General features: G+C 39.2%; 1 protein-coding gene across 1 annotated transcript; it reads left to right on the plus strand.

The window, feature by feature from the left end:
• The first annotated feature begins 2,701 nt into the window (after positions 1-2,701).
• HPS1 (Hermansky-Pudlak syndrome 1 protein) lies at positions 2,702-56,900 on the plus strand. The gene is made up of 10 exons (XM_067156093.2): positions 2,702-3,024; positions 3,110-3,250; positions 13,499-13,611; positions 27,832-28,077; positions 31,402-31,744; positions 43,261-43,724; positions 47,560-47,704; positions 49,923-50,036; positions 50,167-50,252; positions 56,472-56,900. Exons 1-10 carry the CDS (start codon positions 2,905-2,907, stop codon positions 56,647-56,649), a joined length of 1,950 nt encoding a protein of 649 aa, XP_067012194.1. The 5' UTR covers positions 2,702-2,904; the 3' UTR covers positions 56,650-56,900.
• Positions 56,901-72,089: the final 15,189 nt, after the last annotated feature.

The raw sequence follows: 72,089 nt of genomic DNA on the forward strand, positions 1-72,089 counted from the left end.
CAGTCGCATAGAATTCTGTATACAATGTAGAATTCCGTAGCGAAGCACGGGTACATCAGCTAGTATAATAATAAAGAGGAAAAGCGCACAATGTGCAGGAAAAAAAAAAAAAAAAAAAATATTAGGATAGTCACTGTCGCTCACTGCAAAGCATTTTCAATGAACACTTCCTTTCACTGCATATCATTGCGTGATATCGATCACAGCTTCTGTTGCACAAAGCACATTCATATATAAGAAATAAAAACTTTCAAGCTCTTCAGGCTTTTTCAATCTGATACAGCCTTAAAGAATTCGAAGGTTTCGAACGTTTCATTACTCACATTCGATATTAAATTATGAATTCGTTCTGGAAACTCAATTTTTTGTATATAATAATAGAGAGATGCGCACAATTTGTATATGCATACGAATAACTGATAACCACATGATAGTTAAAAATAATTTCCATTCGTATATGCAGTTCCTAGGAGCATATACGGAATTATTAATTAGAGAAATTCGCACAATGTGCATACATATACACAGAATGATTAAGATAGAGTACTTTTACGTACCGGCAGCTAAGTTTCCATTAAACAATCGGTTTAATCTGGAGAATATCATCCTATACGCTGAAGAAAACGACACAACGAAACTGGTTCACATCAAAGCAAGCATCAAAGCATCAAAGAGAATGTACTGGTACATACGGTATATACGTTTCGTTCATATATTGATCACAAAGAGAATAGAGGAATGGGAATAGATCAGTTCCACTTCCAGTGCATTAGTGGCGTGGCTAGTGACCATAGCCCCATAGCTATCCTCTTTGGACCAAAGAGAATATGCTAGTCAAGGATCATGTAAGAGACTAAATAGATCTCTTCCTGCACGCCTAGCTAGCCGACTATCAAGTTGGCAGTGGTAGAGTTCATGGTCATGTACAGTAGGGCCCACGAGAGTTGAAGTCTGACGTTTAGCGCCACCGGCGAGAAAAAATTGACTAACGCTGTTCGAAAATGGCCTGTTGCTATGGCAACGATAACAGAGTTGCAACATTTTAGGACGCTATCACCACGTGGGTTGGCTTGCTCTCAGTCGCTTTTGTGATAGTATTCCGAATGGTACTGTGTTAGCTGTGCTAGTCGTTGCTGCTTAATGTGAATGTTTTCAGAATATTATGTTAGGTGTTAGTTTATTTCTTTAAGTTTATCGGTGACTAGTTGTTCCTAGTTTTGTTCGTCTGTAGATGTTAGCGATCTTGTAGTGTGACTATAGTGTTAGTGTGAAGTACTCCATTATTCGTTAAGAATCCGTGTAGTTTTATTTGATCGGTTCTTTTTAGTGTTTAACAATGACTTCCAAGTCAAAAGAAACGCCAAAAAATACAACTGGCCGAGGTGTGACTGTTCGAAGCCAGGGAAGAGAAATGAATGTGTCAGTGACAGTGACAACGAGCAGGATAGTACAGGAGATGATATGGATGGGATAGAGCCCCTTCTAGATGACTGATTGCTGTCGGCAGAGCAGTGAGTACCTTTTATTATTTTACAAATATCTCGGTTCAGTGCTTTGTGTACCGGTGCATTGCATGTCTGTACATTTTATTGCTATTTTCTGAGCAATTACGGGGGAAAGTCCGAATGTCTCCTTAATTCCATCATTGTCATTCATATTCTGACTGATTTCTTTTCTCGATGAAGTGCCGTCTTCCTTTTGTGTTTATTATACCGTAGTTTATTCCCGAATTGTACAGGTACCGTTAACAATCGGCGTTAAATAATAAAAACTATCAATGTGGGTAGTGTTGTTCTATACTGTAATTAACATGTGCATTTGTTGAGGTTATTGTCAGAAACTGATGTTTTTGTTAGTGATTATGAAATCTCTTATATATATCGATAATGTCGTGTTCTGTCTTAAATGCTGGAATTATTAATACGAGCTTAGGAACCGGTCAAGGGTAAATGAATTGCATTAGGCCTAGGCCTACATGTTTTATTAAACACTCAGCCTGTCTGATATGTGGTAGACCGCGAATTGAGGTAACTATGACAACGCAGCGTACTTCGTAGTTACAGCTTTCGCCGCTCACCTGTCAGACTTCAACTCTCGTGGGCCCTACTATAAGGAAGGCAATAAACATGGTCAAATGCATGCAAAAATAGACTAAAATCAATAACTGAATATAGCAAGGAATAACTTGTGTACAAATGCTCACTTGAGTTCCCCCTTTCTAATTTATTATTATAAAAAACATGGTGAAGATCAGGCGGCAACGCGTCGGCCGGTCTCTCCATGTGAGATTTGCGCTGGACAAACGGAGGCGGGACTGGTTTTCCTCCGGTTACTCCAGTTTTTTCTGTCATCTTTCATTCCAGCAACACTCTCCATTATCATTTCATTATTAATACTTGCCACAGAGGAGTGCGCCAGGCCCCGGCAGCCGGCACAATTCCTATCCTCGCCGCAATATGGGGGCTTCATTCATCCATCCCTGACCCGGTCAATGACTGGAAAACAGGTTGTAGGTTTTCATTTTCACGGTGAAGATTAAGAAATTGACTGCAAAATTCCCTATAGATTCCGCGAAAGTATGGGTCGTTCATACGTTGGATGCACTGCTCGGAAATGAGAATAATTGAAAGCGTACCTCATTGACAAATGAAAAGTGGTTAAATTAATGATATTTGTGTGGGACAGGTGTGGGATGGGTAACTGAAAGGACTGAAAGTGGTGTTTAGCGACACTCTCGTACTCTGTGCTTTTCCTTGCTCTGTGCCTTTGTGCCACATACTAAAAAGAATGGTCCAAATTACTGATGTTTACAAGTTACAAGTTACTGAAGAGTTCCAGTGATTTTTCTTATTTTGTGATTTATTTGTCCAGACGTTGCAACACGACGAGCAAAACCGTTTCAAAATGAAATGCATAATAATATTTGATCAGCTAAATGATGTGTTGTATACAAAATATAATAGAAAATTTTCAAAGCATATTAAAAAGTTAGGTAGAGCTCAAGGGCTAATATCTGAAGATAAGGTCGGTGCAGTTGATGTATGTTTACCACCACGTTTCCATGTCTTGTACACGAATAAGGATCAGTAATATTTGTTTGTTATTTCAGGATGATGATGAAGTGAGCCCAAACGTCATTATTCAACTCTTCTCTCCTATTGTCACTTCACAGAGAATTATGGGCTGTCAGTTCGGTAATTCGTATACGTCGGTTCAGTGTGATGATGGGACCAATATGGTTTTTGATGAGGTAAATCAGTTTTGAAAGACCTGGTAGATTTTGCCCACTCTGCACCAGCTAACAACAAAATAATAAATCCTCCTTGCACCCTTATTTTACTTTACCCTTGTCATTTAAGAGGAATGGCTGAAATGCCAAACAGTAGGGAATAGGAAAGTTCAGTGGCATAAAGGATTTATATTTTGGTAGTTCCATTCAGGCTTAGTAAGGAGATCCTTTGATGGTATCTACTTTTACTCCTGAGGTGTCTATAATGAGATAACACCAATAATAACATATGGCATAGAACTAATATGGGAAAATCTAACATACAAGAACCTCGAGAGAATTTAAAAGGTGAAAGCAAGATTCATAAAGCACTGCCTGCGAATAGGGAAGTGTGCACCATCGAGACTTGCCTATGAATTAACCTGAATCCGCCCAGCGTGCCATATATGGCACGGCAAACTACACAGTCTTCTTGGACTCTTATTATTGTAACCGCGCGCACTGTATCCAACGCTAAACGTTACAATTTTATTCTCAAAAAATTCAATCTTGGGCGGATCCAGGTTAACAAGAGAGACCTTCTTCATAGAGGATATCAGGTATAAGCTCAGCCAGCCATCTATTGACGCTTGCCAGGCACTTCTAGTTGCTAGACAAAGGAAACGAATGGACATCGACTTGGAATTTTACAGTACCGGTGCTATGCAAGACAGATCATGGACAAACGCTAACGAAGAACAAAGACACACAATCACAAGACTAGCCATTCATGGCTACCACCACAAGTTATGTAGCAATAAGAAATTCCACCTACCAAACGGGAATTGCATATGTTCGCTCTGTGGAAAGTGCTGCAAAAAATACCATATTGTGTTATGTTCAAAAAGGACCAAAAGCATCACGCAAATTAGCAAAGAATAATTTCAAATTTGATGTAATCATATTGTATATGCCCTTTCGGGTGCTTTTCCTATTAATAATAATGAGATATTGATAAATATTATTAAATTATAGCCCGCTATGATGTCCTATCCTTGGCAATATGCCTGCTCGCTGGTTATCTAGAAAGTCCGATCACCTATGACAGCAGGTGTAGCAAAGAGATCAGAAGGAAATAGCGCTTGTCAAACAGGTGTTTAATAATAAAAGACATTTTTTGATTTGTGCAAATTTATATTTTGGAATTAGGAAGCAATTTGTGATGTCTTTTGTGTGGAGTGTACTATACATAGTATGGGTGTGAATCAGAGATCACGACTGCAACTGGAAGCGTTTGAGGTGTGAATCTGGAAATAAAAAGCTGTGGATAAATGAAATAAAAATGAAATGGCATATGGCGTTTAGTGTCGGGAGTGTCCGAGGACATATGCCGCTCGCCAGGTGCAGGTCTTTTGATTTGACTCCCGAAAGCGACCTGTGCGTCGTGATGAGGATGAAATGATGATGAAGACAACACATACACCCAGCCCCCGTGTCAGCGAAATTAACCAATGATGGTTAAAATTCCCGGCCCTGCTGGGAATTGAACATGGGACCCCTGTGATCAAAGGCCAGCATGCTAATATGGATAAAATAGATTGAACACAGAACAAACAAATGCATTCTGCAAGAAATTTGAGGGAAGAGATAGCTGATGCTTATGATACAGAGAAGAAGAGCTAAATTCACTGGCCACACCTTGTAACATAACACCTTTATAATCAAACAGCTGGAAGGGAAAATCATGGGGAAGAAAGGCCGAGGACGGCCAAGAAAATATTCCTTCAAGACTTGGCACATAATCTTCATTGTGGTTCGTACTGTGAAATGAAACAAGAAGCTGAGGACAGAGAACATTGTTTGCATAGACAATGCCTTTAGACGTTGATGATGAATGGTGTAATGTTACACTAACACATCAAAGGTTTCCAGCAGCGCAAGGATGGGAGAGAGCTAGGATTCGGAAAGTAATGGCTGTGGCCTTAATTAAAGTACAGCCCCAGCATTTGCCTGGTGTAAAAACCACATAAAACCATCTCCAGGGCTGTCGATGATAAGATTTGAACCCACCATCTCCCGCAAGCAAGCTCACAGCTACACGACTGTAACCGAATGGCCAACTTGCCGGTTGTTTATCTTTGCTCCATCTATCTACTGTGATTATGCTTCTCAGATATCTGTATTCCTTAACTTGCTGAAGGATTTTGTTGCCCAGTTCTGTTTCCATTTGTTTCCTGACATCTCTGCCATAGACTAATACCTTTGGTTTTTCCTTGTCGTAGTGCCAGGTGATTCAATCAATCAGTCACTACTGATCTGCATTTAGGGCAGTCGCCCAGGTGGCAGATTCTCTATATGTTGTTTTCCTAGACTTTTCTTAAACGATTTCAAAGAAATGAGAAATTTATTGAGCATCTCCCTTGGTAAGTTATTCCAGTCCCTAAATCCACTTCCTGTAAATGAATATTTCCCCAATTTGTTGTCTTGAATTTCAACTTTATCTTCATATTGTGATCTTTCCTACTTTTAAAGACACCATTCAAAGTTATTTGTCTACTAATGTCATTCCATGCCATCTCTCCACTGACAGCTCAGAACATACCACTTACTTATAAGATTATTAATTAAATATTTAAGCACCTATTCAATACATTTGGGTCTTATATAATTAGGATTTTATCCTTATTATATTATAAAAATATGAGGCATGGTTCGCCTTTCATAGAAGGCATCTTCAGTCGTATCACATCGAGATTAAATCAGGCGCCTGATTTAAAATTAAAATACAATGGTTAAGATTTATCATTTACACTTAAAAATAGGAGCAGTCAAAAAGAAAATTTGGATAACAATTTTGGTATTATCCGTACTGAGAAAATACAAGACTGTATTTGTTGCTTTTATAGACTTACAGAAGGATTTTGGCAATGTCCATTGGAACATTGGAGAGAGAGTATTGCTTCTCTTGTTCCTTTTCCCCTTCCTAAGCTAAACCGATCGCTGCTTAATACTAACTTGGTCTCCTTTTCAGTTTAGCAGCGCACTGTTGATGTTAGTGTTTCAGACAGATGAGAAATCAAACTTTCAGTTCAAAAGTCTGTACATTTGTTTGCGAGTGCTTTCTTTGGCATCCACCGAGTGAGCTGGCCGTGCGTTTAGGGTCGCACAGCTGTGAGCTTGCATTTTGAGAGATAGTGGGTTCGAATCCCACTATCGGCAGCCCTGAAGAGGGTTATCCGTGTTTTCTCATTTTCACACCAGGCAAATGCTGCGACTGTACTTCAATTAAGGCCATGGCTGCTTTCTTCCCATTCCTAGCCCTTTCCTTTCCTGTTGTTGCCATCAGACCAATCTATGTTGGTGCTACATAAAGCAAATAGCAAGAAAAATAAATAATAAACATCATTTACGAGTTACAGACTTTTCAACCTTTTATGGGAAGTATTGGTAATGGCCTTACCTGGCACATCCCATGTGGAGTAGCTGTCAGCATGTTGATGTACCAGCAGGGATACTATATTCTAATACAGGGCCTCTCAGGGTGCATACACCAGTGCATTGCGCGACGCAAGATGCAAAAAACGACTTTTCTAGGTTGTAAACTATATATAGGATATCTTTTGTTTATTTCCACCTATTCAATACATTACAAGAAGTTGGCATTTACTTTAAAACATTATTCAGATGAGACATGTTTCGCCTCTCACTGTGAGGCATCTTCAGTCATTATCAAAAACCTTATTATTTTACCAGGCATCTGGTTAAAGATATTCAAAAATGTGTTTGATGATTATAAGAGAGGTAAGATTTACGTTAGTTATAAACATGTTCATGAAGTAACTAAAAATCCAATATATTGATAAAAACATATGTAGTTCTTTGTTGAATAGGACTTGTTTGATTCTACTATAGTAAGAGAAGGTGGCTTGAAGCCGTAGTCGTTAATAGATGTCTAATACATAGTGGAAGGTATAAAATATCAGTTCTATGAGAATATACATTACATTCAAATGATACTAAAAACTAGTGGATTCAAAGGTAGTACATATAAAATGTTCAATGAAATAACTATAGATCTAATAAAATGATAAACACATATGTAGTTCTTTGTTAATTAGGACGTCGTAAGATTGTACGGCTTAAAGCCGTAGTCATTAATAGATGTCTAATACATAGTGGAAGGCATATGAAATCAGTTCAATGAGAATATATAATACAAACAATTGATACATAAAAACTGGTAGATTCATAAGAGGTACATTTAAAAATGAAGGCGTCATGTGACTATAAAAGACAGTTGATGGCTTAAAGCCATAGTCAAAGTTTGAAATGTAGGTCAAATAACTGCTAAATATATGGTAAAAAGATATAAGTCAAAATATACAGCTTAGTATAAAAAATATGAAGTAAAAACATTCCAAACCGGGCGAGTTGGCCGTGCGCGTAGAGGCGCGCGGCTGTGAGCTTGCATCCGGGAGATAGTAGGTTCGAATCCCACTATCGGCAGCCCTGAAGATGGTTTTCCGTGGTTTCCCATTTTCACACCAGGCAAATGCCGGGGCTATACCTTAATTAAGGCCACGGCCGCTTCCTTCCAACTCCTAGGCCTATCCTATCCCATCGTCGCCACAAGACCTATCTGTGTCGGTGCGACGTAAAAACCATAGCAAAAAAAAACAAAAAACATTCCAATTGCTTGACAAAAGTTACTTGACGTTGGCATGCGTATGTCCGTGATATTTATTGGTCAACATTTCGTAGGTTATTTTAGATTTATTCGGCAAGATAGTATAGTACAGGATAGTATCCTAATAGCGCCTCACACAGCTTGTTAAATGGGCCTACAACGCCATAGAACCATTCTATAACAACAATAATTCAACAGCTTCATCAAACTTCCATAATACTCTTCAATAGTATAAATTATTTACAATCAACGTTTTATAAAATATATTGTCATCGAAGAAGAACACAACAGCTCTCCAACCTTCACGTCAAAAAAACCATACCAACGTTGAGAATTTCCACCCATCATCATCTCTGCAACTTTCTTTTTACAAATTAGGCCAACTATAAACATCTGGTGAACTTCTTGTCAACGCAATCTTGCCGAATAAATCTAAAATAACCTACGAAATGTTCACCAATAAATATCACGGACATACGCATGCCAACGTCAAGTAACTTTTGTCAAGCAATTGGAATGTTTTTCCTTCATATTTTTTATACTAAGCTGTATATTTTGACATATCTTTTTACCATATATTTAGCAGTTATTTGACCTACATTTCAAACTTTGACTACGGCTTTAAGCCATCAACTGTCTTTTATAGTCACATGACGCCTTCATTTTTAAATGTACCTCTTATGAATCTACCAGTTTTTATGTATCAATTGTTTGTATTATATATTCTCATTGAACTGATTTCATATGCCTTCCACTATGTATTAGACATCTATTAATGACTACGGCTTTAAGCCGTACAATCTTACGACGTCCTAATTAACAAAGAACTACGTATGTGTTTATCATTTTATTAGATCTATAGTTATTTCATTGAACATTTTATATGTACTACCTTTGAATCCACTAGTTTTTAGTATCATTTGAATGTAATGTATATTCTCATAGAACTGATATTTTATACCTTCCACTATGTATTAGACATCTATTAATGACTACGGCTTCAAGCCACCTTCTCTTACTATAGTAGAATCAAACAAGTCCTATTCAACAAAGAACTACATATGTTTTTATCAATATATTGGATTTTTAGTTACTTCATGAACATGTTTATAACTAACGTAAATCTTACCTCTCTTATAATCATCAAACACATTTTTGAATATCTTTAACCAGATGCCTGGTAAAATAATAAGGTTTTTGATAATGACTGAAGATGCCTCACAGTGAGAGGCGAAACATGTCTCATCTGAATAATGTTTTAAAGTAAATGCCAACTTCTTGTAATGTATTGAATAGGTGGAAATAAACAAAAGATATTATCCTATATATAGTTTATGAAACTTTCAATACGGACGAAAAATGATTTTCATCACTTGTAATTTGCTAGGTTGACCGGAATGCAGATCCCCACTCCTGGATTTTAAGCAATAGCGCTGTCTCTCTCTTTCCCTATGCCTGTCTTCCTCTTTCTACTTGCTCTGCGGCGCTGCACCATCCGAACCAAGTCGAGTCGGACCGATGCACTGTGCACAGAACCTCTGCACCTCAGTTTGCACGCGTGAGTTTTTGGGCATTTGAGAGGCCCTGTTCTAATAAAAGAAGTCCTAAAAATGTCCACCATGTGTCTGAATGCATGCCCGAAGACATTGCCTCATTGATTGTTGGACACATTCAGACTCTCCAGGCATCGATAGCAACCTTGTTCCACATGCAAGATGCAAAGCAGCAACAAACGTCCCTCCAGGGTCACAGTAGAATCGGAGTCTAACATAGCAAGAAATTGAAACGAAGCTCCCTTCACAAATATTGATCAACAATCAGCTTCAAAGTTCCACATTAGACTCAATCCAAGGCACCATAAGCAAACTCATAATATATAGCAACTTACCTGGAAGGAACAGAAGATAAAACATTCAATAATTTGAACAGTGTTACAAAGTCAAACATTTTTTAAAACTTTTAACTGCAAACAGACATTTTAATGTAGCAGAATGAAATTTTTAACAACTATTCAAATGAATAGATGTGGTTTTTAAGCTGATCAACTATGTAATCATCCATTCTCATATCATTAACACATTAACCCCCACATTGTTTTTAATATCATTTAATTTAATTGGTATTTTTAGTAGTTTTTAAGTGAATGTACCTGCAAATTAACGTGTTTAAAATCTTAGCAATTCACCGAAGCTACAATAACAGCTGAGGATGTTCCTAAATAAGGAACGAAAGATGTACTGTTAACAAATAAAAAATTTTGCCAAAAGGCAAAAAAAGTATCAAAACGGTGGAAGAATTTTAAATATTGTAAAACTTAGTGATTAAATTTTGATACGGAAAATGAAGTTGATTGCTTGCAATGAGACACAATGTCGCAGGGAGTCCATTACTTGTTCTCAGATGGCAGGCGCAGATGTGAAGGGTTGTGATGTGCATGGTGCACAATACGGCCACTCTCCTTTGTGGTTGTCAGACGTGGTCGATCGGAACCTTGACGGCAAGTATGCCTGCCCTCACGTTCCTCTGCAGCCCAACATCGCGTCACTGTCACATCTGAATGCTCCACAAGTCTGGATATTGCACAATTTGACCAGCCGGCCAAATGGAGACCCACAATTAGGCCCCTTTAAACTGTCTCACACGAGTATCCCTCACAGTGATCACTCAACATCTGACGCTGTTCATGTTCCTTACATACCCTACCAGGTCTGGTAACAACACAAAACATGAACAACACTAATGCACTCTGGTCATAATTCTACCTGTCACAGAGAATTGCAACTTTAGTCATTTGCATACATGCCGATGGTGTTTACGTGTACGAAGTTACATAGACATCCGACCATTTCTTTTGGGTGCTTCAGTTTTATTGTCAGGCAGTACATATCATTTCATTAGTATACCGTGGTGTAGAGTAATATTAACACATTCACGCTCGTATCCGAGTTAGCCCAGATAAGTGCAACCTTGAATCATAGCCGTTTCTACGCAGCTGTGGTTTATTATTGTCACAATATGTGTGACAGAGATGAGGGTAATACCATTATATATGCTTCTACCTGCTTCTGCTCACCAGAAACTACATGGCCTTGAAGATTTTCCCTTCCAATGCATTTTTTAATTCCATTTCTGAACGAAGGCTAGTGCTGGCCAAGCTAGCTGCGTAGTTCGTTTGTGTTTGCAGAAGCACGTGTATAGTCATGTTCGAAGTGTAAATAAGGCACTAAGGTACAACGTAAGTGTTGATGAAATTGCTGACATCCTATTCAATGAAGACTCAGGTGATGAACTATTCCTGAACTAAGTGAAAGTGACAGTGATGAAGATTCTCCTGGACACGTGACAGAAAGTACAATGCCTGAAGGTGTGACATTAGCTCCACACCTTCCAGACATACTAGAAGACTTCTTTAAAGTATGAACAAAACTTTGTTTCCATATCTTATTGTGAAAATAATTTGTTGTTGTTTGCTGTGCCACTAACAGTTGGAATAGCTGGGTCAGCCATTTAAATAGCCCAGTCAGATGATGGGCGTGAATGTGTTAAAATGGCAAAAACAGGAAAACAGGAATGATGTTATTTACTGTATTGAAAAACTATACTCTACACCAGTTAATCAAAGTAGTTTTAAAATGAGGCATTAGCTCTGTTGTAGATACCGAACACTTGACATGAAAAACAGAATGTTGTGAAGTGTTACAATTCCCTGAAGCCCTGGACATTGAACAAAGCATCTAAGAGGAAGAAATGTTGATTTGCAGCTACTTAGAGAATATCATAGGTTGACCATGTGACTAACAAAAACATATTGAGTCGAACGAATAAAGAGAAAGAGCAACTCATTACCATCGAACAAAGGAACCTGGAGTACTTTGGACATAACACGAGGAATGAAGGAAAATACAGAATACTCCAGCTTGTCATGCAAGGGAAGATCTTTGGGAAGAGAGGCAGAGGACGCTGATGGATCTTCTGGTTAAGGAACATCGAGATTGTTACTAGATGTCTTCACCAGAACGATTCAGAAACGCTACAAACAAGATTGAAATCGTTATGATGATAGCCAACATACAGAACAGATAAAGCACTACAAGAATAAGTAGTAAAATGTAGTTTTCCATCTTTTATGTTTGAAGCGATTTTATCATACAGGGAATAATAACAAATATATTTGCAATTAATATATTTTTCACACAATTCCAAATATCTCTGCGTAAACCGAGTGAGTTGGCTATGCAGTTTGAGGTGTGTAGCTGTTAACATGCATTCAGGAGTTTGTGCATTCGAATAGTAACCCTCAAGATGTTTGTCCGTGGTTTCCTATTTTCACACCAGACGAATGCTCGGGCTGTACCTAAATTACGGCTGCGGTCGCTTCCTTCTGTAGCACTGTCCTATCCCATCATCATCATAAGACCTCTCTGAGTCGGTGTAAAATAAAAATTCAAAAAAAAAAAAATATGTGAGTGAAGAAGGGAGCCTCTGTGGCTCAGGCGGCAGCATGCCGGCCTCTCACCGCTGGGTTCCATGGTTCAAATCATCCTGGTCACTCCATGTGAGATTTGTGCTGGACAAAGCGGAGGTGGGACAAGTTTTTCTCCAGGTACTCCGGATTTCCCTGTCATCTTTCATTCCAGCAACACACTCCAATATCATTTCATTTCATCTAATCATCATCCTTATTTTCGTATTTCCAGCTGGCACCGGGTGGGAGCAAATATGATACCTCTCCACTTTGTTCTGTCGTTCCACCCTCCTCCTTCATTAATCATTGCGCCAGAGGAGTGCGACAGGCTTCGACAACTGGCACAGTTTCCACCCTCGCTGCTAGATTAATTTAATTCCTGACCTGGTCGAATGACTGGAAACAGGCTATGAATTTTCATTTTCTGAGTCATAACGAAATGATTATGTGGAGGAGTTATAAGGTCACAACTTACAGATCATTTGTGTTTTTTCCCAGTATTTCTACTCAGGTACAATTAAAAGTTGAATTACTGAGCTCGATAACTGCAGTCGCTTAAGTGCGGCCAGTATCCATTATTCAGGATATAGTGGGTTGAAACCCCACTGTCGGCAGCCCTGAAAATGGTTTTCCGTGGTTTCCCATTTTCACACCAGGCAAATGCTGGGACTGTACCTTATTTAAGGCTATGGCCGCTCCCTTCCCACTCCGAGCTCTTTCCTGTCCCATCGTCGCCATAAGCCCTATCTGTGTCTGTGCGACGTAAAGCAACTTGTAAAAAAAAAAAAGTTGAATAGCTAGACATATCTAGCAAGAGATTACATTATTAGTAAAGGTGAATGATTTTTTATTTCAGTGTGTGGGAGGGCATACTCCCAAGGTACTTGCAGGATCAGATGTTTTTATTATGATTTGTAGAAAGCAGTGTAAATTGTGGAATAAGTTGAAGTACTGTAGTTTCAGATTCATATTCATAAGAAAGGAATAGCTACCCAATAAGACGAGCTCTTAAAACGAAGGATCATCTTATACATTTGCAGTACTTTATCTAGTCTTATTCCAGTCCCATTCCACCTAATTAAATATAGGTTTTTCTCTTGTTTTTAAATATTATACATTTTTTTTTTTTTTTTTACAGTTCATGGGCTATTTATTTGTGCACATTGGAATGAAGGATGTGGAAAGCCTCAAACGGTTGCTTGGAATCTGTATTACAATAGTGAAACACCTTTGCGGACCTGATGTTTCCATGTAAGTAATGGTAGCTTTTCATCTTCAAATACAAATAGAGCTAGTAATGTTCCTCTTATTATGAGAATTTTAACCTGCAACTTGAGAATGAACTGTACTAGAAATCAGTACAGGGTTGCTTGCCAAGATTTTTTTTTTCCTGAGGAGAAAGACACAGGTATACATCAAAGGAGGCAAATGCACAGGTTAATATTTTAAATGGATGACTGCTATGAACATATTACCATGTTATAATTTGAAAAGGGAGGGAAGAAGTACACGCAAATAACCAGATGACTCAGCATCACGGTTTTGGTCACATGACTGGGTTCAAATCCCTCTGTTGGCAGTCCGGAAGATGGTTTTCCCCGTTTTCCCATTTTCACACCTGGAAAATGCTGGAGCTGTGCCGTAAGTCTACGATCACTTCCTTCCCAGTCCTACATCCATCCCATCTCATCACCACCACATAAGACTTCTGTGAGTTGTCCGTCTCCTTAATGTAATGGTTAGCACTGTTGGCTGCTGTCCTCAGGGCCCAGGTTCAATTCCCGGTATTGCCAGAAATTTAAGAATGGTATGTGGTTCAATAGTTACATGCAGCTCATCTCCATTGGGGGTGTGCCTGGAAAGAACTGCAACACCTCGGGATGAGGACATAAATTTACATCTGTGAGTCGGTGCAACGTGAAACAAATAGCAAAAAATAGTGCTTCTGATTAGTTATTAACATGGATGAATGAGAGCTTGTTTCGCCCTCTAAAACAACAATCAGTCGAATCCTTAGTTCTGCTACTTTCGGAATTTTAATGGATCTTGAATTGTAACTGTTACCATGTTTTTGTGGATCACAAAGGTAAAGGAAGGTGCGGGCATGAATGGGTCGATATAAGACAGTCAAAAGATTAATGTAAAACTTTAAAATTACAACTATATTTCCTTCTCTGCTATCTTTTTGGTTTCTTTTCAAAATCTCAACTTATTAAGTAATTAACAATTATTTACAGAACCTTAGATCATAAGCTTGAAAAACATTTTTAGAGAATTCAAGAATAATCAGATAACAAATGTATAAGTTCACAATTATAATTTACACCTGAACATTGTTGCTCCTGTAAAACATTGGTCAAAGAGACTGACTTCCCAATTACCTTTACACCACAACGAGACAGAGTATTCAAAATATACAATCTTCCATGAGCACCTTTTGCTCCACAAAATTATGTAGGAGTCTAGTCTCCAAACATTATACCATACCAGCCTTCCAAAGGGACTGTTCAACCTTTACATTAATTGGAGGAGCGTCTTTGCTCTATCAGTTTACAATTAGGAATCTATTTCCAGAAATTTCCAGGCCTATCAAAGGCACAACCTACATTTTACAAATTCAAGCAATATCCTCAACAGTCCGACATCTTTACATAAAAGGAATGAAATAGAATTTCGCCGGGGTATCGAATACCCACTCTACCGGGCCTTTGTGGAAAACAACAGGTTTGAGTTGTTGTTGTTTGAGTCATCAGTCCATAGACTGGTTTGATGCAGCTTCCATGCCACCCTATCCTGTGCTAACCTTTTCATTTCTACGTAACTATTGCATCCTACATCTGCTCTAATCTGTTTGTCATATTCATACCTTGGTCTACCCCTACCGTTCTTGCCACCTACACTTCCTTCAAAAACCAACTGAACAAGTCCTGGGTGTCTTAAGATGTGTCCTATCATTCTACCTCTTCTTCTCGTCAAATTTAGCCAAATCGATCTCCTCTCACCAATTCGATTCAGTATCTCTTCATTCGTGATTCGATCTATCCATCTCACCTTCAGCATTCTTCTATAACACCACATTTCAAAAGCTTCTATTCTCTTTCTTTCTGAGCTAGTTATCGTCCATGTTTCACTTCCATACAATGCCACGCTCCACACAAAAGTCTTCAAAAACATCTTTCTAATTCCGATATCAATGTTTGAAGTGAGCAAATTTCTTTTCTTAAGAAAGCTCTTCCTTGCTTGTGCTAGTCTGCATTTTATGTCCTCCTTACTTCTGCCATCGTTGGTTATTTTACTACCCAAGTAACAATATTCATCTACTTCCTTTAAGACTTCGTTTCCTAATCTAATATTTCCTATATCACCTGCCTTCGTTCGACTGCACTCCATTACTTTTGTTTTGGACTTATTTATTTTCATCTTGTACTCCTTACCTAAGACTTCATCCATACCATTCAGCAACTTCTCGAGATCTTCTGCAGTCTCAGATAAAATAACAATATCATCGGCAAATCTCAAGGTTTTGATTTCCTCTCCTTGGACTGTGATTCCCTTTCCAAATTTCTCTTTGATTTCCTTTACTGCCTGTTCTATGTAAACATTGAAAAGGAGAGGGGACAAACTGCAGCCTTGCCTCACTCCTTTCTGGATTGCTTCTTCTTTTTCAAAGCCCTCGATTCTTATCACTGCAGACTGATTTGTATACAGGTTGTAGATAATTCTTCGTTCTCGGTATCTGATCCCTATCATCTTCAGAATCATAAATAGCCTGGTCCAATCAACATTATCGAATGCTTTTCTAGATCTACGAATGCCACGTACGTGGGCTTGTCCTTCTTGATTCGATCCTCTAAGATCAGACGTAAAGTCAGGATTGCTTCACGTGTTCCTACATTTCTTCTGAAGCCAAATTGATCTTCCCCCAACTCAGCTTCAACTTGTTTTTCCATTCTTCTGTAAATAATACGTGTTAAAATTTTGCAGGCATGAGATACTAAACTAATAGTGCGGTAGTTTTCACACCTGTCAGCACCGGCTTTCTTGGGAATAGGTATAACAACATTCTGCCGAAAATCGGATGGGACTTCTCCTGTCTCATACATCTTGCACACTAAATGAAATAACCTTACCATGCTGGTTTCTCCTAAGGCAGTCAGTAATTCAGAGGGAATATCATCAATTCCAGGTGCCTTGTTCCTATTTAGGTCACTCACAGCTCTGTCAAACTCTGACCTCAAAATTGGGTCTCCCATTTCATCAGCATCAACAGCCTCTTCATGTTCCAGAACAAAATTATCTACATCGTTACCTTGATACAACTGTTGGATATGCTCCTGCCATCTTTCTGCTTTGTCTTCTTTCCCTAGAAGTGGCTTTCCATCTGAGCTCTTAATATTCATACACCTAGATTTCCTTTCTCCAAAGGTTTCCTTGATTTTCCTGTATGCAGCATCTACCTTTCCCAGGACCATACAGCCTTCGACATCCTTGCACTTCTCCTTCAGCCATTCTTCCTTAGCTACCTTGCACTTTCTATCCACTTGATTCTTTAATCGCCTGTATTCTTTTCTGCACTCTTCATTTCTAGCATTCTTGTATTTTCGTCGTTCATCAATCAGGTCTAGTATCTCCTGAGTTATCCACTGATTCTTAGTTGATCTTTTCTTCCTTCCTAACATTTCTTCAGCAGCCCTACTGACTTCATTTTTCATGACTCTCCACTCTTCCTCTACTGTGTTTCTTTCGGCCTTTTCATTTAGTCCTTGTGCAACATGTTCCTTGAAACGATCCATCACACTCTTTTCTTTCAACTTGTCTAGATCCCATCTTTTTGCATTCTTTCCTTTCTTCAATTTCTTCAACTTCAGATGGCATTTCATGACCAACAAGTTGTGGTCAGAGTCCACGTCTGCTCCTGGGAAAGTTTTGCAATCCAACACCTGGTTTCTGAATCTCTGCCTAATCATAATGAAGTCTATTTGATACCTTCCAGTGTCTCCAGGTCTCGTCCACGTATACAGCCGTCGTTTGTGGTGTTTGAACCAAGTATTGGCGAGGACTAAATTATGGTCAGTGCAGAATTCAACCAGCCGACCTCCTCTTTCGTTTCTTTGTCCCAATCCAAATTCTCCTACTGTGCTACCTTCTCTTCCTTGGCCTACCACTGCGTTCCAGTCTCCCATCACAATTAGATTCTCGTCACCTTTGACATATTGTATTAAATCTTCTATCTCCTCATATATTCTTTCAATTTCTTCATCATCCGCTGAACTAGTAGGCATATAGACCTGCACTATTGTGGTGGGCATTGGTTTGGTGTCTATCTTGACGACAATAATTCTTTCACTATGCTGGTCGTAGTAGCTTATCCGCTGCCCTATTTTCTTATTCATTATTAAACCAACTCCTGCATTACCCCTGTTTGATTTCGTGTTGATAATTCGGTAGTCGCCTGACCAAAAATCCTGTTCTTCCTGCCAACGTACTTCACTTATACCAACTACATCTAACTTTAGCCTATCCATCTCCCTTTTCAGATTCTCTAACCTACCACAACGATTCAAACTCCTAACATTCCACGCTCCGACTCGCAGAATGTCAGTATCCATCTTCCTGATGATCGCCCCCTCTCGTGTAGTCCCCACCCGGAGATCCGAATGGGGGACTAGTTTACCTCCGGAATATTTTACCCGGGAGGAAGCCATCATCAGTACATCTTTCATACAGAGAGAGCTGCATGTCCTCGGGAGGTGGTTACGGCTGTAGTTTCCCGTTGCTTTCAGCCGTGTAGCAGTATCAACACAGCTAAGCCATGTTGAGTATTATTACAAGGCCGTATCAGTCAATCATCTAGACTGCCGCCCTTGCAACAACCGAAAGGCTGCTACCCCCCTTTCGATGAACCATTCGTTAGTCTGGTCTCTCAACAGATACCCATCCGATATGGTTGCACCTGCGGCTCGGCTATCTGCATCATTGGGACACGCAAGCCTCCCCACCGCGGCAAGGTCACATGGTTCGCAGAGGAGGAGGTTTGAGTTACTGGCCCAAAAATCAAAATGGTGAGGAGGCAGATACTTGCGCTCCTTGAAAATTGAAATGAAAAATATAAAACCCTATTTGGGCTTATAGTTCGAAGTTACAGAGGCTAAGCCTAAACTACTGAGGTGACTAGATGGAGAAAATATTTAAGTTACAAGGATTACAAACTGAAAAAGGTTACAAGATCATAGTCACCTCAAAATTAAGTTGATAGGGAACATGAGAGGGTCCCTCACTGTGTATTCCCTGATTACGGTTAAGTTCCTTTGGCTTGTTTGAGATTTACATTAGAAGTTTAAAATTTACATTTTAGAAAAGTAAAGTTACATTATTAAAGATTGGAAACCTTCCCCTCAATCTAGCTTTCAAACATTATCACTTAGTTAAACCAGGACTGCCATTACCTTAAGCTAATGGACTTCTCGCCTCCCTTCACAAACACACGCACTAGACTGGAGCGATGAATAAGACTACCTGGTTGAAAATGTGCCAGCTTTTATACCCGAGGGGAGAGTTGCAGAAAACTCTGGGCTAAGGTGCGACACACATACAATTGTATGAATTGAGATAAGACACAAAGCTTTGTTCGAGCGGAAGACTTGGCTCCAGCATGGCAGCTTTGCGTGTATTCAAGGTCAGCTTTGTGTTAGCATTACAGAGAAGCAGAGAACCTGACCAAACATAATAATTGCTTGCTATTTATTTATTTATTCGTGTCAGAGGTACCAATATATAAGAAATCAATTCAAATACAATTCAGAAAAATTAAATAATAAAAATATGAAGTATGTTAATTACACAAAATGAAAGACATATGAACAAATTAATTGTAAAAAAATAAAAAAAAAGCAGAAAGGAAGTATTACATGAAAATATCTACACTATATATACATTATTTACACAAGTTGTGACCAGTATTTGGCTACATTGATGGCATTGTTTCCGGCCAGTGCCAATTCCAACCCTGTACATGAATCTGGGCATAGACGACAGTGCAAGAGGTGCGTAGAAGTCTGTTCCTCTCCACATTCGCATAATGAGTCCCCACCATGCACGATGCCCCATTTCACAAGATTGTCCTTAGATCTTGCAACGCCGGTCTGCAGTCTGTTTAATGACTTCCATATACACCATCCCTCTTCGTGACCAGGTGGCAGCTTCTCTTCAATTTCAACACGTTCCAGATGATCTGGGTACCTTTGTTTCCATAGCTTAACCCTGGCCTTTTTTGGGTCAGAAGTACCAAGATCAATTTCAATTGCTTGCTGACATATATAGATTGTTTGTCAGCATATCAACCGACTGCGTGGGTAGATATCATACAATAGTTTTTAATTTCTGTTAGTTTGTAACTATCTGCTTTGCACAACTGGATTGGACTGGCTGTGCTGTAATTTACTATGGCATATTATCTGCAGTTGTGTATTGAGGAGGATCTTGGGAAGTAGGTGTACTCGAGACATAATAATACCTATCTTTGGTTTGTCGAGCACAGTGTTGAAGAGTTGAAGTCATATCATTCTCTCAAGTTTGTCAACCAGGAAATTATTCTTCTACAATCTAGTTTCCCTTTTATCATGACTTGTCATCATCACGGAACCCCTCCAGCGTGCCAGGTAGGGTGGTGTTGAACGAATTTTTGCCATATTTTCTGTCCAGAAATGCGTTCTCTCTCACCACTGACTCCCAATTCCCTTTTCTGTCTACGTCCTCTCTCAGCTGGTGTAGCCATCTCTTCATAGGTCTTACCACTGACCTTCTGTCCTATGCTGCAAATGTGTGGCAGATGGCACTTCACTCAAGCTATCCTTGAAAACCGTTGGCTTTATGCTGCTTATCCTCGAGCAATGCGGCTGGATGGAATATGCTTGGATAACAGTCACATATTGTTTGATGTACCTTCGGTTCCCTGTCTTGTCAGGCAACCAAGTGGGGTACTTCCGTGGGTAATACGATGACCTGAAATAATCCTGGATCTGCACACTGGCCCGAAATAAAACACGGACCCCTCAATTTATTGGAGGTTCTTCCTCTCCATTGTTGGCTGGTATCCATACGTGGTCGCCTTATACACGGTTGGTTCGAGGACAGAAATGAAGGTGGGCTGTGCGTTTGTTGTCATCAATGATAGGTTTCTTTTTGCTCTCCCGGAAACCTGTAGTGTGTACACAAGAGCTCTATGCTATCTGTGAAGCTCTGGAGTACGCACTGTCCAGTGAGTGCCGACGTTTTCTTCTATTTACTGACTCCTTGAGCTCGCTACAGTCTATCGATACCTGTTTCCCTTGCCACCCTGTGGTGCAGCAGATACAGGACCTGCTGGCCGGGTGTTCTGATGCCGGCACCAGAATCGTGTTTATGTGGCTTCCAAGCCACATGGGTGTAGGGGGAAACAAGTTAGCCATAAGGCTGCCAAGGAGGCTGTTACAATGCCCCCGTTGCCTTACGAGGTTCCAGCAAGTGATATTCGCTCTCAGCTGAGATATTTGATTATGTCCCATTTGGAGATGGAGTGGCAGGTCACTCCAGTGTATGGACCTGGTCGATCTGTGCCGTAGTCTAAAACTCCCGAGTACCATCTCCCTCACACTACGAGATGGCGAGCAGTCATCTTGTCATCTGTTTTATGAGGGATAGTGGTTTGTTACATCTGAACATAGTGTTTTGTATTAGTCTTTGTATTATTGTTCAGTACGTTTTATTAATTCAACTCTGTTTTAGTTTGTCTTTTTATATTTTAATGTGATTTTTAAAATAGTAATATGCATGATATATTATTGCACTTAGGCAATGTCTTAATGTGCCATAGTCCATCTTCTATCATTTTGCAGAACATGAGGCATTGCAAATTAGATCCACTGATTATTTTAAATTTACAATCATTGTTCGTCTTCATTTGTTTTTAAATTCTAGTCAGTGGATACATTTTAAAATTTTAATTATCATATCATGTCATCCATCTCGTACCATTAGGGGCCGATGACGTTAGATGTTGGGCCCCTTTAAACAACAAGCATCATCATTGACTGTTCTTTCTAGGCATGCATGTGGTATTCTTGTGCCAGGCATTCATTTTGCATGTCTATACCATGAAGTCCTTAGCTACTCTTCTATCGAGTCCACTTCCAGTTCCATTCTGATATCATCGTTCCTTACATGGTCTCTCTCAGCGTACATGTTTCTAGACTGTTTGTGAGAATGGGCACAAAGTATGACTTACACTCATCTTGGTTCTCATATGCACTTTGTTATCCCAAATTAGATGTTTTACAAGGTTGTAGAAGTTGGAACTGCTAGACACTCTGTTTACTATTTCTTTATCTGCAGTACCCTTGCTGGAAATCATACTGCAAGGTATTTGAATACCTGTACACATTGATTGTTTTCACCTTCAAGTTTTATGCGACAGCCAGTAACTTTCCTACTCATTTTCAATGCAACAGTTTTTTGTAGAAGCCATATTTTTGCTCATTCCTCCTCATCATCGTCATCATTTTACAGTTTTGACCGAGCTCGATAGCTGCAGTCGCTTAAGTGCGGCCAGTATCCAGTATTCGGGAGATAGTAGGTTCGAACCCCACTGTCGGCAGCCCTGAAAATGGTTTTCCGTGGTTTCCCATTTTCACACCAGGCAAATGCTGGGGCTGTACCTTAATTAAGGCCACGGTCGCTTCCTTCCCACTCCTAGCCCTTCCCTGTCCCACCGTCGCCATAAGACCTATCTGAGTCGGTGCGACGTAAAGCAACTAGCATTTTACAGTTCCAATTTCCTGGGTACTGTTGGCGAGCCTCTTCTCTTCCTATTGAGATACGTTCTGTTGTTAATGACGTCCTCCAGTGTCCTTTCCCGATCTGCAATGTCCATCTTTACGATGTCCATCCAGTGGGTTGTTGGTCTTCCAACCATCTGTTTTGTTGCCATAAGTCTCTCCAAGTCTCTGTCCTTGTTGGCTCCATCCTCATTACATGCCCAAACCACCTCAATCTGGACATGCTGACCCGATCTCACAATGATATCTCAATCCCAGCTTCCTTCCTAACCACATCATTCCTCTTTGGTTTTCCAGTTTGGTTTTTAAATTGTGGACCTAAGGAACTTCATCTCAGATGCCTGCAACATTGATGAATCTTCTTAGTGAGGGTGCAGGTTTCGATACCATAGGTTAAGATTGGTATGAAGTACTAATTGAACATCACCAACTTTGATTTTGTTCGTACTTTACGATCCCAGACGAGTGTTCGTACTTGCTGGTAAAAGTGAGAACTCTTCTGCACTTTTATTTGTCACCTCCTTTGTGGCTAGTGTATCTCGAGATATTACACTGCCGAGGTGTGTAAAGCTTTCCACACTAGTGGATGGTTTCCTAGCATGATGTTTGCTGGTCATCCCTCTGTTTATTGCCATCGCTACTGTTTTGGGTTCACTTATCTTGAGATTGAACTCTTGGAACTTAACATTCCATTCATTGAGTCTCGACTGTATTTGTTTCTCAGTTTCTCCCAAGATCATAACATCATCAGCGAAAGCCATTGCATTTAGTTCACCAGAGATTTTCTTGATGTTCTTCATTATGCCACCAATGATGGTGATAAACAATAACGGCGATAGTGCTCTGCCATGCTTAACTCCACTTTCGGTCTGGAACCAGGATGAATGTCCCATCACCCAATCACACACAGCTGGTACAATTCTCATACAGCATCTGAACTTTCCTCACTAATCCCTCTGGCACGTTCCTTTTTCTCAGGCATTCCCATATCTTCTCTCTTGCAATGCTGCCATATGCCTTCTCAATGTCAAGGAAAACCATAAGCAGATCTTTGCCTTTGCTTTGAATATTTTTCCATTAATATATGGACACTGAAGATTAGGTCTATTGTAGACCTGTTAGGCCTGAAGCCATACTGTTCCTCTTCAAACTGTGGATCTAAAATTACTCGCAATCTACTCTCTGAGATTTTTCTCAAGAATCATGAGTCCATGAGGAAGGAGTGTTATTCCCTGGTAATTGGAGCATTTTCAGCAATTTCCTTTCTTGAACAGGGGGATAATGACACCCTTGCTCCAATCAATAGGTATCTTGTCATCTTTCCAAATTGCATTGAGCACATTGTGTAGCCACTGTAAACTCTGGACTCCTGCTGCTTTAATCATGTCCGTGCTGACTTCATTGATTCCTGGGGATTTCCCTTGCGGCATCTTCTTAAAGGCTGTTTCTGTTTCTGCCCATGTAATGGGAGGTTCCTCTGTGCAGGTTTCAACAGCTGGTTCTTTTGTTCTCTGATCTTCTTCTGTCCTGTTCAGTAGGTGATCAGAATAATTCCTCAGAACCTCTCTGATGTCCTCTTCTTTCCTGGCCAGGTTTCCATTAGGATCCTCAATTGCTTTGATGGTTTCAACTGAATTACTTTTGTTTTTGATCACTCTGAACAATAGTTTCATATTGCCTCTGCTGTCTTCCTCCAGTTTTCTAGTAAATTTCTCCCAGCACTTTTATCTTCTCCTCTTCTACTACTCTTTTAACTCTCAATTTCTTGTCCTAGTAAACTTGCTCAATCAATCAATCAATCAATCAATCAATCAATCAATCAATACTGATCTGCATTTGGGGCAGTCGCCCAGGTGGCAGATTCCCTATCTGTTGCTTTCCTAGCCTTTTCCTAAATGATTTCAAAGAAATTGGAAATTTATTGAACGTCTCCCTTGGTAAGTTATTCCAATCCCTAACTCCCCTTCCTATAAATGAATATTTGCCCCAGTTTGTCCTCTTGAATTTCAACTTTATCTTCATATTGTGATCTTTCCTACTTTTATAAACGCCATTCAAACTTATTCGTCTACTAATGTCATTCCACGCCAACTCTCCGCTGACAGCTCGGAACATACCACTTAGTCGAGCAGCTCTTCTTCTTTCTCTCAATTCTTCCTAACCCAAACATTGCAACATTTTTGTAACGTTACTCTTTTGTCGGAAATCACCCAGAACATATCGAGCTGCTTTTCTTTGGATTTTTTCCAGTTCTTGAATCAGGTAATCCTGGTGAGGGTCCCATACACTGGAACCATACTCTAGTTGGGGTCTTACCAGAGACTTATATGCCCTCTCCTTTACATCCTTACTACAACCCCTAAACACCCTCATAACCATGTGCAGAGATCTGTACCCTTTATTTACAATCCCATTTATGTGATTACCCGAATGAAGATCTTTCCTTATATTAACACCTAGATACTTACAATGATCCCCAAAAGGAACTTTCACCCCATCAACGCAGTAACAAGTCACAACGAGTCACAATTCTACTTCTTTCTTTATCTGTAATGACATAGTCAATGACCGTCTTGCTCTTTCCATTCTAACTGTAACAGGTAATCTTGTGACTGACTCAACCAGCTGTTTTTTTTTACTACCAAACAGTTTCTTATGCAGAAGTCAAGGAGATGTTCCCCTCGTCCCTTCCCTGTTCTCGCTTGGATTTCTATCTCGTTCTTTTTGTCCTATGTTCCTTTCCTTTATTGAGGATCTTACTCTTTCATTCCACCAGGGTGTCTCTTTTTCCCTTACTCTCGCAATTGTCTTCCCACAAACCTCTATTGCTTCTTTTATCAAGGTGTTTTTAAATCTTGTCAACTCTACTTCACCACTCTCTACTTCTTCTGTATGTAGTTGTACTCTTATACGGTCCTGATAATCAGTCCTCTTTCCAATCTGTTGTAGTTCCCACACCATAATCTTAGGTAATTTCCTGGTTGTTTTCTTTGGTACATAAATGTCTTTCCGATATGCTACTAATAATCGGTGGTCGCTATTGAGGTTCTCACTTGGAATCGCCTTGACATCAGTCACAATTCTGCTTCTTTCTTTATCTGTAATGACATAGTCAATGACCGTCTTGCTCTTTCCATTCTAACTGTAACAGGTAATCTTGTGACTGACTCAACCAGCTGTTTTTTTACTACCAAACAGTTTCTTATGCAGAAGTCAAGGAGATGTTCCCCTTCTCAATTCCTTCTCCCATGGCGATGTGGTTCCATCACCTTCTCATAGCGATTCCTGTTTGTCTCGAGCTGTGCGTTGAGGTCCCCGATGATGATTGCTCTCTCTTCACTGATGGTCTCCCCTAAGTCTTCGAGAAACTTGTTCTTTTCATCTTGACTGCAACCCGTCTGAGGGGCATACACTTGCACCTGTGTCAGCTTCCCTTTCCCAAGGAGAACTGTTGCCTTTATAATTATCTCATTGATGTACTGGATCTCTGTAATACCATCCAACTCTTTTGACAATATCAGTCGTATTCCATTTCTCATCTCTGTTGTTACCATTCCTGTAGAGGGTATAGTTTTTCCTCAACTCTTTCTTCCCTTCACCTTTTTATTTAGTTTCAGTCAGTCCTAGGACTGATAATTTTCTTCTCTCCATGATGTCCACTAACTCTTCACATTTCCCAGTCAAACTCAGTACATTGATTGTTCCTATTCGAGTGTGTTGTCTTCTCCAGGCTTGTTGCACAATTGGAAGGCCTGGCCTATCATCAGGCTGTAAGCCATCATTCCTGGTGTTGGTCTGCGGGTGCTGTTGTCTACTCAGAGTTCTTTGTTTGCATCCGAGGCTTGTATAAGTGTTGAAAGCAATTGCAGTTACTCTCCAACTGACTCGCTAGGCCTAATGTTAGAGAATATTTTCTGTCAGGGTTATCTCCCTTAGCCTTTAGCAGCCCCCTGCCACAACTGCAAGGCAGCAGCTTCCTGTTGAATTTGTGTCATTTCCTACACATTGGCTTCAACAAGCCCTCCTAAGGGTGAATTCCTCTGCCCATAGCCATTGGTTCTCCCTTAGTTTGTCAGGTTTGGTAACAGCCGCCCAACCCTCGGCCAGACAGTCGCAGGTAATACCGTCTGCTGTCACATACGGTAGCAGGATGTACCTGACCTGACCTCACAATGTGCCCAAACGATTTAGGCAGCTTCTTTTTTTAACGTGCATCATCAGTTGTGGTTGACATTACATTCTGTGAAGAACCTCCTCATTTGTGATATGATCTGTCCACAAGATCCTGAAGATTCTCATATACACCTACATTTCAAAAGCTGTAGCTGCAGATTGGATCCTGGTTTCAGTGCCATATAAATGTGATCATGTTTGCTTTGGGGTGGAGTAGATGGTACAGCCGGCGATTCAACCCCGAGTGCTGGGCGATGGTAAAAAGAACACCTAACTCTCCAAAGGAGTTAACGGCTATGGGTGGAGGAGCTCCCCCAGTGTAAGAAATGCCTCTTAAATCAACCACGCAGCATCTGTTCTCCAAGTTAGGGCAGCCTCATTGTAACCTGGCAGTTGGGTATAAAATGCCTTTCGGTGTGATGAGCCCACCATAATGAAGTAAAGTAGATCCGGAGAAGGAGAGGGTGAAATGGAGGTCATTGATCCACAGCCTGGAGCTCACTGAACAAGAGTGATGGAAGAAAAAGAAGAAAATGATTTGAGAAGACATACCCTCTTACCATCCACTTCTTCAGGTCTAGGCTCCTGTCACAACAGCGTAGTGTGCCAACCCATGGCCAGCGAGTTGGTATTTTTGTGTATAGAGACTCTAATTCATGAAAGTAGGATTTATTTTACCCTCTGTATTCTATGTTAGTTGTAAGCCTACATGGCTCAGACGACAGCGCGCCGGCCTCTCACTGCTTAGTTCCGTGGTTCAAATCCCAGTCACTCCGTGTGAGATTTGGGCTGAACAAAGCGGAGATGGGACAGATTTTTCTCCGGGTACTCCGATTTTCCCTGTTATATTTCATTCCAGCACCGCTCTCCAGTATCATTTCATTTCGTCAGTCATTCATTAATCATTGCCTTAGAGGAGTGTGACAGGCTTGCTGCTAGGTGGGGGCTCCATTCATTCTATCCCTGACCCAGTCGAACGGCTGGAAACAGGCTGTGGATTTTCATTTTTCATTCTGTGTTAGTTCTCGACAAGATTGAATGGCTGGAGGAAAGTAAGGGAGACTGTGAAAGAGGAAGCCATAATGGCTAGAATAGAAAGATCAAGATTACAGTTTATTAGCTACTGTGGGGAGTGAATGAGGATGGAATGTGGGAGACCTAGAGCAAGGCCAGGAGACAGATGGCTGCAAGGAGTTTTGGGAAGGTGTAGAGGCCAGAGAACTCTAATAGAGGAAGATAGAAGAAAACAGGATGTAGGCAGACAGAAGACTAACCTGGGTGAGGGCTGGAAACTGTTCAGGAAGATATATATATGATTTTCTTTGTTTTGACCAGGTCTAAGCAGTTTGTATCATAACAAATGTCAAAAATAACTTCCTTAACTTACATTTGGTATTTCTTAAATTACTTTTTCTTCCGAGTGAATAGTGTGTATGTTAATTCAGTGTCTGTTGACTTTATGTATTTTGTGATTTCTTTTCCTCAGCCTGAAGAGTAACAAGACTCGCAGTGCCCTCCTGTCTCGTCTGTTGGACACGTGGATACAGCTGCAGGACTCGGATCAGGCTGTATTGTTGGAGGCAGTGGAACAACTCATGGTCAATGCTGATCTTAGTGCAGCTACTTTGAGAGCACTACAGGATGCTGCAGAGAAACTCAAGACACATGCCGATTTTTCTAAAGTTCATGCAATGGTCCTTGTCGAAAATAAGTTTCTCTCCCTTTATTCGAGGTACGTAGGGATCTTCATTTATTAAGTAACGAAATTGCCAAAGTACATGCTAGGTAGAAGGTAAGTTTTCCTGTTTTAATTGCTCACAAACAAAGGAACAGAGCTCGCTCCAACTTACTGTGTTCATCCAATAGTATGTGGTCACACTGATAGATTACGCACAGGTGCACTAGTTGCATATTGGCGATTATTGAATGAGTAGTAACAAGAGGAGCTCTGTATAGTAATTCATTTTCTGTGGGCAAAGACACAGAACGTGTCACCATTCACAAGAGGATTGTGTCTGTACACATGTGTGGAAATGGTAATGTCATTGTCAGCCAATCAGCACTGATCTTCATGTAGAGCTGTAATGCTTGTTGACCAGTCAGTTGGAAGAGAGCCTGTGTCTGTTATGTCGTTGAAGAAATCAGTCAGCCAGGGGGCTATTCCACAAAAGTATGGTCTTGTACATTACAAGAATGTATGGAGTTGGACATTTCTGTTCCACAAAAGATTGAAAGTCTCTTGTATATTACCAGTGAATTGTTACAAGTTTTACAAGTGACGACATATCAATAAACATACTACGTCATAACATGAATCAGCTGTTTATCTTCGTATTCCATTTGTTGAATTAGGTTATACTTGCCTCATTTATCGCAATATTGTATTTTAAGGTAAGTTTGCAGCAAAGATTTAAAGAACTCCAATATTTCTGTGAATTTCTTAATGCTACAATGTTATTTTTCAGTTCAGTTCTTTGATGGTAGGAAATTACTCCGTTATTATCACCCATTCTGTTCTTCCGCGGTCCTCGCACATGTTCCACGATAGTCTGACATACACACCTCCGTCTGTCATTAGGAATCAGATGTTGCTAATAACTATATTCGGCCGCCAGATTTAATTGTTACGAAATTGTAAACTCTGCATGAATTGTTAAAATGGTGTTAAGAGAAAGGAAGTTATTCATTTTGAAGGAAATAGGAAAAAGGAAAGATATTCTTTTTGTGGCATTCAGCAAGAGTCTGAAAAAAAATAAGACAAAATAAATGGTTGGATGGAAATATTTGACTTGGGAAAAGCTTGTGTAGCTTTTGAGGGAAAAGTTGGATTAATGATTGGAATTAATAATTCCAGGAATGTCCTTCGTAGAACATGTTTGTTCAGTATTTCCAGGCCAACAAACAATTTGAGGAAATTTGATATCATTTATTGCAGCTACCACAGAATGTATTGACCTACAGACCGAAGATTTTGCCATCCCATGCATATCTGGAATACCATGGTACTGACCACCATTTCCTAGCCAATGCAATGTTGTTAGTAACTGTTATTTAGCAGAGATATATTTATTTCTGTTCGTAGGATGTTTCAACCTATGCCAAGTTCTTCCACTTTTATTTTACTTAACCTAAAACGCACATTGTATTCAAATACAGTGTTAAACTGGAAGTTTATTCTTTCCCCTATACAGATGATAGTTTTCATTTTCATCACCATCGCTACTGCTAGACCACATTTTGATAAATAATTATATTTAAATAGCACTAGTACATTTATATGTTATTGTCCTTTCACTGGTAAAGAATACTTCCCAATTCACTAGTAAGTTACAAGTACTAGTACTTTCGTGGAACACACCCTTAAAAATTCACTGGTAATTTGTAAGTATGGAGTAGTAAAGTACAACTGTAGAAAATTATTTTGTGGAACAGAAACTCTGGTATTTGTACTAGTTACTAGAGAATTTACTTGTAACATAGAAGACCATACTTTTGTGGAATAGGCTCCAGGGTACTCCCAAGTTGCAAATTTCTTTATTTTATTTAATGTTATAGTATTTTACGGCCTACTATCTACGCCGAGGTGCTGGAATTTTGTCACTCAGGAGTTTGTTTACATGCAAGGAAATCTACCGACACAAGGCTGACGTATTTGAGCGCCTTCAAATACCACTGGCCAGAGTCAGGATTGAACCTGCCAAATTGGTGTCAGAAGGCCAGCGCCTCAATCGTCTTGAGTCACTCAGCACGGTGCAGATTTCTTTCAGTTTCCAGAAATATGTTGGCTTATCACCAAAACCAGGTGCCTTAATGTTCTTCATGCTGTCGACTGCTGTGAACTCTTCAGCAGTAGTGATGGGTGGGACTGGCCATAGGTCGGATTGCCTTCTGCGATAAGTGAGTGAAGACCTTCGCAGGCATGTGTCCGAAGTCCTGAGATACTCTATCTTTTGTCTGTCACCTGACAACTCATCTGCCAGCTTCAAGTGTTCTTAGAATAAACTTGACAAACAGGACTTGCTGAAGACAACGAAGATAAATTCTGGAACAAGAAAAATGTATTGCAGATCCCAAGATCATTTGCTTCTTCATATTCCATCATTATTTTGGTTTCCATAATTGCAATTTTCTTGGCACTGATATCCATCCTGAGTATTTCTCACAGGGCAATTTAAGTCACCACAGATAAGTAATAGGTCTTCTTTGGTGCAGGGAAAAATTGTGGTCTGAAGCTTGTTCTAGTGATACCTTCAAGATGCATGTTAGGTACCAAAAAGGGTTTAAAAAAAGGCAATGTAAATTTAAATGTTATAGCAGTTGTATAGTATTATTTGAAGTAATTCCACATACTGTGTGTGAGTTGATTATGTTTGTAACTACAGAAGATACTACGAGTAGAATTTTGTAAATAATATAAATTTATTAATGAGCCATGTGTTTAATAGAAAAAAAAAAATTGTTACCGGGCGAGTTCGCCATGCGGTTAGTGGTGTGTGGCTGTGAGCTTGCATCCGGGAAAGAATGGGTTCGAACCCCACTGTCGGCAGCCCTGAAGATGGTTTTCCGTGGTTTCCCATTTTCACACTAGGCAAATGCTGGGGGTGTACCTTAATTAAGGCCACGGCTGCTTCCTTCCAACTCCTAGGCCTTTCCTATTCCATCGTCGCCATAAGATCTATCTGTGTCGGTGCGACGTAAAGCCACTAGTAAAAGAAAAAAAATGTTAGTGTAAATTGTATAACACTGTATTTTAGGAAAATTGCCACTGAGGTAGACACCTCATTTGCAAATAAAATCATTTTGATTTTATTTGAATGCAAGCTCACAGTTGTGCACCCGTAACTGCATGGCCATTATGTGTTCCTTTCAGTGTTCCTATCTTTCCACAGTTTAGATGGTTAGATATCCACAGGTCCCCAAGTTGCCTTATGAACTTGCAAGAAAATCTTGCGCTGCTTCTCAACAAACTTTGCTATTATATCTGAACTTTGTAACACTGGGAACATTTCTGTTATTCTTTGGAATACCTATATATCTTAATACTTGAATGTTACAGTCGAAGTGCCCAAGATCTGTCACCCCCAGACATCATGTTTCTGAGCTTGCTGTGCGAGGCATTCCACTTGCTGCCAGCTGATACGAGTCTGGTGGAAAGCACAGAGAGCGAGTCTAGTGACGAGTTCTTCAGTCCTCAGAGCACACCTCAGGGTAGCCCCGCAGTGACTCGTCGCCGACCAGACGATCCCCAGTGTACGCCTGCCCTTATGGGTCTGGAACATCTCACTGACGGCCTCAACACGCAACTTGTGTTGCTTATGGGAAACGGATCTGCATATAATCCTCATGTGGTCCACATCAGCACCCTGGAGGATGGCGTATTCCTCCTGTTAATTGTTGAGGTAAGTTGAGACTTTGTGCTCTTTCGCAGTGGTATTTAACCTTCTTTGTGTGTGTGTTCCTAAATATAACTGCTCTTCAACTTTGCTTTGAACCACCGCGGTTGGGGGGGTACAAAAACAAAACCCCATGGCACAACAGCCCCGAAGGGCCTTGGCCTACTGAGTGACTGCTGCTCAGCCGAAGGCCTGCAGATTGTGAGGTGTTGTGTGGTCAGCACGACAAACCCCCTCGGCCGTTATTCTTGCTTCCTACACCGGGACCGCCATCTCACCACCAGACAGCTCCTCAATTGTAATCACGTTGGCTGATCTGGTTGGGAATCGAACCCGAGGCCTCTGGGTAAGAGGCAGGCATGCTAGCCCTACACTGCGGGGCCGGCGTTGTTAGCGTTTGCTGTCACTAAAAGTCTAAATTATTTTAAGGGCAGTTGGTCGTGAATTGGACCAAGATAGAGTTTGTTTCTTTTTTGCCAGAAAATTCAAGACTTTTTATTGATTTTTGAGAAAGAAGCCTGAAAATAGTACTTATTCACAATGGCAACAACTCAGCTTCGCTGCCTGTTGGACATTCAGGTCGTTTAAAAAAATGTTTTGAAAATCTTGCGCAGGTCCTCAAAAAACTTTGCTATTCAGACCACAAATTGACGATTTGTGGTGAGTGAAAGGTGATTTTGATGTTGTTTGGTCAGCAGTGGTTACACAAATTTTCCATGCTTCCTCTGCAAATCAGATAGTTGTGACAGGAGAAATTGCACTATAAGATGGTCATTGAGACAAACCTTACTGGCTGAAGTCAGAAAACATTCAGAGGGAGTCTGTTGTGTGTTACTTCCACCACTTCATATCATATCACGTCTGATGGAACAATTTGTCAAACCATTACCAAAAGGAGAATGTTTTAGATGTCTTTGTGAGCAGTTTCCGGGTTTATCCAAGTTTTTGTTGGACCTGACTTCAGAAAACTTTTGAGCGATGCCAATTTTGGAACAAAAATGGAAACAAAAGAAAAGGCAGCTTGGGTATCTTTTTAACTTGTTGTAACCAGTTTTCTTGGGAGTAAAAAGGACACAAACTACGAGTCTGTTGTTACAGATAATGTTGGAACACTTCACAAAGTTACGTTGTAACGTGGGCTTAAAAGTTCATTTTCACCACTCACATCTTGACTAATTGCCTCAAAATCTCGGTGTTGTCAGTGAGTAGCAGAGTGAAAGATTTCATCAAGACGTTAAGGCAATGGAAAGAAGGTTAACATGATAGCGGATTACCACTATAATTTCAAAATGGAGGATCCTCAACGAGTCTACCACACGAAGAGCAATAAAAGAAGTCTTGATAAGGACTTTAACCACCTGCGTGCCACGCGCCGATCAGATCGGCTTTCGCTCCTCGCGCGAAAAGTGCCAGAGCCGACTGGATCGGCGCGATGATTTCCTAGTGTTTAACGGCTTCTGCTAACAGATGCCTCTGGGTGTTTTATTCCGTTACAAAGCTGAGGTTTCAAGCTTTCACGAGAGTGGCATAGTTTTGGCCTTGGAGATCTTTGACACGAACGGAGGAAGTTAATAATCTGTGATGTTCACAAGCTCTGAGTTGTTGACAACATGGCGAGCTGTAGTAGAGATAGTTTGGTTGCCGGCTTGGATGACGATAAGCTAATAGCATATTTAGAGGAAAATGATATAATAGCAGATGAATTAGAATCGGAAAGTGATTTTGATAGTGACGTGATACCAGGAACATCGCCATTATCACCAGTACCGATAAGGAAGTGCTATTCTGGCCCCAGTACATCGGGTGCTCAGGTTAGTAGGTACTCGATTGCAGTCTGTGGAACCAATTAAAAATTCACTGCCAGTTCTGAGTGATTCAGAAAGTGACAATAATGATGGTGCTATGGATGATGCGAGTGATAATGACAATAATAATGAAAGCAATGTGAATGCTAATGTTTGTTTCCGAGAAGTTTTTCCGAATCAGTTCGATAGGCCTACCACTCCCGTCATGTACATGGAACTCGCTGGGCCTAAATATGCGCCTCCACATAATGCCCCTGTAATAGATTATTTTCAGTTCTTCACTAATTCATTGATAAATTTGATGGTAAATGAAATAAATACGTATGCCCAACAATTCGTCTCAATATATGCGTTTTCACCACAATCAAGGGTTAAAGTTTGGCGGGCTACTTCTGTATTGGAAATGAAAGCATTTCTGATTGTAATTTTTAAGGGTGTATATTGTTGAAATATGATCATTGTTAAGTTTTCACTAATAATTATTGTGTACTCCAAAAGGGTTATGCATTAAATTATTGTTCAATGCCAGGTACGATTGACAGTGGAACAACAATTTCAGTGAGGAAAATGATGAGTGCAGATTTTTAAAAAATACGTTTTGGGGTGGTTGTAGGTAAATTAATTACATTTTTAATTATGCTGTTTTGTTTAGAATTGTATGTGTATGTTACCTATGTTCTTGGATTTAGGCAATGTTACAAACTGTATTTCCAAAATTAGACTAAATCTTAAAAATAAAAATGAAAATTAACAATTGTTAAATTGTTGCCAGTTTAAAAATACATTGGAGATGTTTTTTCACATTTATAAGCATTTCTTGGTAAAGTCAGAAGTATATTTTATATAATACTGCAAGAATAATGCATATATTTAACAAAACAAATTTTTAATTAATATTTCTCTGAAAGTCTGCAGAACCACTAAAAATAGCTTGGCATTCTTAGCCAGAATTTCAGAAAATGGCTTGGCACTAAGAGGGTTAAACCAAGTAGTAATACATATTTTTCAGTTGTTCAATAAATTTCCAAATTCTTCGAAATCATTAACCCTTAAGTACTCGTGTGACAGGAAGATACCTAAACACTCGCGTTGAGTCTTTTTGATACACAGTTGCAAATTAAAAAGTCTAAGTGTTTTCAGGGCGTAATATGAAGGAAAACATTTATTCTGATAAACAACATGAATTCCTGATGCTTGGCTAAATAATCGGCGTGGCCTTTGGTTCACACGGCCCTGGGTTCGATCCTTGGCTGGGCCGAGAATGTTGACTTCGTATGGTTGATTCTTCTTTATCGAGGACTGGAGGTTTGTGTCAGTCTTAACCCATTGAACTGCAATTTTTCTTGAAAATTAATATACATTGATTGCGATTTAATCTAGCTTAAAAGAGAACACTTTTGCTACAGCAAGTAAGCCACTGAAACACAGTTCACATTCTAACAATAGTTCAACACATGTGCTAGATCTTAAAACACTTGTCTACACGCAGTGCCACCCTACACGTATCACATTCATAACGGGATTCACCCTTGTTCTTTCCCTTCGGATTTTGTTCTCTGCGGTCATAGCAGACCTCATATTCAAATATTGCATTGTTGGCTACAGTCGTGAACAAAGGGTGTAGTGTAGTCAAGTAAATATAAATAAAAATCAGCTGACCTTGTATTCCATTCATTTGTACTTCTGAGTAGGTAGTAAGTATCCGTAATTTATATTTCGCTCCCTCGATCTTTCAGTATTTATGAGCGGTTAGCTAATAATAATAAAGTTCATATATCCCAGTAATTGCAGTTCAAGTCCCTGGAGGAGGAGGAGTAGTAGTAGTAGTAGTAGTAGTAGTAGTAGTAGTAGTAGTAGTAGTTTTGATAGAAATATTTGAGAAATTATTGTAGACAACCTCGTATTTTTCAGTAGGCCTAATTAAGGACACTTTTTTTTTTCTCCGTCCCGTGGAGTAGGGAAAATAATAGTAATCCACCAGCTGTAATAATCACATAACCACATTTCAGTAGAATTGTAGTGAAGATAAGGTATAATATATTAGATAGTATCTTGCCAGTTATATTCGTGTTTTTCTTCGTGTACGGCAATCCTTTTGATACTTAAGCATTTAACCAAACGCAGTGTAGTGTAGTGTAGATACATTGTAGTATAGATACAGTACATTTAGATAGTGCCGTATCTTGCGTGCTATATTCGTGTGTTATCTTTCGTGTATATCTGTTAGACCGTAATACTAATAATAATTTGTCTAAGCATTTAGCTTCGTTGGTAATCTTTGAGTACAGTAGTTCTTGCAAATTTCATTTCTGTTGTGCTTAGTAGTGACATACGGTACGGTACCGGTATCGTAATTAGGATACGTCTGAAAGTAGTTTAAAAATTACTGTAGTGTACTGTACAGTAGTATACGAGTAATATCCTATTAGAATTTAGTGTGCTTATTTTATTATTGTAAAATATTTGTGTAGTACTGGTGTGGTAGAGGTATCCGTAGAAACTCTTACTAAAATATTGTTGAAATTAGGATAGGCTTAATTGCAGTTTGGAATTGTGTAGTTCTTGTGTATTACTTTTGATATTCAGTAATTAACAGCAGCTTTTATCCTGTTAGGGGTTGTAGGATAAAAAAAAAAAAAAAAAATAATAGAGCACGACTAAGTAGTATTGTAGTGTAGTCGTATATTAATTACCTTATTGTTGTGTACTATCCCAGACAATATATCCCTCCGTTCATTTATTGTTTTGCAAATAAGTTATTTTATTTTTTTAATTTAAAATTTTCCCCCCGTAAAGAATGGCTAAGGAGCGCGAGTGTACTTATTGTGGGTGTGGTGAGGCATTGAGGGGTATGAGGGAGGAGTTGGAAAGTTTGAGGGAGATAATTAGGATTCTCACAGAAGATGGGAAGGAAGATAGGACTCCCTCAAACAATGTACAGGTTACAGTAGGTGTACAAGAGGGAGGGGAAGGAAAGGGAGGAGTTGTAGAAGACAGGTGGTCTAATGTTCTAAGGGGAAGGAGATTGCAGGCCAAGGGCTCTATTCAGGATCAGAATTCAGGACAGGTGTCTGTGCGAAATCGGTACGAGTCACTCCAGGTAGAACAACAGAGGGAAGATGAGGGACAGGGAACTGTTGCTGAGCTGCGTGGAAGTAGGAGGAAGGGAAAAGGTAGGAAAGGGAAATGTAGAGTAGAGGATAGGAAAAGACAGGTGGAACAGGGTCATGGGAAGGAGAAAAGGGAGGAGGAAGTAGCTTCTGCAGCTATCAGGAAAGATAGGGCTGACCAGGAGGGGAGGGGATCAAATGAGGTGGGTAGGGTTGAGGCTCTGGTCATGGGGGATTCCATCGTTAGACACGTGGGGAAAGTGTGTGGAGGAAAGGGAACCAGGGTAGAATGTTATCCAGGAATTAGGTTGAGGCAGATGTTGAGGAAAGTAGAAGAGAGGGAGGAGGGGAAGGAGAAGGTGGTAGTTTTTCACGTTGGTACCAACAACGTAAGGCAAGCTGATATAAGTATCAACATAGTTGGAGATGTGTGGGATCTGGTAAATGCAGCACAGGTGAAGTTTAAGAAAGCGGAGATTGTTATTAGTGGAATACTGTGTAGGAGGGATACTGACTGGAGGGTGATTGGGGATTTAAATGAGACTATGGAGTGGGTATGTGGGAAACTGGGAGTGAAATTTCTAGATCCTAATGGGTGGGTAGGAGAAAGGGATCTGCGCTCGGATGGCCTTCATTTAAACCGCAGTGGTACGTATAAGTTAGGAAATTTGTTTGGAAGGGTAATAGGGAGGTACATTCAGGGAAACGGGATGGCCTAGGGAGCGGTGATAAGGGAACAGGGAATTGGAAATCAAGAGGGGATGACATAAAATTGTTAGTGTTGAACTGTAGAAGTATTGTAAAGAAAGGAATAGAATTAAGTAATTTAATAGATATATATTTACCAGATATTGTAATAGGAGTTGAATCATGGCTGAGAAATGATATAATGGATGCAGAAATTTTCTCACGGCACTGGAGTGTGTATCGTAGAGATAGGATAGGAAAGGTGGGAGGGGGAGTTTTCATTCTGGTGAAAGAAGAATTTGTAAGCTACGAAAAAGTTAAAGATGAGACACATGAAATTCTAGGTGTAAGGCTCATTTCTAAAGATAATAGGCAACTTGATATATTTGGAGTGTACAGATCGGGAAAGGATAGCACTGTTGCGGATTCGGAATTATTTGATAGGATAGTCAGCTATGTGGGAAACGACATGGAAAGAAATGTGATTGTAGCGGGAGATCTGAATTTGCCAGATGTCAGTTGGGAAGGAAATGCGAACGACAGGAAGCATGACCAACAAATGGCAAATAAGTTAATATGGGAAGGACAGCTGATTCAGAAAGTGATGGAACCAACCAGAGGGAAAAATATTTTGGATGTGGTGCTGATAAACCCAGATGAGCTCTATAGGGAAACTGAAGTAATAGATGGTATTAGTGATCATGAAGCTGTTTTTGTGGTAGTTAAAAATAAATGTGATAGAAAGGAAGGTCTTAAAAGTAGGACTGTTAGGCAGTACCATATGGCTGATAAAGCAGGTATGGGGCAGTTTCTAAAAAGTAACTATGATCGGTGGAAAACGGTAAATAAAAATGTAAACAGACTCTGGGATGGGTTTAAAGAAATTGTTGAGGAATGCGAAAACAGGTTTGTACCTTTAAGGGTGGTAAGGAATGGTAAAGACCCACCTTATTATAATAGAGAAATAGAGAGACTAAGAAGGAGGTGCAGACTGGAAAGAAATAGAGTTAGAAATGGCTGTGGAAGTAAGGAGAAATTGAAGGAACTTACTAGAAAATTGAATCTAGCAAAGAAGGCAGCTAAGGATAACATGATGGCAAGCATAATTGGCAGTCATACAAATTTTAGTGAAAAATGGAAGGGTATATATAGGTATTTTAAGGCAGAAACAGGTTCCAAGAAGGACATTCCAGGAATAATTAATGAACAAGGGGAGTGTGTATGTGAGGATCTTCAAAAGGCAGAAGTATTCAGTCAGGAGTATGTAAAGATTGTTGGTTACAAGGATAATGTCGAGATAGAGGAAGAGACTAAGGCCAAAGAAGTAATAAAATTTACATATGATAACAATGACATTTACAATAAAATACAAAAGATGAAAACTAGAAAAGCGGCTGGAATTGATCAGATTTCTGGGGATATACTAAAGACAATGGGTTGGGATATAGTACCATATCTGAAGTACTTATTTGATTATTGTTTGGCCGAAGGAGCTATACCAGATGAATGGAGAGTTGCTATAGTAGCCCCTGTGTATAAAGGAAAGGGTGATAGACATAAAGCTGAAAATTACAGGCCAGTAAGTTTGACATGCATTGTATGTAAGCTTTGGGAAGGCATTCTTTCTGATTATATTAGACATGTTTGTGAAATTAATAACTGGTTCGATAGAAGGCAATTCAGTTTTAGGAAAGGTTATTCCACTGAAGCTCAACTTGTAGGATTCCAGCAAGATATAGCAGATATCTTGGATTCTGGAGGTCAAATGGACTGTATCGCGATTGACATGTCTAAAGCATTTGATAGAGTGGATCATGGGAGACTACTGGCAAAAATGAGTGCAATTGGACTAGACAAAAGAGTGACTGAATGGGTTGCTATATTTCTAGAAAATAGATCTCAGAGAGTTAGAGTAGGTGAAGCTTTGTCTGACCCTGTAATAGTTGAGAGGGGAGTTCCTCAGGGCAGTGTTATTGGACCTTTGTTTTCTTATATATATAAATGATATGAGTAAAGGAGTGGAATCAGAGGTAAGGCTTTTTGCGGATGATGTTATTCTCTATAGAGTGATAAATAAGTTACAAGATTGTGAGCAACTGCAACGTGACCTCGAAAATATTGTGAGATGGACAGCAGGCAATGGTATGTTGATAAACGGGGCTAAAAGTCAGGTTGTGAGTTTTACAAATAGGAAAAGTCCTCTCAGTTTTAATTACTGCGTTGATGGGGTGAAAGTTCCTTTTGGGGATCATTGTAGGTATCTAGGTGTTAATATAAGGAAAGATCTTCACTGGGGTAATCACATAAATGGGATTGTAAATAAAGGGTACCGATCTCTGCACATGGTTATGAGGGTGTTTAGGGGTTGTAGTAAGGATGTAAAGGAGAGTGCATATAAGTCTCTGGTAAGACCCCAACTAGAGTATGGTTCCAGTGTATGGGACCCTCACCAGGATTACCTGATTCAAGAACTGGAAAAAATCCAAACAAAAGCAGCTCGATTTGTTCTGGGTGATTTCCGACAAAAGAGTAGCGTTACAAAAATGTTGCAATGTTTGGGTTGGGAAGAATTGAGAGAAAGAAGAAGAGCTGCTCGACTAAGTGGTATGTTCCGAGCTGTCAGCGGAGAGATAGCGTGGAATGACATTAGTAGACGAATAGGTTTGAATGGCGTCTATAAAAGTAGGAAAGATCACAATATGAAGATAAAGTTGGAATTCAAGAGGACAAACTGGGGCAAATATTCATTTATAGGAAGGGGAGTTAGGGATTGGAATAACTTACCAAGGGAGATGTTCAATAAATTTCCAATTTTTTTGAAATCATTTCGGAAAAGGCTAGGAAAGCAACAGATAGGGAATCTGCCACCTGGGCGACTGCCCTAAATGCAGATCAGTATTGATTGATATTGATTGATTGATTGATTGCACCTTCTGGATGGAGATGCCTTGCTTGCTGTTGCTGTTATTTTGACAGGAAAGTGACTGCAGTATTTTCCTTGTAAACTCACTGGTGTACTTCCTGCACTGGGTCGGCCTCTCGTTGGATAATCAGGCAGAACAACACCCTCCAAAATTTGCTCTGCAACATCAACCCTGAAACTGGAAAAGCTGGACCTCTTTTTTCCAGGATTCAACATGTGATGAATGACGCTGGCATTTTGGATTGCCATGTCGAGCATATTTTCTTCTATGCTTCGGCATATCGTTACATTAGGGATGTGATGCACGGCATTGGTCATGTGACTCAACACTACTCATTCCAGAATTGTAGTCCACAACCATGTTTGGTTTCAGAACAAGTTTGCCCTTTTGTTTCTAGTTTACACAAAATCTGGTCTTTGATGCACTGTTGATAGAAAATGTACATTCTTTTTATCCACCCATTTTGTGGCAAGGATGCCATTTGCTGAGGCAAAAGTCAGTTCTCCTTTCTTGAGTTTTGTTGCTGCAAAATAGGGTGGCATGAATTTCTGGTTTGGACGCACAGTTCCAGTAGCATTGGTATTTTTCATTATCATGGCCCTGCAAAGAGTAGGTGAACTATACCAATTGTCCATATAAATAGTCCTGCGTGATCCTAGCAATTCATCACGCAATTCAAGAACAGTTGCCTCACTACACAGTTGTCTTTTGGCATCACCTGTCCCATCTACATACTGAGGTTGTTTACCAACATATATACGAAACTTCCAGCAATAGCCAGTGTCGGAGCAGCAGACTTTATAGAATTTTATACCGAAACATGCTCTTTTTGAAGGGTTGAATTGAACGAATGCCAAACACCCCCTGAACTTCATCAGACTTTCATGAATACTTATTCTTTTTCCAGGCATGTACACCTTCTGAAACTTGACCAACAGTAGCTGCAAAACAGGTCTAACATTCGGAAGCGTATCACACTGGGTTTCTGGAAAACTTGGGGGAAAATGCAAACATCTAGATATGATACTGAAACGTCTATGAGACATGGTTTCTGAATATATTGGCGTTTCTCTAACCGTTCTCTTAGTCCAGTATTCTTGAACCGAAGACTTTTTAGTCTGAGACATCAATATACATAACACAAAATGAGCCTGCAATTCATTGTTTGTCACAGGAAACCATTTCTTCTAATGATAAGATTTCTTTTTTGTAGGGTTACTTTCAGTATCGCGAAGACATTTGGCCACATTAGCGTTAGTTTCGTTCTTTATAAGTTCCCAGAATTCGCCGGTCAAAAACTCACCTACCACTTCAGCCTTCACTGGATTCTCTCCTAATCTTCTTGCTACCACAGAGTACGTAGCAGAAGACGAGGTAAATAACCCAGCATGTTCAGCTTTACTAGCAAATGGCGAGACATCACAAGATTTCCTTTTTCTGAGGCTCCAAAGAGGGAAAAAAAATAATAATGGAGCTACTTTGAACTTCAGTGGCGCTCAAATCAAATACGGATTTTAAAATATTTAGAGACAAAAGAAGACAAATGCTCGCTTTTACGAGACAACAGTTCATAATACAGGACGCAAAATTTTCACCTCTAATACGGGACAGGTGGTGACCCTAACTCAGGGATACACGAGTGCATTTGAGATTCATTGTGACAGTATTTTGATCATTTCTTGTAAGAGAGAGTTTCATGTGGTATCCTGCTACGTTCTATTCCTGTGTGTTTCCCATGATTAATGTACTATGGTCCGGCTCCATGGCTAAATGGTTAGCGTGCTGGCCTTTGGTTACAGGAGTCCTGGGTTCAATTGCCGGCAGGGTCGGGAATTTTAACCATCATTGGTCAATTCCACTGGTGATATACTAACAATTTGTTGGTTATTTTGATCCACCTTTTCAATATAAATTACAGTTTGTGTTGCTAAGTTGTAATGTTACAACACTAATTTACCGGGACATGTTTTGCTTTTATTCACAAGCATCATCAGCCTATACAATTGCCTCAAGGTTTGTCATATTTGGGTTGTTGTTACAAATTTCATTACATTGAATGTAAATCTAATTTTAGTGATAATAATATTTAAAACAAGAATAATACACACATTAAAAATTATGACAATATGATTTGCAATGTTAAAATGGATTAACTCTTAATTCTAAAACACATTGACGTGACTCAAATTTTAATGCCAAATTATAGTTGAATCAATTTTAACATTGCAAACAATTTTTAGCCAAATTTTCAAATGGTAAAAACTGTGTTTTGGACGTCAATGTGTTTTAGAATTAAGAGTTAATCCATTTTAACATTGCAAATCATATTGTCATAATTTTTAATGTGTATATTATTCTTGTTTTAAATATTGTTATCACTAAAATTAGATTTACATTCAATGTAATGAAATTTGTAACAACAACCCAAATATGACAAACCTTGAGGCAATTGTATAGGCTGATGATGCTTGTGAATAAAAGCGAAACATGTCCCGGTAAATTAGTGTTGTAACATTACAACTTAGCAACACAAACTGTAATTTGTATTGAAAAGGTGGATCAAAATAACCAACAGATTGTTAGTATATCATAGCATAGTTCAATACGGGTCTAATAATGAGATTAGTTACATGTAACAATTCCACTGGCACGGGGGCTGGGTGTATGTGTCGTCTTCATCATCATTTCATCCTCATCACGACGTGCAGGTCGCCTACGGGAGTCAAATCAAAAGACGTGCACCTGGTGAGCCGAACTTGTCCTCGGACACTCCTGGCACTAAAAGCCATACGCCATTTCATTTCAATGTACTATGTAGAAAATGAGTTCTGACATGGAAATAAAGCATTTCCAGACCGATGTCCATATGACATATTTTCTTCTTCGACGTGTGAGCAATGTGTCCTGAAAGTTTGTCCATACTTTATTGTTTCACCCTGTATCATATATCATTTTTGTTTATTGATATGATGCTGTACACGTGTTACTGTTTTCAGGCTGGTAACGCAGCCATTTCTGCCGGTCTCTATGAAGCCTTCCACGCCCTCAACGTCATCCAGAACATCCAACTGCAGAAGGAACTTGAAGGAGTAAAGCATGCGTTTGACTGCCTCGACACTGGTATGAAGAAAATATTTGACGGACAGAAGAAGTCTCGCAGTTCTCGAGCCGAGTTGGAAAGCTGTTTGCGGAAACTTCAGAACCGATGGGAGTTCATTCGCAAGAAATACATAGAATATATGAAGACCAATGAATTGGACTGTATAGTGCGCATAGAGTCAACTACTAGTGGCTTTATAGACTCTCTCAAGGAACTGTTGCAGCTTGTGTGTTGGGATGTTTCAGCAGCGACACAAGGAAGGGACGTAATACAGGGGGTCGTAAGCCTCGTCAAGCACAAACTGTCAGACTTCAGCAACTTCCTGAAGGTGAAGGCACTGAGAAATTTCACCTTGGGATCATATCCTTTTATTGCACACTTTGACAATAATATCAGTAAAGATACTGTCTTGAAGTAATTTTATAATATAGATTTCAATCCCCATGGGGAACTTGAAATATTTGTCCTGAACGAGTAAATTCATATCATCACCGTCCTCCTTTGCCCTTATCCAGCTCATGCCGGGTCGAGGCATTTTTCGAAGTATCGGATCTCTTCCATTTTTTTGCTCTGATTAGTGTTATATAGAGGATGGTTGCCTAGATGTACTTCCTCTTAAAACAATAATCACCACCACCACCACCATCTTCAGTTTACGTCAATTCCCCTCCGCACACAACTAGCAATTCCAAAGCCCTGCCCACCCCACCTTCCCCGACACCCCCCTGCCCCCGTTGCAACATTCACACTGCTATAACACGAGAAGCACAAGAGTAGCGATTATCAGACTTTCCAATGCAGTTAACACTGCAAGACAACACTGCGACAGTCAAGGGGGTAAGTGACAAAATATCAACACCACCAATTAAACCAGATATTCCTATTGACTCTTCAGTTTACACAGCGTTCTTTTAATTGCAGAACTTTAACACACATTCGACATCCTGTGGCAGGCTATAGACTACATCCATCATTTAAGTTGAACGTCCTCTTTTGACTAGCTCATTTTCGTAAGATTCCAGCTACTTAAACTAAGCGGCGATTATCTGTTGTTCTAATTCTACAGCATCAATAATACAACTAAGAAGGAAATCTAACATTGGTTTCGACAAATAATTTTCGTCAATGGTGATGCAGAAATATCTTTTTTTTTTTTTGCTACGGGCTTTACGTCGCACCGACACAGATAGGTCTTATGGCGACGATGGGACAGGAAAGGCCTAGGAGTTGGAAGGAATCGGCCGTGGCCTTAATTAAGGTACAGCCCCAGCATTTGCCTGGTGTGAAAATGGGAAACCAAGGAAAACCATCTTCAGGGCTGCCGATAGTGGGATTCGAACCTACTATCTCCCGGATGCAAGCTCACAGCCGTGCGCCTCTACGCGCACGGCCAACTCGCCCGGTAGAAATATCTTTTAATGACAGACTGTTACTATAAAACATTAACACAAGTTTTTAACCAGATTTTCACAACAGTTGCAATTAAATGTTACTATGTTCACAACAACCATTCTCTGAAAGAGGTTAAGATGGAATGAGTTTCCTAAAAGGTTTAGACATAGTAATTTATTAGGTTTTAACATTTCACAATACCTTACAATACATTAGAATTATTCAGTGTGCTTTTTTCCAGACAGTCCACAATCACAGCCTAGCTATTGATTGTTTATATTTTAAATTTACCACAACTGTTTGTAATTCTATTATGTAAATCTTTAAGTAGTTTTTAAGATTTTAAATGATGTGATAGTGACTCAGGACATGTCCCATTAGAAACAAATGTAACAGAGTTTGAATCCTAGTCACAAGGATTTTATTGTTTTGAATAGGTGGTCGATATAATAACTAATTTGTAATTTTAAGAAGTACATTGAATTTCAGTACGGACTCATAGTGATATTGATTACTTGCAATGTCCAAAATGACTGTGATCATGGATGTACGTGTACATGTTCCAGCATAGCTCTTGACCAAACATGATACTCATATTATTTATTGTTTGGGAAAGAAAACTGTAGGGTAAGACACCCCTATGGGCAGGGGTTGAAAGGGAGTGAAATATTAAAATAATAGGAAAGCACCAATATTAAAAGTGAAAACGATGTATGTTAATAAATATAGTTTTTCTTTTGAATTCAATTAAACGGTTTCGAAAAATCTAACATGGTTCAGTTAATAAATGCGGATGAAACTGCGGGCATGTGCTAGTTTGAAAAAAAAAAAATACTTATGATGATGATGATGATGGGATAAAATATTCCTTCATATTGAGTAAAACACTCAACAAGTCAATGTTCAAATTTGTAATAAATCTGTGTGCGTAAGGGTTCCTAGAAAGTGATCTTCTTTCTTCAAAACGGTGGGGAGGTTGCTGTAGTTTTTTAGTATTTACTCTAAATAACTTATGGATGACGATAAACTTAAATTTACCGGGCGAGTTGGCCGTGCGCGTAGAGGCGCGCGGCTGTGAGCTTGCATCCGGGAGATAGTAGGTTCGAATCCCACTGTCGGCAGCCCTGAAAATGGTTTTCCGTGGTTTCCCATTTTCGCACCAGGCAAATGCTGGGGCTGTACCTTAATTAAGGCCACGGCCGCTTCCTTCCAACTCCTAGGCCTTTCCTATCCCATCGTCGCCATAAGACCTATCTGTGTCGGTGCGACGTAAAGCCCCTAGCAAAAAAAAAACTTAAATTTAAAATACGATGACCAGGGGAAAACTCATGAAGTCAGCTGACGACATAAGAGAAGTAAACATAGCGGAACCAGCCGGGAGACTCCCTTCAACACCTCAGAACTTGCTATCAAGATTTAACCTCAAACTTGACCTAGTTCATCTGTTATTACGAGCAATTTAGCGTGCGTAATTTCTTCCGTTCTCAATTTTTATGTACTCTAGCGATTATATTGAATGCGATTGATCTTTCGTATAAAATTTCTTCCTACGTGCACTAGCAAGCTCTATTGTCGATATTTGAAGTCGCTGAAACAAATCTTCAAGTTTGAAAAGAAAGCTCAGCACATATTTTCGTGATAATTGCGATTGCTTAATTTTAGTACTATCATAGGTACTGAAATTGAGTAAGAATGTAGCCTAAAATACTTCTCAAGATATGGCAGGGTCCATCACTAATTTCAGAGATTATTTCATACATTCTCATGTATGGTCACATTTCAGAAATTCCAATTAAATGGATAGCAAAAATGTTATCATTACTGTACCGGGGCTTGAAATACGTTTTCATGATATTTAAATAATTAAGTAAGGTTAGGTGATGCTGTTTGAGTAAGAAAACTAGAATGTTTGCCAAAGGAGCCTCTGGAGTAATATTACAGTATTACAGTTTTTAAAAATGAAATTGAACATGTGTGTTTGCATAGGATTGGAATGAGAAAAATAACTAACGAGTAAGCCGCAGTATGGATCCCACCGTGGGGCAGTAGAATAACACGCATGGTATGTCCTGTCTGTCGTAAGAGGTGACTAAAAGGGGCCATTAACTTCATAGTGTGGGTTGGCAATGACAGGGCCCTTAGCTGAATCCTGGCATTGCTTCCACTTACTTGTGCCAGGCTCCTCAGTTTCATTCTATCCTATCTGACCTCCCTTGGTCAACTCTTGTTCTTTTCCGACCCTGATGGTATTAGGTGCGCCCTTGGGAGTCTTTCATTTTCATGCCCTTAATAGCCATTGTCCTTCTCTGGTTGATACCTTCGTTTTTCAAAGTGTGAGCTCCCTTCCATTCTTTCCCTCTGATTAGTGTTATCTAGAGGATGGTTGCCCAGTTGCACTTCCTCTTAAAACAGTAATTCATTTCATTTTACCACTACTTCAATATGGAAACCATCTGCCAAACTGATTGCCATTTCATACCGGGGTTAATGTGTTGGGTTTTTTCCCCCCAACTTTTACAAAAAATCAGATACACAACAGTCCGCTATAGCGAATAAATGTTCTGCAGTTGTGAATACTTGCTATAACGGACTTCTACTGTACATTCCGTTTAACAGCTTACAGCCTACCTATAGCAGAAGATGACCTAATTTGCAGTGCTTGTTATTTTATAAGCCAAAACGCTGCCTTACCAAATATTATATACTTTTTATTTTTGCTGTGATATTATTTTTTGAAACCTTTGTTTTCATAGCTTTCCCTGTGCTCTTTTTTGTCTGTTTGTTTGTCCTTAATACAAACCACTAGAGCTTCCCTAACCATCAACAAGTATCTGGAGGAGTTTCCAGGACTTGTGCACTTTATGTACATCGACCGCACTAACCATCGAGTGACAGCACCTAGCCTGGACTTCAACTCGGAAGAAACCATCTCTCTCACAAAGAAAAAGGTATGTCTCTGTAAATTTATGTACAAACAAACAAGAAAAAGAATGAATGTATGGTATTGTATGAGGTCCTTGTAGGTACACTTTTCTTGGAAACAGGTGAACTTACAGATATAATGTTTCTTGTGGCTATCCACAGGGTTTCTATCTACGTAAGAGGTGAATTATAATTTGGTAATAATTAAAATTAAGTTTGATAAAATATCAAATGTGAGCAACATTCAATAACATGCACTCATCCCGTTTTTGAGTGACTACACAGTACATAATTCTTGAATTTGTATCTGCTTGTATAAAGACAGAAACATGAAAAGAAACACACAATATGATGAACACACTGTCAGGCCAGTGTAGGAAGAGGGAGCAAGAGAAAGAGAAGATGTGGACAAACTTGAAAATGCAAAAGGCCAAGGACAATCTCCACAGCTGGGCTGATTGGCTCAGATGGTTGAGGCACTGGCTTTCTGACCCTAACTTAGCAGGTTCAATCCTAACTCAGTCCGGTGTTACTTGAAGGCACTCAAATATGTCAGCCTTGTGTCTGTAGATTTACTGGCACGTAAAAGAACTCCTGCGGGACAAAATTCCGGTTACTCGGCGTCTCCAAAAACCCTAACAAAAAAAATTGTTAGTGGGATGTAAAGCCAATAACATTATTATTCCAATCTCCACATCTTCATACACTGCAATCCTCGAATAGATACGCTTTCTCCTCATCGACAAGTTGCAACGGCAGCCTGGAAGATGATTTTCTATGACTTTTTTGTAACTGTTTTTGTATTATTTTTCTACAATTTGTTTTAACGTTGCACTGACACAGATTGGTCTTATGGTGACCATGGGATAGGAAAGGCTTAGGAGTTGGTAGGAAGCGACCGTGGGTTTAATGAAGGTACAGCCACAGCATTTGCCTGGTGTGAAAATGGGAAACCACGGAAAACCATCTTCAGGGCTGCCGACAGTGGGGCTCGAACCCACTATCTCCCGGATGCAAGCTCACAGCTGAGCGCCCCTAACCTCACGGCCAACTCACCCGGTTTTTGTAACTGTTAGGTTCTTCAGTCTGCTGAAGCTAATTTTGAATAAATAAATTTATAAACGACATAAAATACTACTTAATAATGAAATTTTAATTAAGTTTTTTAAGGTATATTTCTGTTACCGTAGGCCTGTTCTTTTTCTCAGGTAGTTGTTAAATTTATTTATTCAAAATTATGAGGGCAAATCAATAAGTATTTGCAATTTTGTTCTAATTGTCTTTAGGTTGGCTCTATGGCGTTGTGTGCTGACTGGCCGCTACATGGCACCGTTGTCTACGTCTGTGGTAGGTTTCAGTGTTATCAGATCAGTACAGCTTGTGCTGTTGCGACGTAAAGATGACAGCACCACTCTCTGTTTGCACCAAGGAAGAACAGTGTTCCGTAATCCGTTTTTTGTGATATGAGGGTGTACCATAAGCAGAAATTCATAGAAAAGTTACTCATCTGTTATTCAGGATCATATCACACACTCGTTCAATATTGGCATCAGTTACGGTTGCAGATGGACACCTGAATCTTTCCTCATCCTTCATGCTCGTGCAACCCCTTTTGAACTGTTCAGTCCACTGGTAAACACTTTGCTGTGGTAAAACATTGTTCCACCGAGCTCGATAGCTGCAGTCGCTTAAGTGCGGCCAGTATCCAGTATTCGGGAGATAGTAGGTTCGAACCCCACTGTCGGCAGCCCTGAAAATGGTTTTCCGTGGTTTCCCCATTTTCACACCAGGCAAATGCTGGGGCTGTACCTTAATTAAGGCCACGGCCGCTTCCTTCCAATTCCTAGCCCTTCCCTGTCCCATCGTCGTAAAGCAAAAAAAAAAAAAAAAAAACCGTTGTTCCTGTATTGTGCTGAAAGTCTTCTGTGAATTTCCACTCCTGGTACACCCTCAGACCACAAAAAACGGATTTCGGAATGCTGTTCTTCCTTGATGCAAACAGAGTGGTGCGGCCATCTTTCTGTCAGAACAGCGCAATCTGTACTGATCTGATAACGCTGAAACCTACCACAGACGTAGACAACGGTGCCATCTAGTGGCTGGTGAGCACTTAACACCATAGAGCCAACCTAAAAACAATTAGAGCAAATATGCTGATTCTTATTGACTTGCTTACATACATAATAGTTTAAAACCTAGTTTTAACAGCCTGTAACTTATATATACATCTCCTGTCACATGCAGATCTGGGCCATGGTGGAATTCAGCAGAAGACATCTCCAGGAGGGACACTTTGCTATTATGTGGAAGGACACCACATTCAATTACGCCTATTTCTTGTGGTTTGAAGATGCTAGTGTAAGTTGTCTTAAATATAAACCTGTTTACATTCGTGTGAATTAATTCCAATCGTTGAGTATTTCATATGCATTGCAGATGGTACATTGAGGTGTTTTTTTATATGATGACTTCAAAAATTCTTTTCCAGGGTTCACCACAGAAAGCTAAACTCTTTCCAACTGCTTTGCTGCAGACTTTTCCAATGCCAGGCATTCTGTGTGGAGATTTTTATCAGTAAGTATTTTGTGACTGTGTATGGCAGTATACTGATTACAGTGAAGAGAAAATGGTGAAATGCTTATTCAGTCTTTCAAAAAAGAAGTATTTGAGTCGGTTGTGAATGTTAAACCCTTAATTGAATGCTTGCTTTAATAAGAGAGAAAAGCGCACAGCATGCATAAAGATTCTGTAGTTTAGGCACGGCACAGTTCAGTTACCTATATGACTTGTTTTGCGCGTGATATAGCGTGGTATCTATCACCATACACACTTGTATTTCAAGGTTGGTTCATGGAACTTTATTTATATACACCTTGTGGTGAAAACCATGTACAGCAAATTGTGTGTCTCAGTTCATAGTTTTTGTTCTATGTGTTGGTTGTCATAGCTTCCATTGAGTAGAAATCGACCCATATGAAAGAATTTACCCTTGCATGCTAAATCTCAGTTCTTCTATAAAAAGAGGTTCCTTAGCTAGTTCGTAAACTTGTCTGGATCATAAGTTACGAGTTTCATTATGGTCTGTATTGAAAACTGATCACTATCAAATGGTAGAGCAGGGTCCACCTATTCAATACCATAAGCTTGTATATTGTCTTATAAAACTGGGACTAGTTTCGACCCCATATAATGTATATTGGATCATTTTCATCTCAGATCAACTCAGGAACATTTGGCTGCTATAGGAGTGATGACATACCGTATTTCACGGCATAATCGTCGCATTTTTTATACCAAAATTTTCGAAAAAAAATTGTAGGGTGCGACCATTATACGATGAATATTTAATACCAGTATTTGTATTACTCAAAAAATGTATTTATAACTGAATTGTATTTGATACAAATTTAAGATGCACGTAATACTCGCGTTTATACATCAAAATAATTAAAATAGTCTAAAACAAAATTCATAATTTTTCGCAACAATTCGGCGAACGTTTTTCCAACCTGAAAATAAAAATGAACGTATTAAGTTAATTTGTCATTAATTTGAGTATTAACGTTAAAATATTACACTTGCAAAAAATTATCGCTTTGTTGTGAAATGCGGACTTACCGGTACGCAATTTATTCCAAATCTTCGGTGTCGCTATCTGATGCGCCATCCTCGCCTCTGTTAATACCAGTATCAGATTCTTCGTCTCACTGCCACACTGCGTCATCTTCGGAACCGTCTAGTGCATTCGAAATCCCAGTCCTTTTGAAGCTCTTGGAGACTAGTTCAGGTGGTATAAGATCCCAACTCTTCTTCGCCCACGAGCATAACAAGTCCAAGGGTGGACGCCTGATATTTCCGGCGGGCGTCAATTGCTGATCGCCGCTCATCATCCACTCGTTGTAAAATCGACGTAAGTGGTCTTTAAAGGGTTTATTAACACATACGTCTAGTGGCTGCAAAGCAGATGTTAGGCCACCAGGAATGACTATCTGTCGTGTCTTGTTTGTAGTGAGAATTTGCTTCACTTCGTTCACGAGGTGACCTCGGAAACTATCTAAAACAAGCAGAGCTGGTTGTTTTAGTAGTGCACCAGGTCTTCTATTCCACACAGTTTTAACCCAGTCCAGCATGAGTTCTACGTCCATCCAACCCTTTGGTTGCACTCGTACATGAATTCCACGGGGAAACTGTATATTCTTAGGCATCGTTTTCCTCTTGAAAATGATGTAAGGCGGCAACTTTCTCCCGTCAGCTGTAATGGCTAGCATTGCCGTGCATCGCAATTTCTCACTACCGCTGGTTTTCATTAATACACTCCGTGATCCTTTTAGCGCAATAGTGCTGTTGCGAGGCATATAAAAAAAGATTGGAGTCTGATCGGCATTACCGATTTGAGAAAGCAAGTACGAAGTTTCCTTGCGCAAACGTATGACAAATCGGTGAAAATTTACAATCTTGTCCGTGTAATCAGCAGGCAACTTTTGGCTTAGCGTTGTTCTCCTTCGCACTGACAGATTGTGTCGTCGCATGAACCCCTTAATCCACCCACGAGTCGCCTTAAACTGAGTTACCGGTATGTTGTGTTTGCACGCTACCTCCTGTCCCTTAATTTGTAACATTTCATATGATACACTGCAGCCATTGTTACGTATTTCACTGACGTACCTAAACACTTCTTCGTCAATTATATGAAACTTCCCTGTTTTAGGACCTCTAAACGCGCGTCTAGAAGGGTTTGTGCTTTTTAGCTTGTTTTTTAATTTCCGCCAGTCACGCACCAACTTTTCACTCACAGAAAATTTTCTTTCTGCAGCTCTGTTCCCGTGCTGTTCAGCGAAGGCAATTACGCTTAGCTTGAAGCCCGCAGAATAGTTTCTATATTTACCCATAATCGCTTATAAATGCTTCACATGTTAATGTTTTGCGATATAAATGACTTTCCGTAATTGTTCACTATTAAAACAAATTATTTCTGCAAACACCCAAAACACAAATTAAAAACTTAAATTCTCACGCACACATGTCTACAGTAATCACGTAAATCTGAAACAAATAAATGCATCTGTGATCTGTCCATTCCAGAGCAGCCAATACTGTTAGGCAGCAAGGAAGCATGCAACAATTGTATCAGTTTAGCTCGTTGGTTGCGACACACTACTGCGCTTGCGCAAAGCTCGCAAACCGGAGCTCTAGCTAGCGCGGTGTAGATCTACTGTATAGTTGATTGTATTCCGAGATGTCAGTAACAAACATTCATTTTTTTCAATTTCTTTTAAACATACGGTAATTAGGTTAATATTTCTTCCCAGTTATTGATGATTTTACATTACATTACTGACGAGTTTATAAAATAAAACTTTAATAGCATTGGATAATAATTATCTTGACTGCTTGGATAAAAGTTTTCATCCCATGCCCGGACACTTATGACGTAGTAGTAAGATAAGAGTCTAGCGATGACAACTGAGACATCGTAAATAATTCGGCTGAATAATTCCGTGGAAATCTGCGTTATCGTCTTGGATTTCACTTCGTGCGCAATAACACAGGAGCCGGCCCCATGGTGTAGGGGTAGCGTGCTTGCCTCTTACACGGAGGCCTCGGGTTCAATTCACGGCCGGGTCAGGGAATTTTACCTGTATCTGAGGACTGGTTCGAGGTCCATTCAACCTACCTAGCCGGTATTTCCTGGCGACGTTGCCGATAAGCGATAACTTACAGCCTTACGTATTTCAAATGGGAACTCATAATATGTAGGTGGTGAATAAATAGTACACTGTCTCGCGACAACGTTGTCAAACTGCCGATAGCCTACCGGTAAGCATAATATGTAGGTTGTGAATAAATAGTGCACTGTCTCGCGACCACGTTGTCAAACTGCCGATAGTCTACCGGTAAGCCATGCGTCGTACATATACCGGTATTATTTATTTATACGTTGTGCAACATGTCGCAAACGTGACTGTGTTGCCAAATTGCCCATACACGTATTTAAATTGCACATTCATGTGCAACTTACGTTGCAGTTCCATTTACCTTTTAACCAGATTAGTGAACAAAATTTGGACGTGCGACGATTATATAATTAAAGGTTTAAAGTCCGATTTTTGTATTGAAAATAAAGGATGCGACGATTACGCGGTGGCGACGATTATGCCGTGAAATACGGTAGTTCATCATCAACCATAGCAATTTCGATGTGTCATTTAGTTTCTAGTTTAGATGTGTTGTTCGGACTTCATCAATGTTTTAAATTAAGATTGTAAATTGTGGCATACCAAAGTGTTTAATTTATTATTGGTTATATATATGTCTTCCAGTTGTAGCATGGCTGAAGATGACCCAATATATATGGGGTCGAAACTAGTCCCAGTTTTATAGGACAGTATACAAGGTTATGGTATTGAATAGGTGGACCATTCTCTACCCTTTGATAGTGACTAGTCTGGATGACAAGTATTTCAATATACATTCTCTTCCAGTATGTTGTCTTAACTTGTTTTAATTTTTGTTAAGTCACTTTTTGTGAGCTATTCCCATGTGAGTTCTAAGCCCGTATATCACTGTCGGAGTGATCTTCATTCCGAATAACTTCTTAGCTGGTTCAAGAGTGGATTGTCGCTCATTACTACAACAGCGTCTGTGGCTCCTGCTCGAATTTGGATTGAAAAGGAGTGTCCGTGAGTCTGAAACGTTACACCAAGGTATTTGAAGTGGTTTACCTGTCTGAGTGCTTTCCCATTTGTGTGGATCTCGTCTTTTGGTGCTAGTCTTCCTCCTTTCCTGACCACCTTACTTACTGTTTTCTTTGCATAAAATGTATTTCCTATCTGTGTCGGTGCGACATAAAGCAACTTGCGACGTAAAATGTATTTCATTATAAAGCCCATATTGTCGTACGTATACTTGAAAGGTATGGTCAAATGTTCCACCTTTACAATACTAATTTTTTTTATTTAATTATTTAATTTTAAAATTTCATTTTTAATTTCATTTTTATTTAATTATTTATATCCTATTTTTTATCCTATTGTAAAGTATTGTAAAGGTGCAACATTTGATTATACCTTTTAAGTATACTGTTTTCTTCTTGTTTATTATAAGATTGTGTTTTTCTTGGCCCAGTCTACTAGTTTATTAAAGGCTATTTCAAAGTTTTCCTAGTTTGGGGATACCATCATCATGTTGTTTACATGTGTATGCATTTTCAGGTTGTCTGTCTTCATTGCCTGGAGTGCACTATGCATAGCAATATTGAAAAGTATATAGCTTAATAGGTCGTCTTTCAACATCTACAGTTTGAAGTAATGGTTTAGAGGTCGTGACAAGATTGATAGATAGTTCTCTGTTAAGACGTTTTCCGTTAGTCTTATTAACACTTCAGGCATATTTATGTACTGTACATGTCCCTGAAAACCAGGCATTTTCTGTGATTTTTAAATTTATTTTGTGTTATAATTATGGTACAAACTTTAATGAAACTTACATAATTTTTAAGGTCTATTCTGCTGCAATAACACATAAATAAAAAATCCACAATTATTTCAATAATTCTTATGGAATTTTTCAACCATGAAAATGTCACTGAAAAAAGTTAAACTAAGAATCACTGTTCATAAAATTGTATCATTTTACTTATTATCACTATGGATTCAATTTATGGCATATTTTACAGCATTATTACACGGGATCGTATTGTTTCTTCCTGTAACAAGTTTTGAAGCATAGCTCCATACACAGAGCAACACTGCACTGGTCACACTGGTAGCGTGTCTTCTTACGAGAAGCTTTCCTGCTTGATTTCTTGATCATCTTTGCTTTCTTACTTCTCATGCTGCAAACATGGCCTATCCTAGCAGAATGCTTCTTGGTTGTAGAAGGAATGTCTTTTAAAGTGCTGTTCTGTTAGCCTTTCTACAGTTCTAGTTGATGTGATTGTATTAGCTGTGTTGCAATCTGGGTGATGAAATCAGCGATAGTTTCCTTCTTCCTGTGCACTGAATTGTACAGCCAAAATGCATTGGACATAGCAAGAAGCACCGATCCTACTTCGGGGAACACGTAACAAGGATCGGCAAGAAAGTACTATTTCGCAGTCTGGAGTTGATTTGAGTGATCAGCGCATTCAGTATAACTCGTCTGAACAAGGAACTGTGAAATGGTGGAGGAAATTGTAATGTTTTGTAAACGCTCAGTATTTTGGTGTTGAGTTCTAGTGCTTATATATCTGCTTCAGCGTGCTACGAATGTTAACAGAGTGCTGGAACTCATTCTTCAGTGCTTGTAGTTAATTAAAGAATACCAGGTAGCGGCACATCATCGGAACCTAATTCTATTATTATACTAAGTTGGTACTACCAAAGCAGCTTCGTATCGGCATGTACTCGTGTGGTCGGCGACTAGAGCCAATTTCCACAGTTAATGCAATTTTTTCCATTTCTCAGTGATTACAGTAGTATGTATATTGTGGTTCATAAATGTATCACGGTATGTGTGAATACGTAACTTTTCATGTTTTTAATATGCATTGTGAAAATTTAAAAAAATTGAAAGTAGAAAAAATTTAATTTATTTATAAAAGTTAGTTGTTTTTCTCCAGTTTTGAAACGCAAGGTATGAATGCGTAGCTCAGACGTTCTTGAATCCAAAATATGTTTGTGACTGTAAGTAAAGGTATCAGTTATTTTTGTATAAAAATGTGAAAACGCAGTAAAATGCTCAGTCCACAGTGTTAAGATCTAACTTCACCTGCTTAGTCTTCAGCGTGTTAAAATGTTATGAACCATGTTTCAGGAAACTCATTGAAGTATCGTTTCCCAAGATGTCGCCCAGTAAAGTGCGGTGCTATGAACTGTATTGCATCCACCTGGGACTTGCCACTTCCACCTGTGTCTTGGAACACTCTCGTCGGTTAGCTGCCACCATCTGGGAAGTGACCGGCATGCCCAGCAATCCTCTCGACTTACTGTAAACCTTGTGAGAATCTCATAGGACAATTGATGTGCCAAACGTGCTCTTGTTTACAGTTGGTGGTAGAGGTGTTAACTCTCCGTATGGGCTTGTTCCACAGTGTTTACAAGTACAAAATTCTGTTCCACAAAGAAATCAGCTTCTTTTGAGTCATAAAAGACTACAAAAAATCTGGGAAGGCACCCCATTCTGTAATATCCTGGCCTTCTAGAAACTTGTAGATATTACATCTCGTGTATTATAAATTTTCAGTTAGTCATTATATAGTCTAACGTATTATTTATAAATAATGCAGTGTTAGTTCTTTTATTACTCTTTGTGTGATTGCTGGATGTTCTTGTTGATGTTAAAAGTTTCAGAATGTTTGGTTGTTGTTGCTGCAGTTTTTATGCTTTCTCGTGGAAGACAAATCACAATCTTCTGCATCCACTTGCAAGACATTCACCTCACTTGTTTCATACCGACTATTGGAGTGGATTGTGCATTTTAGAAAAAAGAAAACCAGGAAATTGTGAATTTATCTCATCCTTGAATCATAGAACTGCAAATTATTCTGGATACTCATACTAGAACGTACATTAAAGTTATGTTTTAGTAACTCCATCATCACCACCACCACCACCAAATCAGCTCCAGCAAGCCAGGTGCGGAGTTTACGAGCTTCTTTCTGTTCGTCCTGTCCATCCACAGCTGATGTTCTATTTTTTGCTGCCAATTTATGTCACGTTTTGCAAGATCTTTGAAAATTTGCTTTTCCTAACCACCTCCAGGTCTCCTTCTGGACCTCATACCAGCAACGTTCCTTTCATAGTGTGCTGCTCTTGGGGTGCTATTTTGAGCCATCTTTCTCGTATGTCCATATCATTGTAATTTGCTTAATTCTAAGGTTTCCAACAGACTCTTGTCCAATCCAAGTTGTTACTGGATATTTTCATTCTTTATTTTGTTTCTCCTTGTCTTTTGGAGACAAGAGCAAGATATGTTTTGTACAGTGTGATATTGGAAGCTAGCGGAAATATGTCGTCCCAAAGTAGTTGATAAATGGAGTGATAGAATTTTGATGCAGCTTGTATCCAAATGCCTATTTCTTTGTTTATGGTATTGTCAGAATAAACAAAGTTACCTAAGTATTTAAAGTTGATAATAATATCTACAGGGACAATCTTCTATCTATACAGGGGATTGTCACTCGTCTGGTCACCAGCGCTGCACTCTTGTTTCCTGCCAAGCACTTTGCTGTAATGCACTTCTCAGCGCCACAAGTCTATGCAGTCTGCATAGACACATCAACTTTTTGTCGCATTGCCTTAAGATAATGGAGAAGATTATAGAACAGAGACGGAGAGAAATAACGGAAGACCAATTTGAAGAGGAACAACATGTGTATAGAAGTAATAGAGGAACCACAGACCTCATTTTTTTCACTCTGGCAGTTGACGGAAAAGTTTTGGGAAAAAGGGAAGGACTTGATAATGGTGCTTTGGATGTGGAAAAAGCATATGAGAGGGTGGAGAGAGGAAAAATGTGGGAATCCCAGAAGCACTGATTTAAAAAGTTCAGATGTTGTATGATTTTGTAAAAGTAGTGTGTAAGTAGGAGATGGAGATCTCAGTGGTTCAGAACAATAAGCGAGTTCTCTCTCCTCATTCCTCTTCATTTCACTCACGGAACTCAAAGGAATAGATAAGGGAGATCTTAATGCATTTGTTTTTGCTGATGTTATTTGTGGAGAAACTGAGAGAGATGTTCAGAGGAGATTGTCTTTGGAACACAAAGTTTAAAGAATATAAGTTAAATGTGAGCAAGAGCAAAACAGTGGTAATGAAAGTTAACAGGACAAATACAACTTGTAATCTCACTCTCGAGGGAGAGAAGATTTAATGTGTGAATACCTTGAAATATCTGGAGAGTACAATATCAAATGACGGAAGTGTTGAACAGGATGCAAAAAGGATCCAAGTTCTTCCATCAAGTATGGGACAAAGGAGTTCCTCAGAGGGCTAAACAGACCCTGCTTAAGACTTATTTCCTGCTCATCATGACTTATAGTCTGGAGAGTTGCATCATACATAAAAGAGAAGTAAGTCAGCTGCAAGCTGTTGAAATGAGGTTCCTTATATCAGCTGAACAGAAAACAAGGAAGGATACAATTAGGAATGATCAGATACAAAGAGACCTGCAGGTCAAACTGACCATGGAAGAAAGGCAGATGCAGGTGACTTGAACACCAAGGAAGTACAGTGAAACCCCATTAGTGCATTCCTCATTAACACGTCTTCCCACTTAGCACGTTGTAAATTCGAAGTCCCGATTCTCATCGTATTAAATCTGTATAAAAATACCTCACTTATTGCATCACGAATATTTTTGCTATTAACGCTTAGTATGATCACATTTGTGAAAGGAACGTGATTTCTAACTCGGGTAATAAAGAGTCCTCGCTACAGTTGCATGATAATAGGAAAATGCCTTGACTTCCTGAACTTCACAGGATAAGTTGCAACTTCGGGGAGCAAGCTGTTACCCTCAGGAATGTTCGGTTTTGCTTGCCGGTTAGTAGCGAGATTGCTGAATAACACAGTGAGCCTGTTAGTGCTTGTATTTCGCATTCCATTCATAAATTAGAAATTTATTTTTTGTTGAGTGGTACAGTGAAGGGTAGCGAATATTTGTCGCCTGATAGCCTGCATCTGGAATAAGGAATATAATCGTGCAAAGTTGACTAGTGTGGTGCATATCTGTCTTGTAACGGTCTAGTTGTGGATTTCGAAAAAGTCGTAAAATTCCTTACCAACGAAGACAAGATTAAAATCTATCAGAAAGTGGATTGGCACCTTCATCTTTAAGCACGCAGAAATAGCGCGAATGTTGAAACTCACATCTTCGAATTTCGACTCTATCATTCGAGTTGGTCTAATCAAAGTTTTCTTGATGCAAAATGGTGGCCAAAGTTTCAGTCGCACATGGTTGAGATAGAGTGTAACCTGCAATTCATTGTCTAAGAGTGCGAACAGAAAATAATGTTTAATAAACCACTGGTCCGAAATAAATGTCTTCTACCATGGCACCCCCCTGGAATTCTAAAAAGGTTGATGTTCAATTGTTTAATATCATACCAGATTATTTCATAAACTGTACTTACTGCCAGTCATCTAGCATCTGTTATAATCGGAAATTTCTGTAAACAATTTAATGTTGCTGACGTTATATTGGTTTTTATATTCAAGAAATTTGTTAATGTGCCCCTCCCATGTAAAAGATCCTGTGGGCGCCCATGTTCTACTACCATTTGTTTTAGAAAGAGTGTGATCTGCAATAATACTTTGATATTTTTATCGGCCCCCGAGCAAATATTTTCATATTTGTTATGAAATGTTTTTTTACACCTTTCAATGCACTGTTTTTTTAAATAATTCCCAGCGGAAAAGGTTTTAATATTTTTTCTCGCCTGTTTTCAACACCTTTTAATATTCTCCGCTCAGCTTTAGAAACGATAGATATAGTTTTCACTGTACCCGTGGATACATGACGTAAAACGCCATCATATTGGAAAAAATCGTATCTGGTGTTTCCATATCCCTGTTGGGTAGTTTTTATTTGTGTATTCAGTAGTACGTTTTATCGCTTAACACGTTCTTTTTCCTTGTCCCCTGCAGAAATCTCGTAACCAGGTTTTACTGCATTTTGAAAAGCTTGTTCGGAGATGAAGACCAAGTGACGCCCTAGAGAAACGTGGTTAGATCAGATAAGAGAAGACCTAGAGAGAAAAGCAGCATACCAGATGTATGCGTAAGTTTTTGCCGGTTTTTGTGGTAAAGAAAACACATAATTTCACGGGAAATTAATTTTTTGTTTATTCAAAATATTGGCCATCGGCTCCTACACACTTTGCCTATCTTTCAGGTAAGTTATGAATATCATGCCAAAAAACTGCTTGTCTTTTGTGGCAAACCATTCGTCGAACCATTTTTTAACTTCCTCGAAATTGCTGAAGTGCTGCTCTGCGAGCATTGATGCAAGGAGGTGATAGATGGCACCAGGTCGGGGCAGTACGGTGGGTGCGGAAGGATATCCCAACCAAGCGATTTCAAGGTGTCTTTCACTTGTTTTGCTGTGAGAGATGGCGCACTGTCGTGTAACAAAATCACTTTGCCAGGTTTTCTAGCCCATTCCGGTCGTCTTTCGATCAATGCGTGATGTAAATTAATCATTTGTTGGCGATGGCGATGTGCATTAACGGTTTCACCGGGCTTCAAGAGTTCGTAATACACAGTACCGTTCTGGTCCCACCAGACAAAAAGCATGGTCTTCATGCCAAAATTAAATTGTCAAAACCATGTCTCACATGTTCTAATCCATGGAGCGTGTTCACTATATGTTTCTACCAACAAATGATGACTTTCCACAGCATTTTCCTATTGATTAAATAAGAAAAGCAATGCATGCCACAAATGTTCTTTTTCAGGTACAAACGTAGACACGATCACTGAATGATTCAACACAGACGCTAGTGTTTGGCGGACTTAACTTGTGTGTGTTGGTGGCTTAATGTCAGGCGAACAAACTGACGTATGTGTCAAATTCATACGCTGTGTACTGTTCGCTGGCGCCATCTCTTAGTGAAACCGAAATGGCTTATGCATACACCTGGTATATCTTTATGAAGTATAAAGCCCACTCCATTTCTTGACTCCAAGTTATTTCCAGACCAGTATAGTTTATAGTCTTGCCAGAGGTGTCTTATTCGTGTTGCCTTCCATTTTGTTTCACTCATCTGCATGATGAGAATTTTCCTCCTCTCCATCATATCAACTATCTCATCAGTTTTATTTGTCAGTGTTGGAACATTCAAGGTTCCAATCCGGCTACCAAGTCCTGATTTGGGTTTTGCAATGGGTGAAGCTTTGGTCTGTAAGCCATCATATGTACCTAGCTGTTGTTGTCGTCTTGAGTTCTTCGATTCAAGGCTCATATTAGTCTTGAAAGTATGCTTATTCCACCATTGGCTAGATGACAGAGCCCCGTTAGCTGTCACTTTTCAGGGTTTCTGGAGCACCTTCACAGCTACCATAGCAGTTACAGGACATATGGTTTCCACCTTACTTCGCCTCTACAGGCAGTCCCTTACTTTATGCCATTTCCCATCTCCCATGATATGGACAAGGGGTTGGACTTGTGGGAGACGTTTTGTTAACTGTCTTAAGAAAAGGCAAACTTCACTTTTAATCGTACTGCATGGGAGAAGTTTTGCTTCAGTGTTACATTCTGCTTCTGTAGGAGAACAGCCAACAGCACTTTGATCAATGCTTTCACAAATCAAGATAATAGGCAAGTGATATTCTCAACCTGAAGACCATTTATTTCAGAATCCTCACAAGAAGATGCTTAGCCATAATGATGTCAAGAAGACTTTGGCACACTGTAGAACTGGATACAGTAGAACCTTGATAATTCGAAACCGGTTAATTCAAAATCCCGCGTAATTCGAAGAATCTCTCGTTCCCAGAAATATGAGGTATGGTTTTGCATGTTATTTAAATTGTTTAATTTGAAATTCGAATAACAATGTCAGCCCCATTACCGTAATTTAGACTTTTAATTCAAAACTGCCTTTACATTATAAAAAGAATAGTATTTTACAGAGTAATTTAAATTCAAATTTCTCCGCATCATGATAGAATGTGTCTTCTGGAACGTGCAGGGGTAGCTTTCCGCACTTTCACTCACTTCAGTGTGTTTACTGTGTGCTTCATAGTTGCTAAGTTTGAGTGAAATCGTAATTCTTTTGTATTCATCGTTTTAAGGAACACAATAATATCACGTAGCAGGCAGTGTGTGGAGGAGCAGAATCCGTGAACACTGGAGATGCCGACGTTTGGTGAAAAAGTGCGACTCGTGTAGCCTAATCAATTCGTACGCACTGAACAATATTGTCAATGCCGATGAAACTACATTTTTTTTTAAATGCTGGGCCCAAACAGACTTACGGTTTTAAAGGAGAGAAGTGCCAGCCGGGCAATCATACAAGGGTGGGGTCACTGTACTGTGTTGCAATACACACGGAAGTGAGAGACTTCCTCCCCTTGTCATAGGAAAGTGCGATAAGCTGCGATGTTTTAAGGGTGTCGGGCACTTTCCATGCAAGTACAAGGAATCTAAAATGCATGCAGTATAGTGATCCAATGAATAAAGCACTTGCTCAGGGGAGCCAGCATAGATTTCTCCTTGTCCTTGTATCGTGTGTTTTTTTCTTTCGTTGCATGAGGTTATGTTTATCAGTGAGTTATCCATGTGCATTATTTGAATACTGTAAATCCACCTTGTTGGGTTCATTTTGGAAATAGTTTTTTCCATGGGGGCAAGGGTTGGCATTTCTGAATTACAAGTTGGCGGTTAATTCAAAATCACTTAATTCGAAGTCCAATTTTTGCGTCCTAACGACTTCGAATTAACAAGGTTTTACTGATAACTTGGACAAACTCGCTAGGTGCACACCGACAGATCAATGATAAAAACCACGTGTTTATAAGGAGAGTAGAATTTGTGAATGCTACATATCTAAGAAAAGCCCTTCAATGTCAAAAAAATGCTCCAATGGCACTAGTATACTTGCTGTCGCCTTCACTAGGGATATAGCTCAAAATAACAATTTACCAACCACCCCAGCAAATGAAACTCATATAGCAGAAAGGGAGTTAAAAGCGGCCTCAATAAAAAATTCTGGGACCGCAGAAGATTACTGATGGGACTTGGAAGAAAAGGAGAAATTATGAGCTATAAAAGTACACCGAAAGTACACAATGCGGAAACAAAAGCTGAAATACGGACACCTAGTAAGAACGGATGACAGATGACTGACCAAAAATGATCTTCAAATACATCATGGGGTTAAAGGCCACTTGCAAGTGGGTAGAAAAGATTAAGAGGGATGCGGAATAAGTTGGAATTGCACGAGAGATGATCCACAATAGAAGAGAGTTCAGAAGAAGAGCCGGCAGTCTAAAATCATTTGAAGAGAAACCATTAAAAAGGAGACCTAAATGGATCATTTCCAAAGAGGAGAGAAATATAAGAAGCAAAAGAATGAAGAGGTTTAGGGAAGAGAACAGAAGAAAGGCCGAGAAGTCTTAAGTTGATAATATAATTGGCCAAATTTGGAAACAAACAAGATCTTTATTTCTTTCGAACAGCTACCATGAACACCTGTGAATGGAAACAGCCTAATTCTCCAAAGCGACTCTGTTCAATAGGACTACTGCATATAGATTTCATTACAGAATCTGTGACCAGAGAGGATATCTTCAGGTCTCGGCTCAATGTACCTACACTCTCTGTGGACAACACGGCCGAAAGTATTATATTCTCGGCTGTCAAACAAGGACGAATTCATTATGATTTTACACATAAGAACTTTGAACACGCCTTGTAACTTTTTTAATATATGTACTCGGTTTATTTAACCTGTTGACGAGTGCACCTAAGGACAGTCAATAGAGTGCGCACAGCATTTGTCGTTTTAGGCTAGTACTAAGAATTTAATTAACATACTAAGAATTTAATTAACAAAGTTCAATTTACTTTGTTAATTAAATTATATGTAATCTTATTTCAGTATGGAACCAAAAGTGAAATTCATAATCTTGTATAGTACTAAGAACTCAATTTCTTACTGATATAATATGACGTCCAGCAGTGTTTTTTGGAACTTTTTGTGTTATTCGAATAGTGTTGCTCTAAAAATCCTAGTTCTGTATGGTGGTGGTCTCTAACGGAAATGTGCATACTCCCTACATTGTAAGAGTTTAGTGGGCCGTTAGCCTACAGGTTACAGCAGTGTTACGATTGCCGCTGATGTGGCTAGTTGTTTGTGTTCTTTGTAGCTATGAATATTTTTAGTTTTCGTAAATATAACTGTGAAAGTTTCTTCTTTTGTAAATTACAAGTGATGCTATGGAGTTTCTGGATTCATTTGATGATATTATAGATGAACTAAATAAAGATATTAGTGAAGGTGATACATTTAAAAAGTTTTGAAATGACAGTGTTCTGGATTGAAAATGTCTTTTCACGTGTCTCAGAGTCTCTCAAAGTTGTAATAAAAGAGTTTATTGTAATTTTTAAAAAAAATCTTACTCCCCAGAGGTTGTTTACCAAATATGTACTTGAATGCGGCTGGCATTATTGCATCTCTATTGATAGATCTTAACAGAATTGTAATATTATTTTGTAATATAGCAACACAGGGCTGGGGTATAGCACTCCTTTCTGAGTAGTCAATGAGATGCTTTATTAGGATGAAGAAAAGAATAACTGTGGAACAAAATTTGATATTTCGTATCTTGTTAACTTGTAAACATTGTGTAACATGCCCCTGGATGTATTAAGTTTTGACAATTCATAGAGTTTACAAGAAATTATTTATACGTGTGGCACTAAAAGTAATATCTTACAGCTTTTCATCTGAACTATTTTACTGATTCCACTGCACTCAGTCCATGGTGATGCATACTTCATATATCCAATTCAAAAGTTCCTTTGTAATGTATTTTTTATATGTGATCATACTATCTTAACCATTTTTGTTTAATCTCCGCTAAACATTTTTTTTGTGTGTGTGCATGCATGTTTTTACATATGATTATTTTTAGGAACTCGTCTTTTCTTGATTTTCTATATGGCACATTCCACAAATCCATTCTCATAATGTATTTGCTTGCTGCGTACCACCATATTTCTGTCCCATACTTACCAAGATTGTATAAATAATATTGAGGACCTCCTTGGAATAAGGATGTAACATCAGTTTTTGTGAAGTAGGATGTCAGTGAAAATAGGATGTATCATCACTCTTCTTATGCTGTGGCACCATCTTGTGGCATATATTGAAACTTAGGTAAAACTTAACATAACCCTCACCAGTATAAATAACATAATAATCATGGTTGACTGTGGCGCGAATGGACTCTGCCATTGGTTGAAGATTAGCCCAGTGAAATGTCACTCCCATAATTCAAGATGGCGAGATCTTGTGACAAACTTAGGCAGTATAAAAATACCTAAAATGATGAGACAATGTTACCGACAACTAATCATCCTTGTAGTCGGAAGGAAGAATGGAAAGAATAAGCATATGTCATTAATAACAATAACAACATCTCGCTGTCTTAAATTATGGGAGTGACATTTCATTCAGCAAATCTTCAGCCATTGTCACTATAAGACCTATCTGTATCGGTGCGACGTAAAACAACTAGCAAAAAAAAAAAAACCATCTTCAGCCAGTGGAAGAGTCCATTCGTGCTACTGCCAGCCATGATTAATAATATAAATAACGAGGAGAAAAAATAACATTTGTAATGTTTGTAATGCAGTAATTTCGAATCTCGTTGTAAAGCATATACTGTGATGATGTCACTTCTGTAATTTATGGGACAAAAATTATACAAATGGAATTTTGAACAGTAAGAGGAACCTTTGTAAATGGTCCATGTTAATTCTAAAACGACGCAATGAGGTATAGATTGCAGTCAAGTCAAGAGGCCTAAAGCCACTTTGTGGCCCTAACTCTTAGCTTGATCACAGTCTAATGGTTTTGCCACTAGCTGGACCTAACCAATCTAGACCAATGGTTTTGTCACTAGCCGGACCTAACCTATCCAGACCGATTGGTTTTGTCACTAGCTGGACCTAACCTATCCAGACCAATGGTTTTGTCACTAGCCGAACCTAACCTATCTTGACCAATGGTTTTGACACTAGTGGGGCAAAAGTGCTGCATTAACTGAACTGTTGCTAGATAAATTATAATAATAATAATAACATTTTGAAATGGTCCAGGGCTTAGCCAGCCATAATGTTTCGTCCAGGGGAAAAGAAGCGTGATGATTATTGTCATGTTTGACTGGTGTAAAGGATAGATTTTGCTGATGTCAGTCTTATAATTGATATGAGGGAAATTATGGAAATAATATCTTCCTTACAGGAGGAATGAAAACATCTGTGATTGTTCCATGGCTAGCCATATTTTTCTGACAAGTAATACTAATGGTGCAGGGTAGACGAATGCTGAAAAATTATTTCCTACGCACACATAAACAAAGTATAACGTACTGGTATCGTACATAGGAAGAAGGAAAATTTGCACCAAAATTAAACATACCTTATTGGAGAGCACCTAAAGAATAATTTGTTTCCTCACCAACCTAGTTATCAGGCCGTGGTTAACATAAAACTACACCAAATCTTCAGACTTACTCTTGAAGTCATTAAAATCAGTAATTTTGACATGGCAAACTCTATAAGGAACAACATCCATGTTTAACAAAGCATAGCAACCAAGAATTTATTTATGACTGTAGCAACTAACCAGGAATAAATTAAACAGCTCGACCATAGTTGGTACTAAGAAGTACGAACTAAGTTAAGTTGGTCATCATAATCATCATCCTATACCATCTCAAGTTTCCCAGGTGTGGTATATGAGCCTCCTCCATCTCATCCTGTCGCTGCACCACTCCTCCTCCACCAACTTGTCCCAATCATGACCTCTCAGCATTACATCGCTTTTAACTAAATCTATCCATTTCCTTCGTGGTCTTCCCACGGGTCGTCTTCCTTCTACCTTTCTGTCAAATTCCTTCCTTGCAGTTCTGTTTGCTGGCATCCTCTTCATGTGACCAAACCACTTCAGTCTTGATATCTGAATCTTATTTAGGAGAGAATTGTCTATTCCTACTTCTTCTCTAATTTTCTCATTCCTAATCTTGTCTTTCCTGGTTTTCTGGATCATAGTGTGTAGGAATTTCATTTCAGCTGCCTGAAGTTTGGAATTATCTCTATTGGTCAGTGTTGTGGTTTCGAGACTGTATGTAAGAATTGGTGTATAATAGGACTTGTACAATGTCATTTTTGTTTTCATAGGTATTTGCTCATCCCACAGCAGGTGTCTTACCTGGTGATAGAATTGTGTTGCCTTATTGATTCGATTGTTTACCTCATGTTTTGCTAGGTTGTCATTTGATATAACGCTACCCAAGTATTTGAAAACTGGAACGCTGTCCAGTTGAGCTTCATTTAATATGACTATTGGTTCTGCTCCTTCCCGATACACTTTCATCACCACCGTCTTGGTCTTGCTGATGTTTAAACCATATTTCTTAAACTCCTCATTCCAGCTTTGTATTCTCTCTCCCAATTCATCTTCTGAGTCACTCCAGATCGCAACATCATCTGCAAATGTGAAGGCTTTGATATCTCCATGTTCTTTCCTTTTAATAGATTACATTACTACATCCATTACAATAATAAATAGAAGTGGTGACAATGAGCTGCCCTGATGTTAAGTTGGTACCAGGGACTAATTACGTTAATTAATTATCAGTTGGTACAAGTTGCCAAGAACTTACTTATGTACCCAGTGACAAATGAACATTAAACAGCAGTTCCTGCACTGGTGAGGGTTATGTTAAGTTTTAACGAAACCAGTAAAACGCTGTTCTCCGTGGAATAAGGATGTAACATCATTTAAGATGCCATACAGTACTTGTGTTGTTTCATCATCCGGTGTAATCATTTTAATAAAGGCCATAGGTGAAAAATAAACGAAGATTAATGGAAGGGCATGTAAGAGAAGCATCTAAAGCAGAGTGGAAAGGACTATATAACAAGCAAATGCATTGTAAAGATTGCAAAGAAGCTGAAAAAGAAATCATTATTAATTATGTTCCAAGTGCAACTACAGGTTTTCTCTTCTATTATCTCAGACTTGCAGTGTAATATATTTTGTGCAAAAAAAAAAAAAAAATCCATAAATCCATTTTCCACTGTATAACTCCCAGTTAGCCCTCCTGGTGGCCATGATCGTAAGCTTTATTATTATAGATAGCTAAAAGAAGTGCACCAAACTTGCTACTTATTTCAGTGAGTTATATGTACACTTGTGTAACAGAAGTCACAAAATTTCACTATTGAACAACTTAGATACAGTTTTAACAAAGAAGCGATGCTTAGGGTCAGTTTTAACATCGGACAGAGTTTAAAGGTTAAGTTACCGGGCGAGTTGGCCGTGCGCGTAGAGGCGCGCGGCTGTGAGCTTGCATCCGGGAGATAGTAGGTTCGAATCCCACTATCGGCAGCCCTGAAGATGGTTTTCCGTGGTTTCCCATTTTCACACCAGGCAAATGCTGGGGCTGTACCTTAATTAAGGCCACGGCCGCTTCCTTCCAACTCCTAGGCCTTTCCCATCCTATCGTCGCTATAAGACCTATCTGTGTCGGTGCGACGTAAAGCCCCTAGCAAAAAAAAAAAGTTAAGTTACTCAACCTCTATATTATTTTTCCTTTTTCTCAACTTGGTTCCTTGCAATCTGAATTCCAGCTATGTTTGACAATAATTTAAGTTGTTACCTTGTTAATTGTCACAGCATTTGTTCTACAGTTTGCATATAATATTATTCCCATTACACATGAACCATTCATTAAGAAATTAGGCTGATAAATAAAAGTTCTCCTTGCAGTCTGAGTTCTAGCAAAAATAGATGCTGATGAAAAGAACTGTGAGATATTACTTTGTGGGCTACCATATAATAACGATACATACTATAAACTTCATGTTTCCGTATTATCACTGAAAAGCTTTTCAGGAGAGTTCACAGAACCTTACAATACAAACTTCAAATTTAATTAAAATCAATTAGTGCATGTTTCGTCCTTATATCGTACACATCGTCAGCTATAGCCTAAATACCATTTAAAACTAAAAGATAAAGGTATCACTTTACAAGAAATTGATAAAATTATATAAAGGCTGAAATGTCAAGTCCTTGTTGTCTAAACATCTTTGGTTTATTGTAAAATAAGGCACCAACTTGGGCTCTTCTTAAAATGGATCATGTTGATTTAGACATTATAATACTACATTGAGTTTGGTGAATCTTAACTTGTTCTGACCAAGCTTGATATCTGCAGTCGCTTAAGTGCGGCCAGTGTCCAGTATTCAGGATATAGTGGGTTCGAATACCACTGTCGGCAGCCCTGAAGATGGTTTTCCGTGGTTTCCCATTTTCACACCAGGCAAATGCTGGGGCTGTACCTTAATTAAGGCCATGGCCGCTTCCTTCCCACTCCTAGCCCCTTCCTGTCCCATCGTCGCCATAAGACCTATCTGTGTCAGTGCGACGTAAAGCAACTGGCAAAAAAACACAAAAAAACCAAACGTGTTCTGTGTGGGATATTGTGTGTAGTCAAGCCAAGTTGTTCAAAGTTAAGGTATTGACAGAACATATATCCTCGGTGGCTTAAGTTGTTTTATCCTCGTCTTGCTGTGGAGGGTCGGCTGTACCTAACTGAGCATATTGAGATGTGACACGTGTTTTAGTTTTAAGTGGTATTCAGGCTATAGGACGAAACATGTACTAATTGATTTTAATTAAATTGATGTTTGCATTGTACGGTGGGACTTGTGTGAACTCTGTTATAAGTACAATAACAAGTCGTTTCTTATGATAGCCATACAAAATGTTTTGCTCTAATTCTGTCCTGTTTCTGTTCTGTGCCAGCCTGATTCAAGCCAGATTCAGTTGAAGTATTTTGTATCTGTTTTCCTGTACATTGTTAAACGTTGGTGTTTTTTATGTGAGATGTAGTAACATGACTAGTTTTTTATTTATTTTTACGACTTACAAGGGAGGTTTATATTCTGGCGGAGACCAATTTTGTAGACCTTTCGCAAGGTTAATCTATGTGGGTACAGAATCATTATCTATTTGAAAATTCTCTCAAGTGGGCATTTATTTTCAAGATTTTAACATTTCAGTTTTCAAACAAAATACCCATTTTTAATGATCTCCTAAGCCAGTATTCAGTAAAGCATTCTCTTAATGTATTGTTCAAAGTGCTGACTCCATAATGTAAGGTACACAGGTTCTGTTCTCCATCCAGTATTTTTTTAAATCATTTTATTTAATTTAAATATTATCTCTATTCTCATTTTTAATCGTTTTTTTTTTTTTTAATATGTCCTTTCATTGATAATAATTTATTTCTTTCTAACATTTGATTCTAACATCTCTTTTTACAAGTAGCATGTACATTCTCCTTGTAAGGAGCCCCTTGAAGTCGTTTCTGTAGTACGTAGATTTTACTAAAGCAGCATATAATGTAGTGTTGATACATGAACTACAAAATGTGTCATATCAGAAATAATATATACAGATTTTAAGGAAATGTAGAAAAGAAAAAGAGAAGAGGGTGGATAGTGGAAGAAAGTTTCGAACCTGTGCACCTTACGTAGTTGGTGCCGTGATTACTTGTACTATTCTCTGAATGGTGGTCTGTGTAACAGCTTATAACTGGTATATTTAATTACTAAAATCTCAATAATTAAAGCACTTTTGAGAAAATTTCCGTGCAGATATTGAGTTAGAACTCGAAGCAACATGCCTCAGGCACAGGCTCCAATATGTACCGATGCATGATGCTTGTTACCTACTGAGGAGAAGGATTTTTTTCATAAGAGTTAGACTTTAATCAGAGAGAGAGAGAGATTAGACTTAGTTTACATACATACATGTTCATTATAATACCAATATAAATGGTCCGTTATTGGACATTATAAATTATCCAGCTAACTCATTCCTGGTTGCCAGCGTTTCGCCCCTGTGTGCTAGGCTGGGCTCATCAGTTGGTACCTAGCACACCTACCAAGACGCATGGCTAGTGCATACCGTGGAGGCCACTGCGTAGGCTAATTGTAGCCACCAGCAGTGCCAATGCACTATGACAGACTTTGTCTCATTACCAAAGATTGATGCCTGCTTGGCCATCAGATGATATAGATGTTGATTCCCATAGGGAACCTGAAACATTTGTCCTGAATGAGTAAATTTATAATACCAATATAAATGGTCCGTTATTGGACATTATAAATTATCCAGCTAACTCATTCCTGGTTGCCAGCGTTTCGCCCCTGTGTGCTAGGCTGGGCTCATCAGTTTCAGGTTCCCTATGGGAATCAACATCTATATCATCTGATGGCCAAGCAGGCATCAATCTTTGGTAATGAGACAAAGTCTGTCATAGTGCATTGGCACTGCTGGTGGCTACAATTAGCCTACGCAGTGGCCTCCACGGTATGCACTAGCCATGCGTCTTGGTAGGTGTGCTAGGTACCAACTGATGAGCCCAGCCTAGCACACAGGGGCGAAACGCTGGCAACCAGGAATGAGTTAGCTGGATAATTTATAATGTCCAATAACGGACCATTTATATTGGTATTATAAATTTACTCATTCAGGACAAATGTTTCAGGTTCCCTATGGGAATCAACATCTATATCATCTGATGGCCAAGCAGGCATCAATCTTTGGTAATGAGACAAAGTCTGTCATAGTGCATTGGCACTCCTGGTGGCTACAATTAGCCTACGCAGTGGCCTCCACGGTAT

This window comes from Anabrus simplex, chromosome 12, assembly GCF_040414725.1.
Source record: "Anabrus simplex isolate iqAnaSimp1 chromosome 12, ASM4041472v1, whole genome shotgun sequence".
Classification (NCBI taxonomy): domain Eukaryota; kingdom Metazoa; phylum Arthropoda; class Insecta; order Orthoptera; family Tettigoniidae; genus Anabrus; species Anabrus simplex.

Coding starts and splice junctions, on each gene's coding strand:
- HPS1 (XM_067156093.2), top strand. CDS start 2,905: ATGAAATGCATAATAATATTTGATCAGCTAAATGATGTGTTGTATACA. Junction 3,025..3,109: donor GGCTAATATCTGAAGATAAG/GTCGGTGCAGTT, acceptor TTGTTATTTCAG/GATGATGATGAAGTGAGCCC. Junction 50,253..56,471: donor CTGTGTGGAGATTTTTATCA/GTAAGTATTTTG, acceptor ACCATGTTTCAG/GAAACTCATTGAAGTATCGT.